General features: G+C 44.2%; 1 protein-coding gene across 1 annotated transcript; it reads left to right on the top strand.

Annotated features, from left to right (window-relative positions):
- Positions 1-15,707: 15,707 nt before the first annotated feature.
- LOC115164799 (cell surface hyaluronidase) lies at positions 15,708-61,171 on the top strand. Its single transcript, XM_029717613.1, has 24 exons — positions 15,708-15,961; positions 26,525-26,868; positions 27,064-27,204; positions 27,399-27,966; positions 37,021-37,190; positions 37,842-38,030; positions 39,232-39,401; positions 41,094-41,303; positions 41,721-41,926; positions 44,827-44,896; positions 45,781-45,909; positions 49,225-49,313; positions 49,956-50,087; positions 50,481-50,516; positions 50,642-50,797; positions 55,227-55,404; positions 56,851-57,066; positions 57,189-57,400; positions 57,646-57,828; positions 58,040-58,262; positions 58,386-58,487; positions 58,771-58,916; positions 59,230-59,336; positions 59,558-61,171. Exons 2-24 carry the CDS (start codon positions 26,544-26,546, stop codon positions 59,749-59,751), a joined length of 4,152 nt encoding a protein of 1,383 aa, XP_029573473.1. The 5' UTR covers positions 15,708-15,961; positions 26,525-26,543; the 3' UTR covers positions 59,752-61,171.
- Positions 61,172-65,960: the final 4,789 nt, after the last annotated feature.

Here is a 65,960-nt window from a genome sequence, read left to right as displayed (position 1 = left end):
AAAACATCATCATCCTCAACATCTTCATCATCCCTAGCCTGCCTACCTCTTCTCTGTATTCAAAAGGGCAATGGCCATAGCGGTAAAGGAGTGCTTGCACCTGTTAGTCTTAACAGTGGGGAATCTAAACCAGGAGCCAGACCTGGAACTCATGGTGTAGGGGGGTAGGCACAGTCAGACAGGATGAATTCTGCCTTCCTCGCCACTTGTCTGTTGTACAGATCAGACAGACTACTCTGCTGGACTCCTGTGATCTTACTGCCCACTTTCACTATTTGTAGCTAGTGCATTTTTTACTTTTACACCAAGGTTGCCGTACCAGCAAATCAAAGAAAATGTTAAGGCAGACTCTATGTACGACTTATAAAAGACTCATCAAGGTCCTTTCTACCTGGAACTTTGCCAGTTGTCTGAGACAAAAAAAAGGCATTGCTGGCCCTTATACATGTCAGTGTTAGAATCAAAGTTATTATCAATAATTTGTGCCAAAATACTTGTAGTTGTCAACAGTGTCTACCTTCTGGCCCTTGATGATAGTGTTCTGAGGGGTAGGGGGTTGACACCTGAAATCAATACACATATATTTGTTTTTTGTCACATTCAGTTGTAAGAATGCACTGTCACACCAATGTACAAAATCATCAACAACAGGGCTATGGGCAGTTTCATTATCATGAAGGAGACTGACTATTACAGAGTGGTCCGCAAACTTCAGGATGTGTCTGTTCTCGTTCTGGCTACGACAATCATCAGTGTGCAGGATATATTGTAGAGGAATGGCGAGAGGACACACCCCTGGGGTGAGCCCGTTTACGATGATAGCTCCCCTGACAAGCACCCATTCACCGTCCTTCACCCTCTGGGTTCTGTTGGTTAGAAAGTCAAGGATCCAGCCCACTATATGAGTCTACACCAAAATTATTAGTGAGTTTGTTCACTAACAGATGGGGCTGAATGGTATTAAAAGCAGACGAGAAATCAACAAATAGCAGCTTGGCATGAGTTTTGGTACTCTTGATGTTTGCATAGAAGATCAAGTAGGGTGTCAGTAGCATCCTGTACACCCAGCTTAGCCCTATATACAAACTGAAACAGATCAAGATGGTGCTGTGTCTTGTCCAAAAGCTTTCTTAATCAGTTTCTCAAAGGACTTCATGACCAAGGAGGTCAAGGTAACTGGTCTATAGTCATCAAGACTAGACAGACTCACAAAATGACATGCACCGTTGTGTAATAATTCTTTAATCACTTCTTGAGCTGATTGTGACAGCTGGTGGTGCATGGTACACTGACTGAGATAGACGGTGCATGGCACACTGACTGTGATAGTCGGTGCATGGCACACTGACTGTGATAGTTGGTGCATGGCACACTGATTGTGATAGCTGGTGGTGCATGCCACATTGATTGTGATAGCTGGTGGTGCATGGCACACTGACTGTGATAGCCGGTGGTGCATGGCACACTGACTGTGATAGTCGGTGCATGTCACACTGATTGTGATAGCTGGTGGTGCATGCCACATTGATTGTGATAGCTGGTGGTGCATGGCACACTGACTGTGATAGTCGGTGCATGGCACACTGACTGTGATAGTCGGTGCATGGCACATTGACTGTGATAGTCGGTGCATGGAACACTGACTGTGATAGTCGGTGCATGGCACACTGATTGTGATAGTCAATGCATGGAACACTGATTGTGATAGTCGGTGCATGGCACACTGACTGTGATAGTCGGTGCATGGCACACTGATTGTGAGTCGGTGCATGGCACACTGATTGTGATAGCTGGTAGTGCATGCCACATTGATTGTGATAGCTGGTGGTGCATGCTGCATGGCACACAGACTGTGATAGACTGTGCATGGCACACTGAATGTGATAGTCGGTGCAGGGTACACTGACTGTGATAGTCGGTGCATGGTACACTGACTGTGATAGTCGGTGCATGGTACACTGATTGTGATTGCCGTTGCATGGCACACTGAATGTGATACCCGGTGCATGGCACATTGATTGTGATTGCTAGTGGTGCATGCCACACTGATTGTGATTGCTCAATGAAAACCTATTGTAAAGTAGAGATTTTGTAAGATGGGTGCCTGTAACGCCCTGGCCATAGAGAGGGGTTTTTGTTCTTTATTTTGGTTAGGCCAGGGTGTTACATTGGGTGGGCGTTCTAGGTTCCTTTTTCTATGTTTTTGTATTTCTTTGTTTTGGGCCGTGTGTGGCTCCCAATCAGGCACAGCTGAAGCTCGTTGTTGCTGATTGGGAGTCACACATAAGGAGCATGTTTTTCCTTTGGGTTTTGTGGGTAATTGTTTCTGTTGGTGTTTGCACCTGACAGGACTGTTTGGCTGTCAGTTTTCTTTGTATAGTGTTCTTTCTGTGATTAAATATTAAATGATGAACACTAACTCCGCTGCACCTTGGTCTACTCTCTCTCACGACAGCCCTTACAGTGCCACACCCCACAGGGATAGAGTACAACAGTATGAGTCATAATACCCATAAAACCTAGCAGTCAAACAAGGAAATGGTTCCAATTGTTTTTACATCATACATTTTTCCCATATGGGAATTTTAGAAACATTTAAAATAAGTTCTGTGTTTTGTGTAGGCTTACCTTGACGTGATGTTTTGATAACCATGTATATCTAATTAGCTGCTTATGTGGCAATCATAAAGAACTGCAAATGACATGATGATCTGAATGAAACTGCCGATTCGAGGCAAAGGTAAGAATCTCTGAATTTACTATCTAATGTTAGCTAAATTTAGTAATTAAGAAATTGGCTACATTTCAGAAAAATTGACAATTCTGTGAACGGTCTTATGCAAGTTTTAAATTGACAAAATACCTGTTAGCAAAGGTGTCAGCTAGAGATGACGAGATGTTTACTTTGATGCTAATTAGCATTTTCGAATATGATGAAATAAAGTCAAATATATTGATAAAAGTCTCCTTGTCTGAGAGAGATTTACATGGTTATCAAAATGTTATGCCAGGGTAAGCCTACACTAAACGCAGCCCTTATTTTAAATGTTTCTAAAATCCCCTATGGGAAAAATGAATGATGTTAAAATGATTGGAACCATTTCCCTGTTTGACCGCTAGGTTTTATGGGTATTATGACACCTCCACTGTGGGGCTCTATGTTGTCGACACTAGTGGGCGTGAAACTTAGCCTGATTAACACATCTGTTCAGCTATTACATTCCACTCCTTGCCACTCCTGTCATTTACCAAAGATTTGGAAAAGACTGGAACCCAGACAACGTGGTGGCAACCATCTTACAAAATAAAGGTTGAATAAAAATAAACACATCAAGGAAGGAGCAGTTTTTCCATTAACCTTTATGCATGAGTAAACAGCACACAACTGACAGGAATGACTCCTGGGTCAATTTCCTGATATGTGGACCCAAAACAAGGGATGGGATGTTCTGATGGTATTTGGTAGTCTGAGAGGGATAGTACATGGCATGTTTTGCATGGCACACTGATTGGGAAAGCTGATGGTCCATGGCACACTGATTGGGATAGCTGATGGTGCATGGCACACTGATTGGGATAGCTGATGGTCCATGGCACACTGATTGGGATAGCTGATGGTGCATGGCACACTGATTGGGATAGCTGATGGTCCATGGCACACTGATTGGGATAGCTGATGGTGCATGGCACACTGATTGGGATAGCTGATGGTGCATGGCACACTGACTCTGATAAGACTCCGGCCACCCATGTCATAGATTGTTCTCTCTGCTACTGCACGGCAAGCGGTACTGATGCAGTCTGGGACCAACAGGACCCTGAACAGCTCCTACCCCCAAGCTATAAGACTGATCGGAAGTTAAGTTACTTAGTTAAATAGTTAACCAAATAGCTACCCAGACTATCTGCATTTACCCTTTTTGCACTAACATTTTTGACTCTTCATATAAGCTGCTGCCTGCTACTTTTTATTATCTATCTTATTGCCTTGTTACTTCATTCATAGTTACATGTACAGTGGGGGAAAAAAGTATTTAGTCAGCCACCAATTGTGCAAGTTCTCCCACTTAAAAAGATGAGAGGCCTGTAATTTTCATCATAGGTAAAACGTCAACAATGACAGACAAAATGAGAAGAAAAAAATTCCAGAAAATCACATTGTAGGATTTTGAATGAATTTATTTGCAAATTATGGTGGAAAATAAGTATTTGGTCAATAACAAAAGTTTCTCAATACTTTGTTACATACCCTTTGTTGGCAATGACACAGGTCCAACGTTTTCTGTAAGTCTTCACAAGGTTTTCACACACTGTTGCTGGTATTTTGGCCCATTCCTCCATGCAGATCTCCTCTAGAGCAGTGATGTTTTGGGGCTGTCGCTGGGCAACACGGACTTTCAACTCCCTCCAAAGATTTTCTATGGGGTTGAGATCTGGAGACTGGCTAGGCCACTCCAGGACCTTGAAATGCTTCTTACGAAGCCACTCCTTCGTTGGCCGGGCGGTGTGTTTGGGATCATTGTCATGCTGAAAGACCCAGCCACGTTTCATCTTCAATGCCCTTGCTGATGGAAGGAGGTTTTCACTCAAAATCTCATGATACATGGCCCCATTCATTCTTTCCTTTACACAGATCAGTCGTCCTGGTCCCTTTGCAGAAAAACAGTCCCAAAGCATGATGTTTCCACCCCCATGCTTCACAGTAGGTATGGTGTTTTTTGGATGCAACTCAGCATTCTTTGTCCTCCAAACATGACGAGTTGAGTTTTTACCAAAACGTTATATTTTGGTTTCATCTGACCATATGACATTCTCCAAATCCTCTTCTGGATCATCCAAATGCTCTCTAGCAAACTTCAGACGGGCCAGGACATGTACTGGCTTAAGCAGGGGGACACGTCTGGCACTGCAGGATTTGAGTCCCTGGCGGCGTAGTGTGTTACTGATGGTAGGCTTTGTTACTTTGGTCCCAGCTCTCTGCAGGTCATTCACTAGGTCCCCCCGTGTGGTTCTGGGATTTTTGCTCACCGTTCTTGTGATCATTTTGACCCCACGGGGTGAGATCTTGCGTGGAGCCCCAGATCGAGGGAGATTATCAGTGGTCTTGTATGTCTTCCATTTCCTAATAATTGCTCCCACGGTTGATTTCTTCAAACCAAGCTGCTTACCTATTGCAGATTCAGTCTTCCCAGCCTGGTGCAGGTCTACAATTTTGTTTCTGGTGTCCTTTGACAGCTCTTTGGTCTTGGCCATAGTGGAGTTTGGAGTGTGACTGTTTGAGGTTGTGGACAGGTGTCTTTTATACTGATAACAAGTTCAAACAGGTGCCATTAATACAGGTAACGAGTGGAGGACAGAGGAGCCTCTTAAAGAAGAAGTTACAGGTCTGTGAGAGCCAGAAATCTTGCTTGTTTGTAGGTAACCAAATACTTATTTGCCACCATAATTTGCAAATAAATTCATTAAAAATCCTACAATGTGATTGTCTGGATTTTGTTTCTCATTTTGTCTGTCATAGTTGACATGTACCTACGATGAAAATTACAGGCCTCTCTCATCTTTTTAAGTGGGAGAACTTGCACAATTGGTGGCTGACTAAATACTTTTTTCCCCCACTGTACATATCTACCTCAATTACCCCGTACCCCTGCACAACGACTTATTACTGGTACCCTTTGTATTTAGCCAAGTTATCATTACTCATTGTGTATTTATTATTACTTTTATTATTACGTGTTATATTTTTTATTTTTTTATTTTCGCTGCATTGTTAAGAAGGGCACGTAAGTAAGCATTTCACTGTTAGTCTACACCTGTTGTTTATGAAGAACGTGACAAATATAATCGGATTTGATTTTGATAGTTCCATGGTGCATGGGGCACTGATTGTGATCGCTCAATGAAAGCCTATTGTAGAGTAAGTGTGGTAACATGTTAAATCTGCAATACCTGCAGATGTAATGCATTAGAAGACAGGACAACAACCTCCCTTGTAATGCTTTCTAATAATGAGCCTGACTAAGTACCAGTCATTTTTTGTCAGTTGAAATGTTGATACATAGAGAGACATATCATAAGCCTCACCATAAGACATTGAAGGCTCATAGATGCTTGTAACAATTTATAAAGCATTATATCAGCAGGCTTGAGGTAAAGCGTTGCCGTAAGGGTCAATACAAGAGACTACACCACCCTCTAGTGTTGATGTACACATACTGTATTCACTTGTAAATAAAAAGGTGTGACTTCAGCAGTGGTGAAGTACTTTCAAGTAAAAATACTTGAAAGTACTACTTAAGTAGTTTTTTTGGGTGTCTGTACTTCACTTTTTATATTTTTGACAACTTTTACTTTTACTTCACTACATTCCTAAAGAAAATGTAGTACTTTTTACTCTATACATTTTCCCTGATTCCAAAAAGTACTCGTTAGCAGGACAGGAAAATGGTCTAACTCACACACTTATCAAGAGAACATCCCTGGTCATCCCTACTGCCTCTGATCTAGCGGACTCACTAAACACATGCTTCTTTTGTAAATTATGTCTGAGTTTCGGCGTGTGCCCTGGATATTCATTAAAAAAATATATATTAAAATGGTGCGGTCTGGATTGCTTAATATAAGGAATGTGAAATGATTTACACTCGTACTTTTACTTTTGTTACTTAAGTATATTTCAGCAATTACATTTACTTTTGATACTTAAGAATATTTAAAACCAAATGCTTATAGACCTTTACTCGAGTAGTATTTTACTGGGTGACTTTCACTTTAACTTGAGTCCTTTTCTATTAAGGTATCTTTACATTTACTCAAGTATGACACTTAGGTACTTTTTCCACCACTGTCAGTAAATAGAAAACTCAACTGTATTTATTGTTTGTGTTAACTTTTCTATCCCTTTCCAAGCACACTACCAAATACCATCTGAACAGCCTATTCCTTGTTTTGGGTCCGCATATCAGGAAATTTACCCAGGGTTCCTTCCTGTCAGTTGTGTGCTGTTGGTAGAGCATGGTGCTTGCAATGACAAGGTTGTGGGTTCGATTCCCATGGGGGACCAGTCCAAAAACATATGAAAATGTATGCACTCACTGCTGTAAATTGCTCTGGATGAGAGTGTCTGCTAATTGACTAAAATGTACTCTTGCATTAAAGTTAATGCCAAACTGCTCCTTCCTGGATGTGTTTAGGCCTACTACCAAATATCATCATCCCATTTCTTGTTTTGGGTCCACATATCAGGACCTCGTCAAGAGGTTCAGATCTCTTGGCGTAAATGCTTAGGTGTTGGGTTGACAGTCGCTGGACCCGCGATTGAGTCCTGGTCAGGGCAAACCCCTGAATTCACTAAATTTGTGTTAGAAGTGGGATGGCACTCGTGAAGCAATTGCAGAGGCATGTATACTTGATGTGAGGGACTTGGTATAGAGAAGTGTAGGGACAAGATAGCTCCTGAAGGAAGGGGGTAGTGCAGTGACCTTAACGCAACACCTAGCAACCTTGTCAATGGGTTTGGATCTCTTGGCATAATGGCTAAGGTATTGGGTTGACAGTCGGGCCTGAGTTTGAATCCCGGTCGAGGGGCTACCCCCGAATTCGGATACATACAGTATATGATGATAGATGAATAGACTGCATTAGCCTAGGTTGTTATTCTCAAATCTGTCTTCACATTTGGATTAGGGTTGGAAATGAGGCTGCCCTAAGATTAGATTTGGAAATAAAGTTAGGCCTTGGTTTGAGTTCTGATAGCCTAGGGGTTGGAGATGATCAGGGCTAGTGTATGTTTAGTTATGGGTTGAACTGATAAGGCTATGGATAAGGTTTAATATATTTATCTATTACTCCACTTGATCGTTTAATATTTGCTGTTAATTATTTATGAGTTATCACTGACTCCCTGGCCAAGTGCCTGTGCCATGTGCTCTGTCTTCCAATCGCGCTACAGCAGGGAGAAGCCCCTGACTGCAGCGTGCAGTTCAGGGCCGGGCTCAATGTGGGCTGAGTCAAACGTCGGGGCCGGGCTCAATGTGGGAGGAGTAAAATGCATTTAACCCGAACCCTTCCCGTCTCCTTAAAGGTCACCCAAGTTGAGGTAAACGTTGAAAGTATCAATATCAACGAAAACGAATCTTAATCGAGCCTAACCTACATGGATTAAAATATAAACCATGGAAGTAAGTGAGACTGTCATTATGCATAATGTACTTTGTAATATTCATGTTATACCAGTGCAGTGGTATATTTTTATATAACCAACTACCGCACCGATGTTAGCATAGTGCTAATTAGCAGCCTTTTGCACGTGAGCTAGCTAATTGCTCACAATGAGGCAATCTTAATTGGACAAATTTGCCTACTTGAGCAGTAAGCCTAGGTTTACATGTACAGTTATGTAATCGATTTGATCATTGATTTTTTTGTGTTTCTTCAATGTATGCCTTGTGTTTGGCTGGCTCTAAATGTGTATCGTTGATGCCGACCGCCATTACCTAAGTTACACATAGTGAGTCTACCTAGCCTAGACATAGTATATACAATAATAAAATTAAATGCCTATTGCTTATTTTATGCCTTTCTAATTATCATGCCATTTATGTCGATGCTTATTTTCTTTGATGTATAGAGACATGTTAGTGTTATTGGAGGGCGAGAGTCCCAAAATAAAAAAATGCAGCAGCAGTCAACTTCATCACTGCCCCTTCTGCACATATAAGGCTGAACAATATATGGCCAACAACCGCATCAAAGGTCATGCTTCAGTGTGGCACAAAGGTACTATTTCTTTCTTTGTTTATTGAATATATTTGACGTTCACGTTTTTTTTATTTGCCCTATTTTTTTCAGTTACATAAGTTTATTTAGTTTAATTGTATAACTTGTTACTTTACTGTTATTCCTCTCTTTCAGAGTTCACAATCATAAAGTGTGGCTTCAGTTGTAGAAATGTGACACGCTGTGTTTGCTTCAAACAGCCATGTCCCTGCTACTTGGTTTCCACCAGCATCATTGAACCCCATGGATCACCTGCCGGTAATTTCTTTAACGATTCATCCATTTCTTATTGGGTTGGCTATTATTTTTGCAATAACGAAGTACTCACGTTTTATATTCAACGATTGTTTTCCTTTCCTAGGAGAATGCAGCAAGTCTGCAGTGAATTCTTATTCCAGTATGAGAACCTGGACATTGGACAATATGTGTAAGTAAATTTAGTTTTGCCTTTGTTATTGTTTGTTTACTGTAAAACGAAGTTGCTCATTGCCGATCTTATTCTTTGCTAGAATTATAATGCGTCATAGCTATGTTTCATTTACCACTACCTCTCTTTCAGTATAAATCCTACAACTTTAAAGTCATAGGTTTAAAAGTTGTATGTCAAAATGTGTCTGTTCATATTTGAACACATTTAACAGATACTGAGGCCACAAGCTAGGGAGATTTTCTTTCTAGATCTTTCCATGGCACTGGCTGGAGAGATGAAAGTCGCACCCAACCATTCAGGTTTTTAGGGCACCCGGTTTCATCCCATCTGGATAGTGGTAGTTCAGTTTTAGACCACTTATCCATTACATTTTTTTTTATTAACTATGGCTCTGTTTTATTTAAAGTAAAATGTAATATGTAAAATATGTATGTACGATACATAATTTCCCATTCGGTGCATTAAACAGATGGAAACAGAACCATAGATAACATTATCAGTTGGGGCAGTTCTCTTTGAACCCATTATGAGCCCCCTAAAAAATGGGTTCGAGCCTCTAGGGCCTACCAAAGCAATGTTTCTCAAACTACTGTGGGGTGTTTGTTTTGATGGTAAGATGCTGGCTATTCAGCATATTATATTAGTCCTATTTTCTGTTATAACATATGAAAAGTTATTATTATTTCTGTGCTTGCAGCATGCAAAGCACACTATTGTTATTGCTCATACTTTTTTTTGTTTATTATTCCTGACACTTTTTGGGACCTATTTCCTACAGTTTTTACACTACATACACAATTCATACATCAAACTCCTGCAGAGTTGGATGCTGATGTGACATGTTGTGACTTCTTGGGGGGGTTGTCTTCTACATCCTGAAATATATATCCCGGGGGGAGGATGTCTTCTACATCCTGAAATATATATCCCGGGGGGGGGGGGGGGGGAGATGTCTTCTACATCCTGAAATATATATCCCGGGGGGGGGGGGGGGGGGGGGGGGCGGGGATGTCTTCTACATCCTGAAATATATATCCCGGGGGGGGATGTCTTCTACATCCTGAAATATATATCCCGGGGGGGGGATGTTGTTATCATAACTATCAAACTACTTAACTTACAGAACACTCTGTACATTGCAATGGAAGCACAGTGTGATTTCACTGAGGTATGTATACATTTTGAAATTCTCATCACTAGTGGATATAATGTTTCTTGAGATTACTATCCGATTGTGTGATTTTCTTTTTCAAAGGAAAACACGCAGCAAATTAGGCGATGGTGGTGCCTAGTTCTCCTGCAGAACTTTCCCATGTCGTAAGTCTTGAACATTATAAAAACGTATAATTTGCATCCTTAAAATCCCTTTCACTGTAGCCAGACTGACCTGAATATATTTTCATATTGAATGTATGTAATGTATGTAATGTATGTCACTAAGGTCTGAAGAAGGGAGGTTGAAAGATCGAAAAGGGCAGCGAAAACAAAACACACTACAGGTAGGAGGTGTCATGATGAGTTGTATAGTCTTAAACCAATGTTTAAAGACTTAACCCCCCTCTCATATGATGAGTGGTATAGTCTTAAACCAATGTTTAAAGACTTAACCCCCCTCTCATATGATGAGTGGTATAGTCTTAAACCAATGTTTAAAGACTTAACCCCCCCCTCCAATATATTTCAGGATTTCAAGACCCCCCCCCCCCCCAAGAAGTCACAGCATGTCTCATCAGCATCCAGCTCTTGTCACGTTCCTCTTATTCTCCCTCATCGGAAGATATGTCCAAATCACTCGATGACCAATACGCAGCGGGTTGACTGTTCCACATCATATTTATTATAGATGGAAACGACAAAACAAAATAAACACGCAAAGGAGAAAGGTGACAGTTTCACAGGTGAAACGAAACACAGTGCAAAATACAATTACCCACAAACACACAGACAAACACACCCTACTAATATAGGACTCCCAATCAAAGGCAACTCAACACACCTGCCTTCAATTGAGAGTCCAGCACCCAACCTACACATAGAAAACCTAACCTAGAACCTAAACCAACACTCACAACCCCACTATACCATAACCAAACATAACTCTGCCACATTACCCCCCCCCTAAAGGTGCATACACTGAATGCACCAAACCAACAGAAAAAAAACAACACACAATTAACCCCCTAACTAAAGGGAGGGAAGGGAGGGTGGCTGCCGTCAACGACGGCACAGTGCTACACCCCCCCTCCCCAACCCACCTATATTGGAGGTGGCTCCGGTTCTGGCCTACTGTCCAACAGACCGTAGACAGACCTGTTGGGCTTAGGACAGTAGGCAGACTTCTTTGGTTCTGGGTCGTGGGCCGACTCCTTCGGTCCCAGGCTGTAAGCAGACTCCTTCGGTTCTGGGTTGTAGGCAGAATCATCACAGTCATAGTTAATCAACTTTACTTTAGAATTGTGACCAGACTCACCCGGTTCTGGGTCACAAGCAGCTCCCCTCAGTCCCGGGTCGCAAGCTGTTGTCGGATACTCTGGTCCGCACACCGGTGTCGGATCCTCTGGGCCGCAACCCGGTGTCGGATCCTCTGGGCCGCACCCCGGTGTCGGATCCTCTGAGTCGCACCCCGGCGTCGGATCCTCTGGGCCGTACACCGGTGTCGGATCCTCTGGACCGCACCCTGGTGTCCCTGGCGGTTCCGGCGAGGCATGCCACTCTGGCGGGTCCGGCGAGGCGGGCCACTCTGGCGGGTCCGGCGAGGCGGGCCACTCTGGCGGGTCCGGCGAGGCGTGCCACTCTGGCGGGTCCGGCGAGGCGGGCCACTCTGGCGGGTCCGGCGAGGCGGGCCACTCTGGCGGGTCCGGCGAGGCGGGCCACTCTGGCGGTTCCGGCAAGGCGGGCCACTCTGGCGGTTCCGGCAAGGCGGGCCACTCTGGTGTCAGATCCTCTGGGCTGCACACTGGTGTGGGATCCTCTGGACGGGGCCCAGTCTCCGTACTCTCGAGGCTGGACTGACGCGCTGGAAGCTTGGTGCGTGGAGCTGGTACAGGTCGTGCCAGACTGGAGGCACGCACTTCCGGGTCAGCACGAGAGGCGGGAACTGGCCATGGAGACGCACAGGTGGTCTTGATCGCACCGCCTGCACAACCCGTCCTGGCTGGATGGAACTAGTAGCCCTGTACAAGCGGGGTGCTGGTACAGGGCGAACTGGGCTGTGCAGGGGCTCGACAGTTACTGTGCGTAGAGCGGGCGTAGGGTAGCCTGGTCCTAGGAGGCGTACCGGCGGCCAGACGCGCTGCGCAGGCATCCTCCTACCAGGCTGGATGCCCACTCTAGCACGGCATCTGCGCGGGGCTGGAATAGCTCGCACGGGACTGTGCAAGCGTATGGGCGAGATCGTGCGCACTTCTGCAAACTTCGACGCCCTCAACTCCATACTTCTCTCCATGTAAGCACGGGTAGTTGGCTTCTGGCTTTTCCTTGCCCTAGCCAATCTACCCGTGTGCCCCCCCCAAAACATTTATTGGGGGTGCCTCTCGTGCTCCTCCACCAGCACGTTCATGGCCTCAAAACGCCTCCTCTCCGCCTTGGCTGCCTCAATCTCCGCCGGAGGGAGACGGTATTCCCCAGCCTGATGCCAGGGTCCGGCCCCGTCCAGAATCTCCTCCCAAGTCCATCTCTCACCATAATCCATATACTCAGTGTGAAGCTCCCTCCCCCGCTGCTTGGTCTTGGTTTGGTGGGTAATTCTGTCACGTTCCTCGTATTCTCCCTCATCGGAAGATATGTCGAAATCACTCGATGACCAATACGCAGCGGGTTGACTGTTCCACATCATATTTATTATAGATGGAAACGACAAAACAAAATAAACACGCAAAGGAGAAAGGTGACAGTTTCACAGGTGAAACGAAACACAGTGCAAAATACAATTACCCACAAACACACAGACAAACACACCCTACTAATATAGGACTCCCAATCAAAGGCAACTCAACACACCTGCCTTCAATTGAGAGTCCAGCACCCGACCTACATGTAGAAAACCTAACCTAGAACCTAACCCAACACTCACAACCCCACTATACCATAACCAAACATAACTCTGCCACGTCCTGACCAAATATAATACAAAAATACCTAAGTATATGGTCAGGACGTGACAGCTCTGCAGGATCAGGTACTGTATAGGCTATTAGCTAAATGAAGGTGCATTCTTGTACACACATCCCAAGAGGTTCCCTTACATTACTTAATGACCACAATCTGTTTTCTTTCTAGACGATACTGAAAACAAAATGCACGGCGAACTGGGAGCTGTGAATTGGGTATGTAGTCTACTGTGTGTAAGGCTGAAGGCATGATGCATGGCAAGATATAATAGTAGTGATAACTTGTTGAGTAGTTATAGATAAAACCCCTTTAGTAATAGGGGCTTTTGTTTGCATGGGGGTATTGTGAAAGTGGGGTGTAATTTGACTTGATCACCCAATGAGACTCTACTCATATTCATTCTTCCTTTTTCTTCAAGGAAGCAGATGTTCTTCAAAGGGACACCCTAGAGGCAGCAAGGAGGTGTGAATGACAAAACATTTAAAGGCACCGTTTCCCTCCCTAGTGTAATTGGGATGGATGGGAAGACCCTTAAAGACCCTTAAAGAACTACTGTTGTAGGATGGACTGGATGAAGAGGAAAATATTTTCCTCAAGGAACCATTCATGTTCCAGTTACAGAGAGATGTTCTATGTGGAGGCAGTTGACAAGAAAATGACTGTCTGCCTCTTCTGAGGAGCAAGAGTGAAGCCATTTTTGAGGAGTGGTCAAAGCTTGTTTTTGTCTGCTGTGTTAATTGTGTTATGTTGTTTAGTAAAGATGACGTAGAAGTCACCCAAGTCTCTGATCTCTTTACTGGAGCTGGTATAACTTCATGTACAAAGCACATTCAGCTTGTCAGTATGTCTATATGGTATAGTCTGTCTCCATTCTCATGAGGAAAGTAAATAGCACTATAAATCAGGATAGGTAGTAACTGTATATATATATATGCTCAATTAAATAATACAATTACAAAGTTATAACATTTATCAAAACAATTTTAACAGCACATGACATACATAAGTCTGTTCACTGCAACAATATTTATTTTATTTTATTTAACCTTTATTTAACTAGGCAAGTCAGTTAAGAACAAATTCTTATTTACAATAACGGCCTGGCAAAAGGCGTCCTGCGGGGACGGGGGCCTGGGATTAAAATAAAGAAATAAATATAATATAAATATAGGACAAAACACATATCACAACAAGAGAGACAACACAACACTACATAAAGAGAGACCTAAGACAACAACATAGCATGGCAGCAACACATGACAACACAGTATGGTAGCAAAACAACATAACAATAACACGGTAGCAACACAGCATGGTAGCAGCACAAAACATGGTACAAACATTATTGGGCACAGACAACAGCACAAAGGGCTAGAAGGTAGAGACAACAATACATCACACAAAGCAGCCACAACTGTCAGTAAGAGTGTCCATGATTGAGTCTTTGAATGAAGAGATGGAGATAAAACGGTCCAGTTTGAGTGTTTTTTGCAGCTCGTTCCAGTCGCTAGCTGCAGCGAACTGAAAAGAGGAGTGACCCAGGAATGTGTGTGCTTTGGGGACCTTTAATAGAATGTGACTGGCAGAACGGGTGTTGTATGTGGAGGATGAGGGCTGCAGTAGATATCTCAGATAGGGGGGAGTGAAGCCTAAGAGGGTTTTATAAATAAGCATCAACCAGTGGGTCTTGCGACAGGTATAAAGAGATGACCAGTTTACAGAGGAGTATAGAGTCCAGTGATGTGTCCTATAAGGAGCATTGGTGGAAAATCTGATGGCCGAATGGTAAAGAACGTCTAGCCGCTTGAGAGCACCCTTACCTGCCGATCTATAAATTATGTCTCCGTAATCTAGCATGGGTAGGATGGTCATCTGAATCAGGGTTAGTTTGGCAGCTGGGGTGAAAGAGGAGCGATTTCGTTAGAGGAAACCAAGTTTACATTTAACTTAAGCCTGCAGCTTTGATATGTGCTGAGAGAAGGACAGCGCACCGTCTAGCCATACTCCCAAGTACTTGTATGAGGTGACTACCTTAAGCTCTAAACCCTCAGAGGTAGAAATAACACCTGTAGGAAGAGGGGCATTCTTCCTACCAAACCACATGACCTTTGTTTTAGAGGAGTTCAGAACAAGGTTAAGGGAAGAGAAAGCTTGTTGGACACTGAGAAAGCTTTGTTGTAGAGCATTTAGCACAAAATCCAGGTAGGGGCACAAACGTGTGTGTTTGTATTCAGTGTGTGACTGTCAAACCTCAGATGAACCCCCCCAAAACAGTGGGCGTGGTCAAACGTGGGAGGAGTCAAACGTTTGAGTCCGCCCACATTGAGCCCCGCCCCGAATTGCACACTGCAGTCAGGGGTACTTGACAGCAGGTGGCGGAGGCAGTGGGAGTCAACTCAAGCCCCTCCCACGAGCTCGTACTCTCAGCTCACTTCCTCTCCAAACCGCGCCTGGGACGGGGGCTGGCAGTTTACAGCCCCGAAAGAAAACACAATGTAAAAGTATAAAAAGAACACACAACGCAAACTGTACATTTTTCTAAGTATTCGTTCCATGACTTCCGTCAGTCAACGCATCGTAAAAACGCTTGCTGTTTGGAAGAGAGCGAATGGCCAGTGAAAGCACAGAGTAATCCCGTGAAAGGTAGGAGACCTCACTTTGTTCGGATGGTACCACTATCAGCCCTGGCTGATAGAATATTTACTATAAGTATTTAGCAAACGGTCTATAGTGTAGCCTAGCTGCTGTGTGATTTAACAAAATAATGTGATTATTGTATGGTGAAAAGAGGTGTTTGGTGCTGTCTTGCTTCTTTTTTTGTTGTTGTACCCAAACCCATGTTGATGAAAAGTTACGTTGTTCTATATAAGGTCCCACCGTGTGCCAGTAAAGCAGTGTTTAAAATAGAAATGTGACCAAAATCCATCCCTACATCTTTCATGCTACTCAACTATTTCACTGTATTTCACTATACTTGGTTGCAGAGGTGTACGATTAACGCAGTCAGCTTCTTTAATCCTTTCCTGTCTTGTAAATGATGACATGACATTTGATGAAGGCCTACTGTTCACCCAGTCAATCAACCAATCCAATCAAACAATTAATAGGTATTTGATTGATCCCACTTTTTACTGCAGAGTTTATTACTCAATAGTAAAATGTGATCAAACGCACATCCTTAAGTTGCATGCAGGGCCGCAAAAAGTCAGTATAAAATAAATAGAGCCCGCACACTCATAAACTCCACGACGTATCTGTATTGACAAAAAACGTATGAGTGTGCAGCTCAATTTATTTAAATAAGGGTATTGTATAAAACCAAATGCCAATAGCCTGGAGAGAGCATACCCTGATGGCTTTACCTGGTGGCGTTTCACTTAGTTGACCGTGATGGGAATAATGGTTACAAGTTTGACTTTATAAAGATCTTGGGTTGAAACATTGTTGCAATAATACATGTGGTACTGTGCTATGAGTGATAGTTAGTAGGACTTTCCATTTCAGATATTTTATTATTATGTTTACCTCAAAGTTGTACAGTGTTATTGCATTGTAATAGGCTAACTGGCTAGCTAATTAACTGATGTGGGTAAAGCTTTTTTTCTGGGATTTGGGACGCTGTTCAATGGTCATTTAAATTCTTCATTGAAACCTATTGATTCTTGAAGAATTTATAAATGCCTCATGAGCTTAGCATGTCTGTCATTAACATAACCTAAAATATTAGGTTTTATTACTCAATTGTTTACAAACAACAAAATATGTTTAAAACGATCTCGTACATGTCATGTGCTGTCAGTCCTTGCATATAGAGCACTGTCTATTCATTTTAAGAGGGATTACAGTTCCTTAACCCCATCTCTCAGCTGTATACCTTTACATTTTTTATCACAGACTCAAACTTTAATTGTGAGGTTTACCAGCTTCAATCTAAGGACTGAAAGGCTGAGTCATTATTCCAAAGAGAAGAGGGTTCCTCTACTCTTGGTGCTGCTCAGAACACAAACTGTGACCCTCAGCTAAACCAGCATGGTTACAAGGGCAGAACAGTGACACAGAGCGATAGGCCCACCTGTGCTGACCTCAGACTATCACTCAACTCTCTCTGTACCTGAGTTGGGTGGGTCACATCTGTGGCCATACTTAGAGGGTGGTCTGTTGAAATACTTTCTGATAAAAGGAAAGTATTGATTGTATGAAGCATATATATGGCGCATTCGGAAAGTATTCAGACCCCTTGACTTTTTCCACAATTTGTTTTACATTACAGCCTTATTCTAAAATGGATTAAATTGTTTCCCCCCCTCATCAATCTATACACAATACCCAATAATGACAAAGCAAAAACTGTTAATTTTTTATTTTTGCAAGTTTATTAAAAATAAAAAAATAAAATATTACATTTGCATAAGTATTCAGACCCTTTACTCAGTACTTTGTTGAAGCACCTTTGGCAGCGATTACAGCATCGAGTCTTCTTGTGTATGACGCTACAAGCTTGACACACCTGTATTTGTGGAGTTTCTCCCATTCTTCTCTGCAGATCCACTCAAGCTCTGTCAGGTTGGATGGGGAGCTTTGCTGCACAGCTGTTTTCAGGTCTCTCCAGAGCTGTTAGATCAGGTTCAAGTCCGGGATCTGGCTGGGCCACTCAAGGACATTCAGAGACTTGTCCCGAAGCCTCTCTTGCATTGTCTTGGCTGTGTGCTTAAGGTCGTTGTCCTGTTGGAAGGTGAACCTTCGCCCAGTCTGAGGTTCTCAGCAGGTTTTCATCAAGGATCTCTCTGTACTTTGCTCTGTTCATCTTTCCCTTGTTCCTGACTAGTATCCCAGTCCTTGCCGCTGAAAAACATCCCCACAGCATGATGCTGCCACCTGCTTCACCGTAGGGATGGTGTAAGGTTTCTTCCAGATGTGATTCTTGGTATTCAGGCCAGAGTTTTCAATCTTTGTTTCATCAGACCAGAGAATTTTGTTTCTCATGGTCTGAGAGTCCTTTAGGTGCCTTTTGGCAAACTCCAAGCGGGCTGTCATGTGCCTTTTACTGAGGAGTGGCTTCAGTCTGGCCACTCTACCATAAAGGCCTGATAGGTGGAGTGCTGCAGAGATGGTTGTCCTTCTGGAAGGTTCTCCCATCTCCACAGAGGAACTCTGGAGCTCTGTCAGAGTGAACATCGGGTTCTTGGTCACCTCCCTGACCAAGGCCCTTTTCCCCCGATTGCTCAGTTTGGCCAGGTGGCTAGCTCTAGGAAGAGTCTTTGTGGTTCTAAACTTCTTCCATTTAAGAATGATGGAGGCCACTGTGTTCTTGGGGACCTTTAATGTTGCAGAACTGTTTTGGCACCCTTCCCCAGATTTTTGCCTCAACACAATCCCATTTTTGAGCTCTACGGAAAATTCCTTCACCCACATGGCTTGGTTTTTGCTCTGACATGCACTGTCAACTGTGGGACCTTATATAGACATTTTTTTATTTAATACATTTTAGAATCAGGCTTAAACGTAACAAAATGTGGAAAAAGTCAAGGGGTCTTAATACTTTCCGAATGAACTGTACATGTATCGTTAATATGTTCTTCCCATTGAAAGAAGACAGCTGGATGCTCATGCATGGGACTGGTGCTGACATGGCTGTGTCAGGGGTGTCAAAAAGGGAGTTTTGGAGAGGAGTGCCACAGACTCGTTTTTAGTAGTGTAATGTCCTCTCCTCTATGTGTGTGTGTGTGTGTGCACGAAGCATCTGTGTGTGTTGTTGTGCATGTGTGTGTGTGTGTGTGTGAATGTTTGTGCGTTTGTGCGTGTGGGGGCATTTTCCTCTAACACTCAAATTGGTGCCATCTGTCTGCTATTTTAACATGGCTTCAGAATGTAGAAATCCATTGAAAATCTCCTTCATTACTCTGGACAAAGGCAGACAAGGTCGCTCCCTCTAAATAAACAATCCCAGGGGATTGTCCTGGATGGACAGATTTATTGTCAATTTCAGATAACCCCCCACAGTTTACCTGGGGTAAACAGTACATGCCTGCTGGCTCATTGCCTTGTTTCCCTGAGTTTAAGACCCCATTATTTATCCTCTCTCTCTCTCTCTCTCTCTCTCTCTCTCTCTCTCTCTCTCTCTCTCTCTCTCTCTTTCTCTCTTTCTCACCTCTCTCTCTCTCTCTCTCAATTCAATTCAAGGGGCTTTATTGGCATGGGAAACATATTGTAACGACCCTGGGTTTATAAGCGCGGAAATCGACTCTGCCGCTCGAGCATGCTTTAGCGGCACAGTCGATAGCGCGCCGGACTTCGGGCTTGAAGGTCGAGGGTTCGAGACCTGCTCCCTGCCTGTTCATTACAATATGTTAACATTGCCAAAGCAAGTGAAGTAGATAATATACGAAAGTGAAATAAACAATAAGAATTAACAGTAAACATTACACTCACAGAAGTTCCAAAATAATCAAGGCATTACAAATGCCGTATTATGTATATATACAGTGTTGTAACGATGTGCAAATGGTTAAAGTACAAAAGGGAAAATAAATAAACATAAATATGGGTTGTATTTACAATGGTGTTTGTTCTTCACTGGTTGCCCTTTTCTTGTGGCAACAGGTCACAAATCTTGCTGCTGTGATGGCACCATGTGGTATTTCACCCAGTAGATATGGGAGTTCATCAAAGAGTTTGTTTTTGAATTCTTTGTGGATCTGTGTAATTTGAGGGAAATATGTGTCTCTAATATGGTCATACATTTGGCAGGAGGTTAGGACGTGCAGCTCAGTTTCCACCTCATTTTGTGGGCAGTGTGCACATAGCCTGTCTTCTCTTGAGAGCCAGGTCTGCCTATGGCTGCCTTTCTCAATAGCAAGGCTATGCTCACTGAGTCTGTACATAGTCAAAGCTTTCCTTAAGTTTGGGTCAGTCACAGTGGTCAGGTATTCTGCCACTGTGTACTCTCTGTTTAGGGCCAAATAGCATTCTAGTTTGCTCAGTTGTTTTGTTAATTCTTTCCAATGTGTCAAGTAATTATCTTTTTGTTTTCTCATGATTTGATTGGGTCTAATTGTGTTGCTGCCCTGGTGCTCTGTGGAGTCTGTTTGTGTTTGCGAACAGAGCCCCAGGACCAGCTTGCTTAGGGGACTCTTCTCCAGGTTAATCTCTCTGTAGGTGATGGCTTTGTTATGGAAGGTTTGGGAATCGCTTCCTTTTAGGTGGTTGTAGAATTTACCGGGTCTTTTCTGGATTTTGATAATTAGCGGGTATCGGCCTAATTCTGCTCCTCATCCATTATTTGGTGTTTTATGTTGTACACAGAGGATATTTTTTTGCAGAATTCTGCATGCAGAGTCTCAATTTGGTGTTTGTCCCATTTTGTGAATTGTTGGTTGGCAGTGCAGAGACTGCTGTACAATACTGATGTCGGCTGGAGGGAACCAGCATGCGCGCTGCTGAGGAGAGCTGGCGGATTAGGGTTGGACCGGCAGCTGTTCCTCATGAAGCTGGAGAGGCTGAGTACAGCAGGTCTCTCAGACTTTTACTCTGCAGTGCTGAGGACCTGGCAGCTGCTAAGGCCCACGCGAGAAGGGGGTGTGGAGCCTGGGTTGTGGGTGTGGAAGGAGCCTATCTTCCACAACCCAGCCATCCCTTTGAGATCGGTTCAGTCGGCCACCCTGCAGAGGCAACTGATGGCAGCGGGTTTACTAAGGCTGGGTGACCTGCGACTGCTGGGAGAGGAGGGGTGGAAATCCCCGTCCTGGCACAACAAACAGGAATAACATTTTTTTATTTATTTTTTATTTCACCTTTATTTAACCAGGTAGGCAAGTTGAGAACAAGTTCTCATTTACAATTGCGACCTGGCCAAGATAAAGCAAAGCAGTTCGACAACATACAAAAACACAGAGTTACACATGGAGTAAAACAACATACAATCAATGATGCAGTAGAAAAAAAATAAGACTATATACAATGTGAGCAAATGATGTGAGATAATGGAGGTAAAGGCAAAAAAATGCCATGGTGGCAAAGTAAATAAAGTATGGCAAGAAAAAAACACTGGAATGGTAGATTTGTAGTTTGAAGAAAGTTAAAAGTTAAAATATAAATATAAATAATATGGTGCAAAGGAGCAAAATAAATAAAATAAATACAGTAGGGGAAAAGGTAGTAGTTTGGGCTCAATTAAAGATGGGCTATGTACAGGTGCAGAGATCTGTGAGCTGCTCTGATAGCAGGTGCTTAAAGCTAGTGAGGGAGATAAGTGTTTCCAGTTTTAGAGATTTTTGTAGTTCGTTCCAATCATTGGCAGCTGAGAACTGGAAGGAGAGACGACCAAAGGAGGAGTTGGCTTTAGGGGTGACCAGAGAGATATACCTGCTGGAGCGCGTGCTACAGGTGGGTGCTGCTATGGTGACCAGTGAGCGGAGATAAGGGGGGACTTTACCTAGCAGGGTCTTGTAGATGACCTGGAGCCAATGTGTTTGGCGACGATGATGAAGTGAAGGCCAGCCAACGAGAGCATACAGGTCGCAGTGGTGGGTTGTATATGGGGCTTTGGTGACAAAACGGATGGCACTGTGATAGACTGCATCCAGCTTGTTGAGTAGGGTATTGGAGGCTATTTTGTAAATGACATCGCCGAAGTCGAGGATTGGTAGGATGGTCAGTTTTACGAGGGTATGTTTGGCAGCATGAGTGAAGGATGCTTTGTTGCGAAATAGGAAGCTAATTCTAGATTTCACTTTGGATTGGAGATGATTGATGTGAGTCTGGAAGGAGAGTTTACAGTCTAACCAGACACCTAGGTATTTGTAGTTGTCCACAAATTCTAAGTTAGAACCGTCCAGAGAAGTGATGCTGGATGGGCGGGCAGGTGCAGGCAGCGATCGGTTGAAGAGCATACATTTAGTTTTACTTGTGTTTAGGAGCAGTTGGAGACCACGGAAGGAGAGTTGAATGGCATTGAAGCTCGTCTGGAGGGTTGTTAGCACAGTGTCCAAAGAAGGGCCAGAAGTATACAGAATGGTGTCGTCTGCGTAGAGGTGGATCAGAGATTCACCAGCAGCAAGAGCGACATCATTTATGTATACAGAGAAAAGAGTTGGCCCAAGAATTGAACCCTGTGGTACCCCCATAGAGACTGCCAGAGGTCCAGACAGTAGGCCCTCCGATTTGACACACTGAACTCTGTCAGAGAAGTAGTTGGTGAACCAGGCGACGCAATCGTTTGAGAAACCAAGGCTACTAAGTCTGCCGATGAGGATGTGGTGATTAACAGAGTCAAAAGCTTTGGCCAGGTCAATGAATACGGCAGCACAGTAATGTTTCTTATCGATGGCGGTTACGATGTCGTTTAGGACCTTGAGCGTGGCTGAGGTGCACCCATGACCAGCTCTGAAACCAGATTGCATAGCGGAGAGGGTGCGGTGGGATTCAAAATAGTCGGTAATCTGTTTGTTGACTTGGCTTTCGAAGACCTTAGAAAGGCAGGGTAGGATGGATATAGGTCTGTAGCAACTTGGGTCAAGAGTGTCACCTCCTTTGAAGAGGGGGATGACAGCAGCTGCTTTCCAATCTATGGGAATCTCAGACGACACGAAAGAGAGGTTGAACAGGCTAGTAATAGGGGTTGCAATAATTTCGGCAGATAATTTTAGAAAGAAAGGGTCCAGATTGTCAAGCCCAGCTGATTTGTAGGGGTCCAGATTTTGCAGCTCTTTCAGAACATCAGCTGAATGGATTTGGGAGAAGGAGAAATGGGGGAGGCTTGGGCGAGTAGCTGTGGGGGGTGCAGTGCTGTTGAATGCAGTAGGGGTAGTTAGGTGGAAAGCATGGCCAGCCGTAGAAAAATGCTTATTGAAATTCTCAATTATAGTGGGCTTATCGGTGGTGACAGAGTTTCCTATCCTCAGTGCAGTGGGCAGTTGGGAGGAGGTGTTCTTATTCTCCATGGACTTTACAATGTCCCAGAACTTTTTAGAGTTGGAGTTGCACGAAGCAAATTTCTGTTTGAAAAAGCTAGCCTTGGCGTTTCTAACTGCCTGTGTGTATTGGTTTCTAACTTCCCTAAAAAGTTGCATATCGCGGGGGCAGTTCGATGCTAATGCAGAACGCCACAGGATATTTTTGTGTTGGTTAAGGGCAGTCAGGTCTGGGGAGAACCAAGGGCTATATCTGTTCCTGGTTCTAAATTTCTTGAAAGGGGCATGCTTATTTAAGATGGAGAGGAAGGCATTTTTAAAAAATAACCAGGCATCCTCTACTGACGGGATGAGGTCAATATCCTTCCAGGATACCAGGGCCAGGTCGATTAGAAAGGCTTGCTCGTTGAAATGTTTCAGGGAGCGTTTGACAGTGATGAGTGGAGGTCGTTTGACCGCTGACCCATTACGGGTGCAGGCAATGAGGCAGTGATCGCTGAGATCTTGGTTGAAAACAGCAGAGGTGTAATTAGAGGGCACATTGGTTAGGATGATATCTATGAGGGTGCCAGTGTTTGCGGCTTTGGGGTTGTACCTGGTGGGTTCATTAATAATTTGTGTGAGATTGAGGGCATCAAGCTTGGATTGTAGAATGGCTGGGGTGTTAAGCATGTCCCAGTTTAGGTCGCCTAGTAGCACAAGCTCTGAAGATAGATGGGGGGCAATCAGTTCACATATGGTGTCCAGAGCACAGCTAGGGGCCGAGGGGGGTCTATAGCAGGCGGCAACGGTGAGAGACTTGTTTTTGGAGAGGTGGATTTTTAAAAGTAGAAGTTCAAATTGTTTGGGTACAGACCTGGATAGCAGGACAGAACTCTGCAAGCTATCTCTGCAGTAGATTGCAACACCGCCCCCTTTGGTCGTTCTATCTTGTCTGAAAACGTTGTAGTTAGGGATGAAGATTTCACAGTTTTTGGTGGACTTCCTAAGCCAAGATTCAGACACAGCCAGGACATCCGGGTTGGCAGAGTGTGCTAAAGCAGTGAATAAAACAAACTTAGGGAGGAGGCTTCTAATGTTAACATGCATGAAACCAAGGCTATTACGGTTACAGAAGTCATCAAAAGAGAGCGCCTGGGGAGTAGGTGTGGAGCCAGGCACTGAAGGGCCTGGATTCACCTCTACATCCCCAGCGGAGCAGAGAAGGATAAGTATGAGGGTACGGCTAAAAGCTATAAGAATTGGTCGTCTGTGACGTCCAGAATAGAGAGAAAAAGGAGCAGGTATCTGGGGGCGATAAAATAGCTTCAAGGTATAATGTACAGACAAAGGTATGGTGGGATGTGAGTACAGAGGAGGTAAACCTAGGCATTTAGTGATTATGAGAGAGATATTGTCTCTAGAAATATCATTGAAACCAGAAGATGTCATAGCATGTGTGGGTGGAGGAACTGAGAGGTTGGATAAGGTATAATGAGCAGGGCTAGAGGCTCTACAGTGAAATAAGCCAATAAACACTAACCAGAACAGCAATGGACAAGGCATATTGACATTAAGGAGAGGCATGCTTAGCCGAGTGATCAGAGGGTCCAGTGAGAATCAGACAGCTAGCCGGGCCATAGGTAGCAAGCTGGTGGAAGATGGGAGGGAGGTCTGTTTTTAGCCGCCTCGTGCGTTTCCGTCTGTGGGTTAGTGGGGTTCCGTGTGGAAGGGGGGACCTGTCCAAGTTGGCAAAATAGTTAGTTATAGTGGCCCAAGAAAAGTGTCCGACAGACCTATTCAGATCGCAGCCGAAAAGACAGCTAACGATTAGCTGGCCGCAGATGGGCGATCAGGTTACGTCGCGACGGAGGGGCCAGTTGGAACAACTCCCTCGGGCAGATAACGTCGGTGATCCAGTCGTGAAGACCCAATGGGGCTCCGCATCGGCAGTAAAACGGGTCAGGATAGGTGAGTTGTAGCCCAGGAGACACTTCAGCTGGCTAGCTCAGGAGTAGCCCACGAGTGGCTGACGGAATTCTTCAGCTGGCTAGCTAGCTAGCTCCGTAATAGTGTGTGTTAATTCCGAGACCGACGTTGCCAATAGTCACTCAGGTAGCAGCTAGTTAGCTGCAAGATCCAGGTGTAAATGTCCAGAGCCTGCGGTAGAAATCGAGGAGAGGAGAGAGAAATAGGTCCGATATGCTCTGGTCTGAGTCGCGCTGTACAAAAACTGGCGATCTCTTAGGCTGCTGGAAAGATTCCTGGAGGAGGTCCAGGAGGCACTGTCTGAGCCGGTAAGGGGAGTGTTTGAGCGACCAAAGGGGGAGGGGCCACCAATGTTTCCGCCACTGCAGGTGACGGCAGAGACAGGGGACTGGTTAGGGGGTCTGGAGGACTTGTTCAATTTTAACACTTCGAGCCTGGGGGATTTTGAGGGGGTGGGAGGCAAAGCCCTCTACAACCTCTGCATTAAGGTTAGGAACATTAGGAGCCTAACAGGAGTGAAGGCACATCAGTGGCAGGGGGTATATGGGGCGGAGATTATAGTGGGTTTTAGATGGAGGGGGCTCTACAAACCTCCAGTACCAAAGAGGTCAGGGGACCTCCAGTGGAGGGTTCTACATTGAGCCTTGGACACTAACAGCTGGTTGGTACGGGTTGAACCGGGAGTCGGACAGGGGTGTCCTTTCTGTGTTATGAGAGAAACTGTGATTCATGTGTTTTCTGTGTCCGCCAGGTTAATGCCTTTAATGTCTCTATTGGAATGTCTGTGTGAGAGGTTGGGATGGTTTTTACTGTTGGGGTGTTTATAATGGGGTACAGGTATTCAAATAAGGAGAAAGCCAAATGTGTTTTGTTGAATTTTCTGTTTGCTCAGGCAAAGTTGGCTATTTGGCTAACAAGGAGGAACAGGGTCAAAGGTGGGGGAATAACAGACCCTTTACTATTATTTAATGGGATGGTCTCTGCGCACCTTAGGGTAGAATTTGAGTTGTATAAAATGTTAAAAAGTGAGGAGATGTTTCAGGAGATATGGTGTGTTGGGGGGGTTGTCTGTATAGCTGGGAAGATGTCTTGGATATACGGTTGTAGAAGTGGTGAGGTTTTTGGTTATTGTGATGTGTGGTGTTGTTTTGTATCGTGGGGTCGAGGGTAAGGTGAGTATGGTACATGTATGCAGTACAGGATATATTTTGGTGTTTTATTTTAAGGGGGCGTGGGGGGGGGGGGTTAATGAAATGAGAATGTTTCATTAAAGAAAGTCAAAAAGTCTCTCTTTCTCTCACCTCTCTTTCTCTCTCTCTATCTCTCTCAGTCGGTAGCAGACAGATACCATGCAGATGAGTGATGGCCCCAGTCGCGTCCCTGTCTTTGTGGCCCCGCCCAACGGTAACCTCCGGTCGCCAGGATGCGTCCCCGGCAGGGTCATACCTGTCCGCTCCCCGCCTCCGGCTAAGGCCCCACCCCCTCCCCCCCTGAAGCCCATTGGCCTGCCTCCTGAGTGCCGGGCAACCTTTAATCTATCAGAGGAGGGCCAGCACCAGGAGCGTGCTCAGATTCTGAGGAAGAACACCTTCATCTGCTTTAGTGTCTCCCTGGGGGCCTTTTTCCTCTTGCTCATCCTCATCCTCAGCCTCACCAGTGGAGACGTGTTGGACGGTGAGTGTGTGTTTGTGTGAGTATAAGGATGTTATGAGCTGTTAATACGGACTTGGCTAAATTACTTAGGCCCATTGCCCCACAGTACTCATAGTTTTCTATCATACACTGTTTTACTCTGACTCAGAGCTTCTCTATCTATGTCTGTGTCAGTGATGTGATGTTGTCTTTGATTGGTCCTGCCTGTGTGCACAGATAACTGTCCCGACCACAGCCCCTCCCTGAGCAGCTGGAACCCAGGTCACAACCCAGAGAAGGCCATGGTCGTCCGAGGGGGAGATCTGTTTCGATTGGACTCTTCTGCTACCTTCTACTCGCTAACCATCCAATCAGGAGGTAGGTTAGGTCCTCTCTCTGATCTGAACACATTTCCACCCCAGAAGTAAATAGAGTCAGAGCATGCAGTATTTGGCACTGGGTTCCGAGATTAAGTTGTGAATAATGTGGCTTTCTCTAGAAAGTACCATAAAGAATACGGCCTCTGATGAAGTGATTGTTTTATATTTTAGCCTATATCTGTCTTCCCACAGGCCGAGTGGTCTTTGCAGACAATACTGAGGGCTCCAAAAACATCACTCTCAGAACGCGTTATGTGCTGATTGAAGACGGGGGTTCACTGCACATTGGTGCCCCCAAATGCCGCTACCGCTCCCGGGCCACCATCACCCTTCTGGGCCGTTCAGACGAGAAGGCCGTAGCGGAAGTACCGGAACTGGGCCGGAAGTTCATTGGGGTGCGTGGAGGCGCAACCCTGGAGCTTCACGGGGCAGAGAGGCTGTCGTGGACCCTCCTGACCCGCAGCGTCCCCTCCTCAGGCCTAGCCACGGGGGGCTATGCCTTTCAGCGCAACTTTAGCCGTGGCATCAACCTGCGTGTGGTGGACCAGGACACGGCCGCCATTCTGTTCACCGAGCGCTACGACACATATGAGTCACGGAACGACAGCCGGCGGCTCATGCAGCTTCTCCAGTCGCTGCCTGTAGGGCGCATCGTCACGCTGGCCGTGGGAGACTCTGCCACCAAGAACCTGCTGGACGAGACCAAGAGAACCATCCAGAGCCTGCTGGGTAGTACCTACGTCCATGACCTCAAATACAGGTAAAAATACAGTTAAATATAATATGAATACCGTAAATTCCAGACTATAAGTCGCAACTTTTTTCCCAGGCTTTGAACCTTGCGGCTTAAACAATAACGCGGCTAATATATGGATTTTTCCCGCTTTCAATTTTTTTTATCCAAAAAAACACATTCTGTGACGTGCTCAGTTTTTTGGCGGCATGAAGCTTTCATTAGACCAATGAAATTGCCGAACGGGTTAAGGTCAAACAACTTTTTTGTTTACTGTTTAGATTAAATCGAGCTCTCTCAAACTTCCCATCATTCTGATTACGGTAGTCATTTTGTCACCCTCATCATGGCAAAGACACGGAGAAATGCATATGATGCAGCTTTCAAGTCGAAGGCGATTGATCTGGCTGTTGGAAAAGGAAATAGAGCTGCTGCACGGGAGCTTGGTCTTAATGAGTCGATGATAAGACGTTGGAAACAGCAGCGTGAGGAATTGACAACTAAAGATTACTGCTAATTATTATTTTTTTGTTACAAGCCGTGTTTCGTTAAAGCCTATTTATTTTTTGTTACAAGCCGTGTTTCGTTAAAGCCTATTTATTTTTGTTACAAGCCGTGTTTCGTTAAAGCCTATTTATTTTTGTTCAGATTTACTCAGATTTACTATAAGAAAAATTGGATTACCTTTGCTGTTCTTCGTCAGAATGCACTCCCAGGACTTCTACTTCAACAACAAATGTTGGTTTGGTTCCAAATAATCCATAGTTATATCCAAATAGCGGCGTTTTGTTCGTGCGTTCCGAAGGGTAACGAAGGGTAACGAAGGGTGACGCGCGGATGCATATCGTGAATTTTTTTTACAAATATTCCATTACCGTACTTCGAAGCATGTCAAACGCTGTTTAAAATCAATTTTTATGCGATTTTTCTCGTAAAATAGCGATAATATTCCGACCGGGAGTCGTTGTTTTCGTTCAAAGACTGAAAATGCAAAATGGACTCTTCACGTGCATGCGCGCACCTGTCTCATTGTTCTCAGATCGACCACTATCCAAATGCGCTACTGTTTTTCAGCCATGGACTGCAAAGTCATCATTCAACGTTCTGGCGCCTTCTGAGAGCCTATGGGAGCCTTAGAAAGTGTCACGTTACAGCAGAGATCCTCTGTTTTCAATAAAGAGAATAAAGAAGGCCAAGAAATGGTCAGAGAGGGCACTTCCTGTTTGGAATCTTCTCAGGTTTTGGCCTGCCATATGAGTTCTGTTATACTCACAGACACCATTCAAACAGTTTTAGAAACTTTAGGGTGTTTTCTGTCCAAATGAAACAATTATATGCATATTCTAGTTTCTGGGCAGGAGTAATAAACAGATTAAATCGGGTACGTTTTTTATCCGGCCGTGAAAATACTGCCCCCTATCCATAACACGTTAATGGATTTCACCTTTGAGTTGTCTCGCTGAAATTTTGACTTGTTGACTGGCAGACATTGTGGGCTGGTTTAGGAATGCTGTGTTGCACGTATAGTGCAAAATTTTGTGTGCCGTCATTGCGTCATGTACCTTCGTTATATAGCTATGTACATCAGCTTTGACATTGGTTTTGCACATCGGCGTTAAACTAGACATTGATATATCGTGAACATATCGGAATCGTCCGATATTAGCTACACATGCCAACATCGGTATCGGCCGATTCCGATATATTGTGCATCGCTAATCTGAAGCTGTGTCACTGAAGCAGTGTGTAACAGTTTATACTACCCATCTCATGGGAGTGATTTAGAGGATTTGTTTTACTACGTCCTTCAAGATCAAGCCTAATCTTTCATGTCATGCCAGCAGAACCTCATCTCCTCCCTGCAAATACTGTCAACACGATTCCAGTGAAACATTCAGAGTCGTTTCTTCCTGTTTTTCCGGAGACCATATTCCGGCAGAAAGTGCACGGCTTGAGGGATAAGCAGGCTTGCTTCCAGGATTTGTGCAAAATGAGCTGACTCTGTACTTTTCGCCTTTGCACAAGGCAGGTCAAACAGGTCAAAAACACACTGTCCCCTGAACACAGAGGGACACATATCATGTCCATTTGAATACAGATCTTTAGCAATGCCAGTGACTTGTATACTATCACGTTTCAGGTAAGACCCAGATGCAGACAACATCGAAGTAACAACAGTTTATTAATCGAACAGGGGTAGGCAAAAGGCAGGTCAAGGGCAGGCAGAGGTCAGTAATCCGGAAAGGTGGGGCAAAAGTACAGGACGGCAGGCAGGGTCAGGGTCAGGGCAGGCAGAAACATCGGGAAAACTAGGAAACAGGAACAATCGAGAGACAGGAGCAGAGGGAAAAACACTGGTAGGCTTGACGAAACAAAATGAACTGGCAACAGACAAACAGAGAACACAGGTATAAATACACAGGGGATAATGGGGAAGATGGGCAACACCTGGAGGGGGTGGAGACAATCACAAAGACAGGTGAAACAGATCAGGGTGTGACAGTATACAGTACAATTGATAATACACTTTGTTTTTTTTTGGTGCTCTGCTGTAAAACCATTCCAACACTCTAGTTTGAGCATCTCACAATTTTAGACATAGAGCTCATGAAGCCTTATTTACACAGACGCGCGCACACACACACACACACACACACACACACACACACACACACACACACACACACACACACACACACACACACACACACACACAAACAAACTTAGCCCAATGGAATATAAAGTTTAGATTTTTAGTTATTTGTTGGGCACTCCTGGCCTGGGCAGCTTTCTGGTCTCAAACCCAAACCACACCAATCCACAGTGTCACGTTTCACATGTGGAGTTGTCGCCAAGGCAACGCTGCGGTCCCCAGCCCCAAATCTAATCAAATCCATAGCGTGACACTTTCATAAATGGATCACAATTCAGTCCAGCTACCTAGGCACGATAAACAGGGACTGTTATGCTTTCTGATTACACACTGATTTTGTTTGTGCTTAGTATGTGTGTGTGTGTGTTTGTCTGTGTCTAGTATGTGTGTGTCTGTCTGTGTGAGCTAGCTAGCAGGGTCCAGGGTATTTGAGACTTGTGTCAGTTACAGTCATACTGTCTTAATGTGACTGAGGGAGACATGATTGAAAGTACTGGGCAGGAGGTCATCTGGGTCGTGATCATTATGGCACCCAACGGAAAAATAATAATAATTTGCTACGGAAAACAAAATGTGTTTCTTAAAAGACAAGTCCAGGTAGTACCTATTTGTTTCAGTTTCTCGCCTTTTGCTGCTTATTGAACACAACCCTGGATGTAATCTGGCTGGGCAAAAGTGGACAGACAGCAGGAGAACACCAGGAACTGCACAGAGGAAATGTTTTTTTACACACAGGAAATGTGTTCGATGTAGGCACTCCCATACACACACACACACACACACACACACACACACACACACACACACACACACACACACACACACACACACACACACACACACACACACACACACACACACCACACACACACTCATACTGTGCCTATGGGCATTCCTATCTCCACCATGCCCCCAGAGTCCTGCAGGTGAACCCCTGAAACAAACAGCAACAATCATGAATTTCAAGCCCGCACACACACACACACACACACACACAAACTCACACACCATGATCAAACACACCCATTCCATACAGTGAGGGTAATGACTAATGTACCCTGTAAGCTGTGCGCGTGCGCGGCTGCGCAGCTCCCCTGGGACTTCTGTGCAGAAGAAATATCAGCTTGCGCAGAAAAGCACGAGATTGAACTTCACTCAACTCTCTAGTTTTTCCCTTTAGTTAACATTATCAACGTTTCACTCTACTGTGGGAATTGCCAATATTAACCACTTTCAGCACAACAAACCGAAACAAAACGAACTATGCAAAACTTCTTATGCAAAATTAACTATGCATGAGATTTTGTTATAGGCAGAACACACAGGTATAGGATTATTTTGCAATGACACTAAGCCCTTATTCTACAGACCGGTGTGGCATAACCAATAACCAGCTGCAGTATCCCTATATGCAAATAGACCATTGCCATATATGGATCTGTGCCAAACTGGACTGTGTTTACAGCATGAGAGGTCGTGTGTAGATGCGCTTGTTTTAAGATCAAAGCGAGAGCTGCTTGTAGCCACACGTACACATTTGTTCATATTCTTTGCTAGTTAGTGAGTTATTAGCCCAGTTATAGATCATTTCTAGTCAGCAATGGGGGAGTGGTTACTTCCTACAAGAACACAAAACGTGTACATTTCTAGACATTTTTGAAAAGCAAGTCAGGTAAATAGCATTTTTTTTCTGTCTTAAAGGGGCAGTGTTGTATTTTGAGACAGGTTTGAATAATCTAAGTAGCCAATAGGCAGAGGGTAGCATAATTTGTCTGATTCTCTGTAATAATGGTATGGGAATATTAATTAACTTTATTTTGTAAAGTTGTTTCTTGCATCAAACAACACATTTCCAGTCACCTCCTTGTCTGAAGGACAAGTGGATAAACAGGATAATGTCAAGCCCTGCATGTTTTTTCCAAAAGTCTAATGGAATGTGGGCCTACATTGAACACCACACATTGGCTGCTACTGGAGGCTGAATGATAGAACAGCTATTTCCATGCTAAAACGTTATGGGATGCATTTTCTCCATTGTTATTGATGGTAGGCTACTCTGGTAGGCCTACATTATGATCAAATAGCCACAGTATCCTACTTGGCCACTGTTATAACTGTAACTTAAAGTGGGTACAGCCTCAGTGTTCACAGTAAACGCACACCAGAAGTTGCACACACACACACACACACACTTTGAGTGTAATAGCTGCTGGGAGGACAGGGTGCTTTCACAGATGGTTCCTGTTTGTATTTCAGCGGGTAAATGGTAGAGAGGCTCTTTGATCTGCTGAATGGCGTATTGGCCCGTGATTGTGTCGTTAGGACCAGCCTCAACAGAGAGCTGACAGTTGGGCCTACTTCCAGACGTCATCGTATGGAGTGCCCTGTCAGATGTGAAGCCCAAAGAAGTACAGGGGAAAGGTTTTGAAAAGGTAACACAAGGGGAAAGGTTTTAAAAATGTTACCACGCCTGAAAAGGGTACATGATGGTTGAAGATAATGACTGTGTGATTGTGAAGAGAGAATTTCTGATGACGGGGCATAAAGCTTATTTGATGTTTAAAAGTCTAAGCCATTGGGGTTTTTTACTAAGCTAACTGTCACGACACCTACGGAAGGTGGCGCCCCTCCTCGGCCGGGCGGCGCTCGGCGGTCGTCGTCGCCGGACTACTAGCTGCCACTGATCTCTGTTTCACGTTCTGTTAGTTAGGTCTAGGTTAGTTACGCACCTGTTTTGTATTAGTTGTTAGTGGGGAGGGGTATTTAGGCTAGCTAGTTAGGTTTGTGGGTTGTGCGGGATTGTTTATTGTCTGGGCTGATGTTGCTAGTGAGGGTCTGTGTTTTTCCACGGAATTATTGTTGGGCTGCGTCTCTAGTTTTCTTTCGTAGAGGGTGGTGCCTTCGATTTTGCACACCCTGCACGCCGTGCTTGTACTTTCCGTGCGAATATTTATTAAAAGTATTATTCCCGGAATCATCTATCTCCTGCGCCTGACTCCACCTCTTCTGCTTCCTCAAGCCACCCATTGTGACACTAACATATGGAATTGTTTTAAGATGGTCATACCATGGATCATTTAACTATTTGATTTGGAATTGTAGGACCCCTTTATGAATAAAAAAATAAATAAAACAATTATTTGATAAAATATAGAATTTGGTCTTACCTACTATAGCCCATAGAAACACATTGAATAACATGTTCATAAATGGCAAAAAAGACAGTTAAAAAATAAATCATAAAGAACAAGGCTTTGAAGTGTCTGTCCTATACAGTATCTAGGAGATGTAAGTCTGTCCTATACAGTATCTAGGAGATGTAAGTCTGTCCTATACAGTATCTAGGAGATGTAAGAAGTTTGTCCTATACAGTATCTAGGAGATGTAAGAAGTCTGTCCTATACAGTATCTAGGAGATGTAAGTCTGTCCTATACAGTATCTAGGAGATGTAAGGCTGTCCTATACAGTATCTAGGAGATGTAAGTCTGTCCTATACAGTATCTAGGAGATGTAAGGCTGTCCTATACAGTATCTAGGAGATGTAAGGCTGTCCTATACAGTATCTAGGAGATGTAAGTCTGTCCTATACAGTATCTAGGAGATGTAAGTCTGTCCTATACAGTATCTAGGAGATGTAAGAAGTCTGTCCTATACAGTATCTAGGAGATGTAAGTCTGTCCTATACAGTATCTAGGAGATGTAAGTCTGTCCTATACAGTATCTAGGAGATGTAAGAAGTCTGTCCTATACAGTATCTAGGAGATTTAAGAAGTCTGTCCTATACAGTATCTAGGAGATGTAAGAAGTCTGTCCTATACAGTATCTAGGAGATGTAAGTCTGTTCTATACAGTATCTAGGAGATGTAAGTCTGTCCTATACAGTATCTAGGAGATGTAAGAAGTCTGTCCTATACAGTATCTAGGAGATATAAGAAGTCTGTCCTATACAGTATCTAGGAGATGTAAGTCTGTCCTATACAGTATCTAGGAAATTTAAGAAGTCTGTCTAACTCAATACTTCCATTCATTTGTGCGGGTTACCTTCAGACGAGTCCCGTGACACTTGTGGGAAGTAAAGCAAAACAGAGAACACCATCGTGTTCGTGAGAGTCTCATCTTCTCATAGAGTGGTCATATTCGGGCGCTACAGATGGTTTCGTTAGAAGTCCGGTTTTCGGGATGTCTCATTGTCTGACACACACTGCTGTAGATCGGCCATATTTCACCGCAGATGCGTAAGGCCGACATAGGAGGATGCAGCCCGTACACAAAAAACATATCTCTAACTTAAACTGACAGCTTTTTATGGGAATTTGTTTAATATGTTGCTTAGATTGATGCATGTCAATAGACTCTTTAAGGAGTAACAAAACAACATTATTTTATGAAAGGTGATGACATTGTTTTGTAGTTATTTTGACATTGTTTTGACGTTGTGTTGATGCTGACATTTCACACTACACCCTTCACTGGTCCAGAGTTGCATGACCCCTGCTCCACACCCAAGCCTTGAACCAGGGGATTGATAGACTTATCTCCACTTCAGAGGCAGATTGCGTTTTGCCTTGTGGGTATTGTGGTGTGCTGGACTGAGATATCCACTGCTATCTCGCTCGAATACTTCCCTAATATTTCTGATGCCAATTCTCAGTCTATATGATTGAGGTGAATGTGATGACCACACACACACACACACACACACACACACACACACACACACACACACACACACACACACACACACACACACACACACACACACACACACACACACACATACACACTGACACTTTTCATGTCAGTTTGGTCACACCCTTTGCTTGACTAGCCCTTACACAGCTGCTAAATCATACATGAGAATGTTGTCCTGTTGATACTCCCAATGCTTTCTTTACAGTGGTCACTACAGGACTACAGGACTACAATAATGTGCAGTTAAATATGTTATGCATACACTCTTAGAAAAGAAGGTTCCAAAAGGGTTCTTCGGCTCTCCCCATAGTCCCAGTCGGTATTAGTTAGAACGTTGCGGCCCTGCCCACCTGTGGGGAAAATAACCTGTGGTTACCTAGGTTACTCGATTGACTCACAGCAAAAACGTGATGTTTTTCAAGCTAAATTTTCTTGTCATATCTGTTTGTTTTAGTCAATTTCAAAACTATATTTAAGAAAAGTACAACATCTGTAAAGATTACTTTTCAACATTGTCTGCTCCATAGTGTTCTCACTACTCACCCCCCTTTTTATGATGGTGCTAGCAGCCACGTGAGGGAGTGCTAGCTAGCTAGCCAAGACCAACAACAACAGAAAAAGGACTATACAGATACACATCTCCCAGTCTCCCAGTCTCCCACTCTCCAAGTCTCCCACTCTCCCAGTCTCCCACTCTCCCAGTCTCCCAGTCTCCCAGTCTCCCACTCTCCCAGTCTCCCAGTCTCCCACTCTCCAAGTCTCCCAGTCTCCCAGTCTCCCAGTCTCCAAGTCTCCCAGTCTCCCAGTCTCCCACTCTCCCAGTCTCCCAGTCTCCCAGTCTCCCAGTCTCCCAGTCTCCCAGTCTCCCACTCTCCCAGTCTCCCACTCTCCCAGTCTCCCACTCTCCCAGTCTCCCACTCTCCCAGTCTCCCACTCTCCCAGTCTCCCACTCTCCCAGTCTCCCACTCTCCCAGTCTCCCAGTCTCCCACTCTCCAAGTCTCCCAGTCTCCCACTCTCCAAGTCTCCCAGTCTCCCACTCTCCCAGTCTCCCAGTCTCCCACTCTCCCAGTCTCCCACTCTCCCAGTCTCCCAGTCTCCCACTCTCCCAGTCTCCCAGTCTCCCACTCTCCCAGTCTCCCAATCTGCCAGTCTCCCAGTCTCCCATGCCCAAAAGCCTGAAGCCACAGAGCTCTTCTCACAGGCTCTATTTCCCTACGTGGGACGTTGCAATCCGTAGATTGGGATTTTTTTACCTGGATGCATTTATGTTGAATAACACAGCAGCTTTCGGCATGTTTTGTTATTTCTTTATAACAACAAATTGACTATGAAGTTGCCTCTTTTACAATAGGAAATAATGTTTGTTTTCCTCAATTTGTGGGCATGGTCGAGGGGAATTCCTCATTATTATGTGAATACCGACTGGGACTATGGGAGAACCCTTTTTGGTTCCAGGTAAAACCCTTTGTGTAAAGGGTTCTACCTGGAACCAAAAATAGTTCTTCAAAGTGTTCTCCTATGGGGACAGCTGAAGAACCCTTTTAGGTTCTAGATAGCACCTTTTTTTGTAAGAGTGTAGAGACAAATAACATAACAACAAGCCTTATTATAAAACAATAAAAAGGCTCATACCGGCTTATAACAAGTTATGGAGCATATCTGCCTGGATGCTTTAAGTGTTACCTCGATTTCTTAACAACCTATAAAGCTCAAACTCTGTGTCTCTGTCCATAGGCAGGCCTGGGCACTGGTATCTGTAATTGGTGGAGGGAATGGCTCGTGTTCCGAGGACGTGCGGGAACATGAGAACCATGACACGGGAGGAAAGGCGCTGGCCCGGAAGAACTTCAGCACTGTGGACGGGGTCGGCTTCTCTGTCACCGCGTACAGTGAATGGAGGAACGGTGGGTCATTATAACCAGTTTGGCTTTACTTAAACCCTGCAGCTAGAATGGTTTATAACTTGTTACATTTCTTATCTTTTAAAATGTCCATAACCGCATTAGAGTGCATTATACCTACAGGCTTTAAGTAGTCAGGAATGCCATGTAAAAGCAAAGCTTACACTCAGATTCTCTGATCTTGCAGCTTTTCCTGGATGGTGTATGTGTGGGGGGTTCAAGTGGTTAGTGTTTACAGGCTTGATCAGTCAGCTGGACTGAACATTCCTGAGCGTGTGCGGGCAGGGTCCTCCTGTCACCAGGGCAAACAGCAGCTCCCCAGGAGGGGGTTTGGGTTTGGCAGTGGTATGTCCAGTAAGCTGGGATGTTTGTTCTCATACAGTCTTACTCTCACACTTCAATGGTCCACAGAGTCAGTTCAAGATACACTATGGAAGTTTGTTATTGTTTTCGTCTAACTTTTAGCTTGAATGTTGGGTGGGTGTATGGTATGGTTCAGATTTGTTATCTCATTAAACCACACAAATCCTTGTTTTAGCCAAATTGCCTGGAAAATTTGACTTTTTGTGACTCCAGATCCTGTTTTCGCCATTAGTTATTTGGTATGCAGGTAGAAAACTGCTAATCCAACAGATCTTATCTGTGCTCTTCCAGGTTTTCCCATATCTGGGTTCCAGGTGGATGCTGTGGACCAGGTAGTCCTAAACCTGCAGGATGATGTACACACCTGGCAACCCGGGAACCATGTTGTGGTTGCCAGTACTGACTATTCCATGCATCAGGCAGAGGAGTTCACACTCCTTCCCTGCCCCCACTGCACCAGCAGACAGGTCAGAGTTCAAGGTGAGTGAAAACGAAGGTAGTGTTTGTACATTTATGGGGGCTTATTTTAATTCTGATATTGAGTATCACTGCTGTGTTTTTAACTGGATATGGTATGATATAAAAATAAGTATCATTAGATATTAGATATTGGATTTTCTCCTTTTCTGTTTTGGTTTCAAAATGTTTGTATTTGTTTTCAATTTTGGGAAAGAAAATTGCCTGTAAATCTGTATTGTTCTCGCGGACTCTCTCTCTTTCTCTCTCTCTTAATTTCAGCTACACTCCCCATTGGTAAACAGGGGGCCTGCTGGCTCATTGCCTATTTCTCTGAGTTTAAGAAATGAACAATAAACATTACACTCACAAAAGTTTACATTTCAGATGTATTTATTTCTCTCTCTCTCTCTGTCCCTCCCTCCATCACCCTGTTTTCTGCTGTGTGTGTGGATGACAGTCTGGTTTTATAAACTGTCCATGGTGTCACAAGCCCAGCGAGCAAAACTGGTTGCAATGACATCGTGGTCAGATTGTATACTGGTTGTAAGGAATTTCTGTTCACTTCTTTTTAGCAATAAGACCAAAAAAAAGTCCTCATCTGGTTGTAATCTGACCAGATAACAGCCAAAATATGACGTCTTGATCTTGTTATGAAAAGGACATCATAACCTGGTTGTAACAAAGACCAGTTTGTTGTAATCTGGTCTGGCGTTCCACCCTGTGTAGTCCCCTGTCTGCCAACACCTTTGTTTTGGCCTACTGCTCTGATGTCGACAAAAGCCACCTCCCTTCCTGGAGCAAGGGCTGTGTGTGGTGTATGTCTCTGTCTCTCTCTCCTCTCTCTCAATGTTTGTGAGGTGAAGCACACGTCCTGTGGTTCGCACTGGCAGCAGTTGGCTTGCCATATTGGGAGACAATAATGACAAACCGACAGTCTCATCTCATCTCTCTCATCTCATTGTTTTCATGGCTCGAAAGAGAGGTGCTGACGTTGTTCTGTTTGGGATCAAGGTCACTCACCTGGCCCCATCAAATTAAATCTAGACCTACTGTATCGAAACAACCATATATTTGGCTGACTGTTGTTAATATGAACACTTTTAAATATCATATTAATATGTATGTCTAAATGTTTACATACAACAATTGATTTGTTGCTTTCACTGATATATGACAATAGTACATGCTATGAAGTTTGTGTTCTATGTGTCCCCTCTCACAGGGAGGCCCCAGTTTGGTCACATGGGGGAGATTGTGGACGGGGTGGACATGCGAGCGGAGGTGGCACTGCTCAGCAGGAACATACTCATCTATGGGGAGATGGAAAACACCTGCTATGGAAACAACTTGTGCCAGTTCTTTGGCCACGACACATACGGCGGACACATCAAGGTGTGTGCTTATGTAACCGTGTGTAGCTGTGAGTATAGGGTCTGTGTTGCACCTTGAGCATGCTTGCCCTGTGCATTTCAGCCTGAGTTATATGCTTATTTAATGCCATTCAGTCTAGTGTAATCATGTTGAACATTACCATATTGCTGTGGCGGAGGGTCATTAGAGCATTCAGCAGACGCTGAATGACTGAGGACATTCATCATTCACACATGATCTAACAACATGTCATTTTCATTAGGTACTTAATGGAAGAAAACAGACTGAAACAGGGAGGGACTACCTGGCCTTCTCCAATAAGAAATGTGTGTTTTCAAAATGTTGGTTGCAAATGGTTTCCGTTGCATGCCCTAATGAACACAACCCAGGCACCACTCAGAGAGAGAGGGGGCATGGATGAGCAACACTCACTACTCTTAATGTTTTGTGTTTCAGTGTTGTAATCCTTCTTTGTCCTTTTTTACTCTGTATATTTCACAACCCCACTGAGCACACAGAAACCTCAAACACTTACTCAGACCAACGTCGACGCACATACCCCTCCCTCACACACACACATTCTCTGTATCCAGGATGCACAAGTACAATATTTGCCCTGTATAATGTGTTACATACTCATGCCCTCTTCTGATACATACATAATAACATTCCTCTTGCCTTATGTAAAAGCAGCCCCTTTGCAGTAAATGGAAAAAAAACGTGTTTCTTGACTGTAGAGAGTTCTGTCCAAGTGTAGTGTGTGTGTGTGAGAGAGAGTTTGGGTGAGTGAATGAGTGAGTTACAGTTAGCTTGAGGGATTGGCCAATATCTCCTTAACACAAAACAGACAATGTGGAAAAGGCCATATACCTAAGAAAGACCTCCCTGAGTTTACTGCATGTGTTTGTGTCTATTTGCTCATTAGGTCATATTTGTGTGTATCTCTCTCTCTCTCTCTCTCCCGCTCTCTCTTTCTCACTCTTTGTCTCTCTGTCACTCTCTCTCTCTTTCTGTCTCTCTCTCTGTCTTTCTCTCTCTCTGTCCCTCTCTCTCTGTCTCACTCTTCTCTCTCTGTCTCTCTCTCTCTGTCACTCTCTCTCTTTCTGTCTCTCTCTGTCTCTCTCTGTCCCTCGCTCTCTCTGTCTCACTCCTCTCTCTTTGTCTCTCTCTGTCTCACTCTTCTCTCTCTTTGTCTCTCTCTCTGTCACTCTCTCTCTTTCTGTCTCTCTCTGTCCCTCTCTCTCTCTGTTTCACTCTTCTCTCTCTTTCTCTCTCTCTCTGTCCCTCTCTCTCTCTGTCTCGCTCTTCTCTCTCTTTGTCTCTCTCTCTCTCTGTCTCACTCTTCTCCCTCTTTGTCTCGCTCTTCTCTCTCTTTGTCTCTCTCTCTCTGTCTCACTCTTCTCCCTCTTTGTCTCTCTCTCTCTCACTCTCTCTCTCTCTTTCTGTCCCTCTCTCTCTCTGTTTCACTCTTCTCTCTCTCTGTATAGCATTGTTTGTGCTCAGATCATCTCAGTTGTTGCATGATGTTCCATTCATCAGCAGATGTAACTGTAAAATAGAGCCACCAATAGATCAGCAGAACCAGAGTAATATGATGCAAGACAGCACAGCACAGCACAGCACAGCACAGCACAGCACAGCACAGCATAGCACAACACAACACAACACAGCACAGCTTACTCTCTCTCTCCTCTCTACCCCATTTCTCCTCAGATATTTGGGAACTTCACTTCGGTGCACCTGTCCCACGTGGAGCTGAGGAACATGGGGCAGCAGGAGCAGGGCCGCTACCCGGTCCACTTCCACCGCTGTGGGGATGTTGACTGGCGAGGGGGCTACCGGGAACCAGCCTACGTGGACGGCCTCTCCATCCACCACTCCTTCTCCCGCTGCATCACCATTCACGCCACCAACGGCCTGCTGGTGTGTGTGTGCTGTATGTGTGTGCACGTGTGTGTCAGGGCTGGGGTCAATTATAATTGAAGGCAGTCAATTCAGGAAGTGATTTAAAAAAAATAATATTTAAAAATAAAACACTTTTGAAAAACTTCTGTTTATTGATGTCATTGAAAATAGATGTAATTTAAGTTTACTTCATGAATTGACTGTCTTTAATTCGAATTGACTCCAGCCCTGGTGTGTGTGTATGTGCTGTATGTGTGATAAAACTTGGGGAAATGAGGACCATATGACGCCAGTCATGAAATAAATGAATGTCAAATGAGTTGAGAAAGTGAATCGACCAACATTCAGATAACATGATGCAGCAACTCCCAGCTGCTTTCCTGCTCTGCTCCTGTCATTGGTGTGTAGCGTTTCCCAAATGTTTCTCCTCTCCAGGTGAAGGACACTGTAGGCTATGACACCCTGGGTCACTGTTTCTTCCTGGAGGATGGGATGGAGCAGAGGAACACGTTCTTCCACAACCTGGGTTTGGTGACCCGACCAGGAACGCTCCTGCCCACCGACCGCAACGAGACCATGTGCACCAGCATCCGAGACAAAGTGTATAAGAACTATACACCTTCGCCGAGCATGGAGTGCAAGTAAGACTCAGAAAATACTTGTCTGGCCGCGGATAAAAAGAGTAAACAAGTGACAGAGGGGAAATTAGAGGAACAGAATGAAAGTGAAAAGAGGCAGAAATGAGAAAGAAATATAGCTCAACAAGAATGAGTAATGGAAGTAAGGGTAAAACCTTTTACTGGGTTGGACAGGTCTACTGTGGGGTGTGGTGTGTCAGGTTTTACTGGGTTGGACAGGTCTACTGTGGGGTGTGGTGTGTCAGGTTTTACTGGGTTGGACAGGTCTACTGTGGGGTGTGGTGTGTCAGGTTTTACTGGGTTGGACAGGTCTACTGTGGGGTGTGGTGTCAGGTTTTACTGGGTTGGACAGGTCTACTGTGGGGTGTGGTGTGTCAGGTTTTACTGGGTTGGACAGGTCTACTGTGGGGTGTTGTGTGTCAGGTTTTACTGGGTTGGACAGGTCTACTGTGGGGTGTGGTGTGTCAGGTTTTACTGGGTTGGACAGGTCTACTGTGGGGTGTGGTGTGTCAGGTTTTACTGGGTTGGACAGGTCTACTGTGGGGTGTGGTGTGTCAGGTTTTACTGGGTTGGACAGGCCTACTGTGGGGTGTTGTGTGTCAGGTTTTACTGGGTTGGACAGGCCTACTGTGGGGTGTTGTGTCAGGTTTTACTGGGTTGGACAGGCCTACTGTGGGGTGTTGTGTGTCAGGTTTTACTGGGTTGGACAGGCCTACTGTGGGGTGTGGTGTGTCAGGTTTTACTGGGTTGGACAGGCCTACTGTGGGGTGTTGTGTCAGGTTTTACTGGGTTGGACAGGTCTACTGTGGGGTGTGGTGTCAGGTTTTACTGGGTTGGACAGGTCTACTGTGGGGTGTGGTGTTTCAGGTTTTACTGGGTTGGACAGGTCTACTGTGGGGTGTGGTGTGTCAGGTTTTACTGGGTTGGACAGGTCTACTGTGGGGTGTGGTGTGTCAGGTTTTACTGGGTTGGACAGGCCTACTGTGGGGTGTGGTGTGTCAGGTTTTACTGGGTTGGACAGCTCTACTGTGGGGTGTGGTGTGTCAGGTTTTACTGGGTTGGACAGGCCTACTGTGGGGTGTGGTGTGGTGTGTCAGGTTTTACTGGGTTGGACAGGTCTACTGTGGGGTGTGGTGTGTCAGGTTTTTCTGGGTTGGACAGGTCTACTGTGGGGTGTGGTGTGTCAGGTTTTACTGGGTTGGACAGGTCTACTGTGGGGTGTGTGTCCGTTTTTACTGGGTTGGACAGGTCTACTGTGGGGTGTGGTGTGTCAGGTTTTACTGGGTTGGACAGGCCTACTGTGGGGTGTGGTGTGTCAGGTTTTACTGGGTTGGACAGGTCTACTGTGGGGTGTTGTGTCAGGTTTTACTGGGTTTGACAGGTCTACTGTGGGGTGTGGTGTGTCAGGTTTTACTGGGTTGGACAGGTCTACTGTGGGGTGTTGTGTCAGGTTTTACTGGGTTGGACAGGTCTACTGTGGGGTGTGGTGTGTCAGGTTTTACTGGGTTTGACAGGTCTACTGTGGGGTGTGGTGTGTCAGGTTTTACTGGGTTGGACAGGTCTACTGTGGGGTGTGGTGTGTCAGGTTTGACTGGGTTTGACAGGTCTATTGTGGGGTGTGGTGTGTCAGGTTTTACTGGGTTGGACAGGTCTACTGTGGGGTGTGGTGTGTCAGGTTTTACTGGGTTGGACAGGTCTACTGTGGGGTGTGGTGTGTCAGGTTTTACTGGGTTGGACAGGCCTACTGTGGGGTGTGGTGTGTCAGGTTTTACTGGGTTGGACAGGTCTACTGTGGGGTGTTGTGTCAGGTTTTACTGGGTTGGACAGGCCTACTGTGGGGTGTGGTGTGTCAGGTTTTACTGGGTTGGACAGGTCTACTGTGGGGTGTGGTGTGTCAGGTTTTACTGGGTTGGACAGGCCTACTGTGGGGTGTTGTGTCAGGTTTTACTGGGTTGGACATGCCTACTGTGGGGTGTGGTGTTTCAGGCTTTACTGGGTTGGACAGGTCTACTGTGGGGTGTTGTGTCAGGTTTTACTGGGTTGGACAGGTCTACTGTGGGGTGTTGTGTCAGGTTTTACTGGGTTGGACAGGTCTACTGTGGGGTGTTGTGTCAGGTTTTACTGGGTTGGACAGGTCTACTGTGGGGTGTGGTGTGTCAGGTTTTACTGGGTTGGACAGGTCTACTGTGGGGTGTTGTGTCAGGTTTTACTGGGTTGGACAGGTCTACTGTGGGGTGTGGTGTGTCAGGTTTTACTGGGTTGGACAGGTCTACTGTGGGGTGTGGTGTGTCAGGTTTTACTGGGTTGGACAGGTCTACTGTGGGGTGTGGTGTGTCAGGTTTTACTGGGTTGGACAGGTCTACTGTGGGGTGTGGTGTTTCAGGTTTTACTGGGTTGGACAGGTCTACCTTGAGAGAAGAGAAAGGGTTCATGTCCTCTGTGTGAGAGTGATAGGGCCGTCTTATCCCTGCAAAATCAACCACCCCGCTGCATGGGATGTGTTTCTGTTTCTGGGGGAGGTTGAAAAGGAGGTCTGTTTGGGGATCAGCAGGCGCTGTTTTTGGAGGACTGTGTGTGTGTGTGTGTGTGTGTGTGTGTGTGTGTGTGTGTGTGTGTGTGTGTGTGTGTGTGTGTGTGTGTGTGTGAGAGAGAGAGAGAGAGAGTACAGGTGTGTGTGTGTCCGTGTGCGTGCGTGTGTGTGTGTGTGTTGGCAGAACTGTCCCTGGACAGGATTTATGTGGGAGAGGTGGATTTTTCCATGGATAACAGGAGTCACTGTTCTTATTAAATTAATAGATCCTTATATTAACAATCAGTTAGCCTGGAGACATCTCCTCTAATGCCCTTTCATCCTCCCTGTGTGTCTGTCTGTGTCTGCTCGGTGTGTGTGTGTGTTGTTTTAGGGCAGTGTCTACGTTCTGGATCGCCAACCCCAATAATAACCTCATAAGCAACGCTGCTGCTGGCTCCCAGGTATGACTGTAATAAGCATCTCTGCCTACCAACAAGACAACACTGTTTAATAATGAATAAATAACGATCAGCAGGGGACTGAGACTGTACATCTGGTGAGCCCCCCCAGCTTTAAGGTTTAGCCACTCATAAGGATCTAAGGCTGTGGCTTACCGGTTCATCTCATGTGATGAAGTGATAAATCTGGGGAGATATTAGGTTCTTACTTTTACATCAACAGCAATAAATGATGGCTTCAACCAGGAGATTAAGTTCAACATCAAGACCTTACTGTTCTAGTTCAAGCACAATTGTATATTGATACATTATACTCAATGACAGTACTCTCTCTGTGCAATACTCAAGGACAGTACTCTCTCTGTGCAATACTCAATGACAGTACTCTCTCTGTGCAGTTCTCTCTCTCTCTCTCTCTCTTTCTCTCTCTCATACCTGCTGTCTTGACCTCTGAATGCTCGGCCATGAAAAGCAAACTGACATTTACTCCTGAGGTGCTGACTTGTTGCACCCTCTATAACCACTGTGATTATTATTTGACACTGCTGGTCATCTATGAACATTTTGAAGAACGATCTGGCCTTAATGGCCATGTACTCTTAAAATCTCCACCGGGCACAGCCAGAAGAGGACTGGCCACTCCTCAGAGCCTGGTTCCTCTAGCTTTCTTCCTAGGTTCCTGTCTTTCTAGGGAGTTTTTCCTAGCCACTGTGTTTCTACATCGGCATTGCTTATTCTTAGGGGTTTTAGGCTGGGTTTCTGTATAAGCACTTTGTGACATCTGCTGATGTAAAAAGAGCTTCTAAATACATTTGGTTGATTATTACTCCAGGATTATTATTATTTTTCACTCCATTCACCTCCCCACTCCCCATGTCATCCTAAAGGATGCTGGGATATGGTATGTGTTCCACAGCCCATCCACAGGGGACTCTCATGGGCTGGTTCCAGAGACCCGGGCAGAGCTGACCCCTTTGGGGATCTTCTACAACAACCGTGTGCACTCCAACTTTAAGGTACCACTCACTGGCAGCACTGTGTGAAAGACAAACACACTGTGATTCTGTGTGGCTCAGCTGGTAAAAGCATGGCGCTAACAACACCAAGGTCTTGGCGTTAAATTCCCGCAGGGATCACATACATGAAGTAGTAAAAGCTCTTCCAATTGTCTGATTTCTCCCCCATACAGTATGCCAGCTCTCACTCAAAACCTTACAAATGCACGCGTCCTTTTTATCCATGCCAAACTTGGTACAAAACCACACCCACAAGAAACCTAGCAACATTAAAAGCTGCGCTGATTGGTCAGAATTCGGTTGTTTCCTGTGACGAAGCAAAGGCGCGCGAGAGAAGGAGGAACATTAGAGATGGAATCCCCACCAAAACAAAACATTGGCATCCATACTTGCATTTTCCCAAATTGCCATTGATTCACTATTACTTACAATCATGTAATGTTAGTTTTCTACAGTCACATGTTTCTTGCCTTTCGTTTAGCTCATTTCAAACGATTCTGCGAAACTGCTCGTCTCCCGCAGTCGGTTGCATGGCAGGCACGAGGGAACGTCCGAACTCTGACCAATCAGCGTGGCTTTGAATGTTGCTAGGTTACCCGTGGGCGTGGTTTTGCACCAAGTTTGGCGTGGATAATACGGGATTGGTGTCCCCACCGTGGGACAGTTGAGCTAACGAAGGCTAATGTGATTAGCATGAGGTTGTAAGCAACAAGCTTAAATTCTTGTTAATCTAACTGCACTGTCCAATTTAGAGTAGCTATTACAATGAAAGAATACCATGCTATTGTTTGAGAGTGCACAATTATGAACTTGAAAATGTATTAATAAACCAATTAGGCACATTTGGGCAGTCTTGATACATCATTTTGAACAGATATGAAATGGTTAATTGGATCAGTCTAAAACTTTGCACATACACTGCTGCCATCTAGTGGCCAAAATCTAAATTACACCTGGGCTAGAATAATATATTATGGCCTTTCTCTTGCATTTCAAAGATGATGGTACAATTTTTTTTACATTTTAGTCATTTAGCAGACGCTCTTATCCAGAGTGACTTACAGTAGTGAGTGCATACATTTCATACAGTACTGGTCCCCCGTGGGAATTGAACCCACAACCCTGGTGTTGCAAACACCATGCTCTACCAACTGAGCCACACGGGACCGTGTGGCTCAGTTGGCAAATAAAATGCAAACAAATGCATGTCTTCTTCTTTGTATTTTCTCTTACCAGATCTATTGTGTTATATTCTCCTACATTATTTTCACATTTCCACAAACGTTAAAGTGTTTCCTTTCAAATGATATCAAGAATATGCATATCCTTGCTTCAGGTCCTGAGCTATAGCCAATACTGTCATTTTAGGCGGGGGGTAAAAAGGGTCGGATCCTTAAGAGGATAAAAAGGACTCCACATGCACACCCACTTCGCTCGCCGCACACAGACACGCACACTAGCATTTGTAATAGGCTTCTGTTTCTCTGGCTTAATAGCAAAATTAGGTTAGGTGAACTGGGAGCCCATTGTCCACTCTGACCACAAATGCCTCTCTCATAAGGAGTGAGCTTATAGGGTTTTTCTTTATTTTTACTATTTTCTACATTGTAGAATAATAGTGAAGACATCAAAACTATGAAATAACACATATGGAATCATGTAGTAATCAAAAAAAGTGTCAAACAAATCAAAATATATTTAATATTTGATATTCTTCAAATAGCCACCCATTGCCTTGATGACCAGCTTCACCTGGAATGCTTTTCCAACAGTCTTGAAGGAGTTCCCACATATGCTGAGCACTTGTTGGCTGCTTTTCCTTCACTCTGCGATCCGACTCACTCCAAACCATATCAATTGAGGTAGGGGGATTGTGGAGGCCAGGTCATCTGATGCAGCACTCCATCAATTTCCTTCTTGGTAAAATAGGCCTTACACAGCCTGGAGGTGTGTTGGGTCATTGTCCTGTTGAAAAACAAATGATAGTCCCACTAAGCCCAAACCAGATGGGATGGCGTATCGCTGCAGAATGCTGTGGTAGCCATGCTGGTTAAGTGTGCCTTGAATTCTAAATAAATCATAGACAGTGTCACCAGCAAGGCACCCCCACACCATAACACCTCCTCCTCCATGCTTTACGGTGGGAAATACACATGCGGAGATCATCCATTCACCCACACCACATCTCACAAAGACACGTCGGTTGGAACCAAACATTTCCAATTTGGACTCCAGACCAAAGACCAAATTTCCACCGGTCTAATGTCCATTGATCATGTTTCTTGGCCCAAGCTAGTCTCTTCTTCGCATTGGTGTCCTTTAGTAGTGGTTTCTTTGCAGCAATACAACCATGAAGGCCTGATTCACACAGTCTCCTCTGAACAGTTGATGTTGAGATGTGTCTGTTACTTGAACTCTGTGAAGCATTTATTTGGGCTTTAATTTCTGAGGTGTAGTTAACTCTAGTGAACTTATCCTCTGCAGCAGAGGTAACTCTGGGTCTTCCATTCCTGTGGCGGTCCTCATGAGAGCCAGTTTCATCATAGCGCTTGATGGTTTTTGCAACTGCACTTGAAGAAACTTTCAAAGTTCTTTGAATGTTCCAGAAGAAACTTTCAAAGTTCTTGAAATGTTCCGGATTGACTGACCTTCATGTCTTAAAGTAATGATGGACTGTCGTTTCTCTTAGCTTATTTGAGCTGTTCTTGCGATAATATGGACTTGGTATTTTACCAAATAAGGCTATCTTCTGTATACCAACCCTACCTTGTCACAACAACTGATTGGCTCAAACACATTAAGAATGAAATAAATTCTACAACTTCACTTTTAAGAAGGCACACCTGGTAATTGAAATGCATTCCAGGTGACTACCTCATGAAGCTGGTTGAGAGAATGCCAAGAGTGTGCAAAGCTGTCATCAAGGCCAAGGGTGGCTATTTGAAGAATCTAAAATATATTTAGATTTGTTTAACACTTTTGGTTACTACATGATCCCGTATGTGTTATTTCATAGTTTTGATGTCTTCACTATTATTCTACAATGTAGAAAATAGCAAAAATAAAGAAAAACCCTTGAATGAATAGGTGTTCTAAAACTTTTGACCGGTAGTGTATACCTATGGTATATACACAGTTGCATTGCATTCACACTTGAACTGCACATTACACACTACTCTCTTATATCCCGTACATTTGACAATATATCTATTTTAGAGTTGCTACTGTGTGCTATTACAACACTCACATGCAAAACATGTAAAACTGTCCGACTCCTTTATGACCGTAGTTCCCATACCTGTTTGTGTTACCCAGGCTGGGCTCTTCATTGATAAAGGTGTGAAAACCACCAATGCCAGTGCTGCAGACCCCCGGGAGTACCTGTGTCTGGACAACAATGCCAGGTAAGAATACACGTCAAACTACATTGCATTTAGAATTACATTTCGACATGCAGGGATCAATCATTTGGATCAATCATTGTCTATATATTTACTTGGTCTAGTAGGCTGTGGTTTAGTTAGTATCTATCTCTACAGCACTTACTGTAGATGGTATGTAGTTTATATGGTCTATACTGGTCTGTACTGTACTTTGATAGTCTGTACTGTTCGGTACTCTCCTTGTACAGTAGTCTGGAGGGTCTGGCAGGTTTGTGTTTACAGACAAAACAAGGCTCCAATCTGCACCAGTCTGTCCAAATACAAGCCTCTTCTTCAACAGATGGAAAGAAAATAGCTTAGGCCATCTAATACCACTGCTTATGCTGTGTGTGTTTGTGTGTGAAGGTGAGGACTGAGCGTGTGTGTGTTTGTCTGTGTGCGTAGTGTTTGTTTGTGTGTGTTTGTCTGTGTGCGTAGTGTTTGTCTGTGTGTGTAGTGTTTGTGTGTGTTTGTTTGTGTGCGTAGTGTTTGTCTGTGTTTGTCTGTGTGTGTAGTGTTTGTCTGTGTGTATTTTCTAAGAGAGTGCTGTGTATCTGTGTGTCAGAAAGACAGATCAAGAGTGTGTGTGTTTCTATACTCATATTACACATGGGTCTGTTTCAGGTTCCGTCCACATGAGAATGCAGATCCAAACCGTCCCAGGGTGGCTGCTCTCATCGACACACTCATCGCCTTTAAGAACAACGACCTCGGAGCCTGGATACGAGGCGGTGACATTACCATTCAGAACTCTGGGTGAGTGATGTGATGTCATCTCACTGAGCCCATGAATGTGGTTAATGTATCCTTGTTCATCAATGTGCTGTGCAGTAGTCACATCTCATCGCTTCTGTCTTTCGATGTCCCTGTATGATTCGCACAGAGAAGTGTGTCTCAGAAGTGACTCAGGTTTTACTGTAGGTAACTTGCATTAGAATTAGTAGCTAGCATGCTAAGCTAACATGTTATCAAGTGGCCATCTCGGATGTGGCAAAGGGCCAGGAGTTCCTCTTTCTCAGTCCTCAAGGCTATGGATGACATTGAACTGGTGACTCCTACACTTCTGGGTTAGCCCTACTCAGTGGAGCTCTCACACAGTGCACATCTACAATGCAGAATGAATGATACGTTCATTCTCTCTGGTTATAGATTTGCAGACAATGGGGTGGGACTCTCCTTTGCGAGGTATGTACCAAGGCTCCTGTGTCTGTTTCTACACCTGTGTTTCTGTCTGTACATTCCTAACACCCCCACTACACATACACTTATGCTCAAAAACACATCCTGTCCCTTTCCTCTCCCTCCGTCAGTGACGGTAGTTATCCTAAGGACGAGGGTTCCAGTCAGGAAGTGACTCAGTCTCTGTTTGTGGGAGAGAGCCGGAACCGTGGCTTCAACGGAGGCCAGAACAAGTACTGGGGCCAGGGAGGAGCAGACGGCAAGATGAGGACACTACCCAGGAACAGGTGTGTGTGTGTTCGTGTGTGTGTGTTCTCGTGTGTGTTTGTTCTCGTGTGTGTGTGCTTTGACTAACTTCCTGTAATAGGATAAATGTTTTTTTAATGTTTCTATCACTTCTGTGTTTCCTGAGAACCAATTTCCTCCATCCGCATAGTAAGCCTCCTTTGATAAACAGTGACTGAAAGGAAAAAATGAATCAAAGCGTTGCTTACAGTGATCAATGCGAAATTAGAGTCTGAGAAACAGTTACAGTCACAGAGAGCAGTTGCGGAAGAGCACTCGGATCAGGGACAGGGAGCAGGCTGTAACCCACCCACAGTCAGAGAGACAGTCCTCAGGTTGGCTATATGTAAAAGAATTCATGAGAACAAAAATGTGCTTTTTGGTCTTAATTTAAGATTAGGGTTAGGCATTATTGTTCAATATTCACCTAAAATGACATACCCAAATCTAACTACCAGTAGCTCAGGCCCTGAAGCAAGGATATGCAGTTATATTAACAAGAATTTAAGCTTTCAGCCGACATAAGACCGACATTTGTTGTTTCTCTAAAATCTGCGATCGTGACACACGGCGCTGCATGATTTACAACTGTCCCGTTGACGGGACGCCTATCCCTAAGAGCCTTTAACCAACAAAAAAAGTAATAAACAAAAGGAAAAATAGTAACACAATACAATAACAAGGCTATATACAAGGTGTACCGGTACCGAGTCAATGTGCAGGGTTACGGGTTAGTTGAGGTAATTGATGTAATATGTACATGTAGTTCGTGGTAAAGTGACTATACATAGATAATAAACAGAATAGCAGCAGCGTATGTGGAGTGTGAAGAAATATGTGTGTGTGTGTGTGTTGGAGGGTCAGTGTAATATGTGTGAGTGTGTGGTTAGAGTCCAGTGAGTGTACATCGAGCCTGTGCAAGAGAGTCGGTGCAAAAAATATATAACAAATACGATTAAAAAAGGAGGTCAATGCAAATAGTCTGTGTAGCCATTTGATTAACTGTCTTATGGCTTGGGTGTAGAAGCTGTTAAGGAGCCTTTTATAGAGGTCCTGGATCCAGTTGCAGAGGAAGGTGTTCAGTCCCAGGGTCCTTAGCTTAGTGAACTTGGAGGGCACTATGGTGTTGAATGCTGAGCTGTAGTCAATGAATAGCATTCTCAGGTGGGTGTTCCTTGTATCCAGCTGGGAAAGGGCCGCGTGGAGTGCAATAGAGATTGCATTATCTGTGGATATGTTGGGGCGGTATGCGAATTGGAGGGAGCCATGACCGGCCTTTCAAAGCATTTTATGGCTACAGATGTGAGTGCTACGGGGCGGTAGTCATCTAGGCAGGTTACCTCAGTGTTCTTTGCCACAGGGACTATGGTTGTCTGCTTAAAACATGTAGGTATTACAGACTGGGTCAGGGAGAGGTTGAAAATGTCAGTGCCAGCTGGTCAGCACATGCTCTGAGTACGCATCCTGGTAATCACTCTGGCCCAGCGGCCTTGTGAATGTTAACCTGTTTAAGACTGCCCAAATGTGCCTAATTGGTTTATTAATACATTTTAAAGTTCATAATTGTGCACTCTTCTCAAACAATAGCATGGTATTATTTCACTGTAATAGATACTGTAAATTGGACAGTGCAGTTAGATTAACAATAATTTAAGCTTGTTGCTTACAACCTCATGCTAATCACATTAGCCTACATTAGCCTACACAATGTGGTTGGATTAACGAGAAGTTTATCTTTAAAATGGTGTAAAATAGTTGATTGTTTGAGAAATTGAAATTATTTGATTTTTGCTGTTTTGAATTTCGCGCCATGCTATCTTGTCAAGCAATCCCGTTAATGGGATCCTATCTCGAAAGGGTCCCCAAGAGGTACATTTTTAACAGATATGCATTGGATCAGTCTAAAACTTTGCACATACATTGCTGCCATCTAGTGGCCAAAATCTAAATTGCGCCTGGGCTAGAATAATACATTATGGACTTTCTCTGGCATTTCAAAGATGATGGTACAAAAGAAAAATACATGCATTTTTTGGTATTTATCTTTTACCAGATCTAATGTGTTATATTCGCCTACAATGATTTCACATTTCCACAAACTTCAAAGTGTTTCCTTTCAAATGGTATCAAGAATATGCATATCCTTGCTTTAGGTCCTGAGCTACAGGCAGTTAAATTTGGGCATGTCATTTTAGGCAAAAATTGAAAAAAAGGGTCCAATCCTGAAGATTAAAAGGTCTTACTCATATTGGCTACAGAGAGTGTGATCGCAGTCATCCGGAACAGCTGGTGCTCTCATGCTTGGTTCAGTGTTGCTTGCCTCGAAGCGAGCATAGAAGGCTTAATTGTCTGGTAGGTCTGCGTCACTGGACAGCTCGCGGCTGGGTTTCTCTTTGTAATCCGTGATAGTTTGCAAGCCCTGCCACATCCGAGGAGCATCAGAGCAGGTGTAGTAGGATTCGATCTTAGTCCTGTGTTGATGCTTTGCCTGTTTGATAGTTCGTCGGAGGGTGTAATGGGATTTATTATAAGCGTCCAGATTAGTGTCCCGCTCCTTGAAAGCGTCGGCTCTAGCCTTTAGCTCAGTACAGATGTTGCCTGTAATCCATGGCTTCTGGTTGGGATATGTACGTATGGTCACTGTAGGGACGACGTCGTAGATGCATGTATTAATGAAGCCGGTGACTGATGTGGTATACTCCTCAATGTCATCGGATGAATCCCGGAACATATTCCAGTATGTGCTTGCGAGACAGTCCTGTAGCTTAGCATCCACTTCATCAGACCACTTCTGTGTTGAGCGCATCACTGGTACTTGTTTGAATTTTTGCTTGTAAGCAGGAATCAGGAGGATAGAGTTATGGTCAGATTTGCCAAATAGAGGGTGAGAGGGAGCTTTGTACACTTCTGTGTGTGTGGAGTAAAGGTGATCTAGAGTTTTCTCTCCCCCCCCTCTGGTTGCACATGTGACCTGCTGATAAAAATGAGGTAAAACAGATTTCAGTTTTCCTACATTAAAGTCCCCGGCCACTAGGAGCGCCGCCTCCGAATGAGTATTTTCTTGTTTGCTTATGGCCTTATACAGCTCGTTGAGTGCGGTCTTAGTGCCAGCATCGGTTTGTGGTGGATAATCGACAGCTACGAAGAATAGTGTTGTCTACAGCTTATCATGAGGTACTCTAACTCAGGTGAACAAAACCTTGAGACTTTCTTAATATTAGAGATTGCACACAAGCTGTTGTTGACAAAGACACACCACCCTCCCTGATCTTAGGCTGCTGTTCTGTCTTGCCGATGCACGGATAACCCAGCTAACTGTATATTATCCATGTCCTTGTTCAGCCACGACTTGATGAAACAGGATATTACAGTTTTTAATGTCCCATTGATAGGATAGTCTTGAACGGAGCTCATCCAGTTTATTCTCTAGTGATTGCATGTTTGCCAGTATAATGGAGGGTAAAGGCGGATTATGCACTCGCCGACGCAGTCTCGCCAGGCATCCGGCTCTACGACCTCTGTAACAATGTCTCCTCTTCATATGAAAAACGGGGATTTGGGCCTGGTCCGGGAGGAGCAGTATATCCTTTACTTACGACTCATTCAAGAAAACTTACTCTCGTCGATGGAAGGATTGAACCAAGGTGCAGCGTGGTAGGCGTACATCTTTCTTTTATTGATGACACCGAAAAAACAAATACAAAAACAAAACGAAACGCACAGTTCTGTAGGGCTGGAAAGCAACAGTACAAAAACAAGATCCCACAAACTAAAGGTGGAAAAAGGGCTGCCTAAGTATGATCCCCAATCAGAGACAACGATAGACAGCGGCCTCTGATTGGGAACCATACCCGGCCAACAAAGAAATAGAAAAACTAGAATGCCCACCCAAATCACACCCTGACCTAACCAAATAGAGAAATAAAAAGGCTCTCCAAGGTCAGGGCGTGACAGTTGTATAGTGGTATCAAACATTTTGTATTGTAGATATGTAGTAGTGTAATAATGTTATATGATGTACTGTTTTATCTTTTGATTTGATTTAATGTAATGTAAGTGCTTTATGTTTGGATCCCAGGAAGAGTAGCTGCTGCCTTGTCTTGCCCATTCACCCTCTTAATGGCACACATACACAATCCATGTCTTGTCTCAAGGATTAAAAATTCTTCTTTAACCTGTCTTCTCCCTTCATCTACACTGATTGAAGTGGATTTAACAAATGACATCAATAAGGGATAATAGCTTTCATCTGGATTCACCTGGTCAGTCTGTCATGGAAAGAGCAGGTATTCTTAATGTTTTGTACACTCAGTGTAGATGCTCTGGATCAGCTGATGCTGTCTTGACTGTAACGTGACTTGTTTTGTTTGTGTTAGCTCGGTGTGACTCTAGTCATGTTTGTTGTGTGACTCTCATACGGATTTTTTAAAGGACGTTCCCGATCCGTGGCTTCCAGATCTATGACGGTCCTGTGCGGATCACGCAGAGCACATTCCGAAATTACATCCCGACGAAGGAGCGTTTCACCAGCGCGGTGGGCTTCAACCTAAAGAACACCTGGCAGCTCACGCCACGCAACAACCTGTCCAAACTCAGCTTCCAGCCCACTGTGAGTAGCCATCACATCACTCCACCTTTCATACTAGAAGTGCACACTCATTCTCTGACCCTCATGCATTGAAAAGCATTGGATTGGTGTAAGCATGGTGTAGGGAGTTTCTGCCATATTCCTTAGACCAGTCCTTTCCTTTTAAATCTACGAGGGGGAGTTTACGAGTGCACACTTCAGGAAAAGGGCCATTGCCTCTTCTCTGTTGTTCTCAAATACTGACGTAATAATGATGTTACAAACAAAAAGTCTGATAAGAATGTGATAATTATATCCGGACTCTGGTCCAGAAGCAAAATTCCTGCAATTCTATCCATTTTGCCATGGGGTTTTGTACTATGTATTTAAATAATATATTCTAATATTTCTACTACTGTACATTGCATTTTAGTTACACTGTTTCTACACACCGTTTATGTATTTATATATACTGGATGTTTTACATAGCTCACCCTATATCATTCTTAGTAGATTAATCCTGTGTATATACATATAGATTGCATAACTGTTATGTGCTATTTGGATTCATTGGATTCGTTCTGACATTTCAAGATAAAAATAAATAAAATTGTATTATTTGTGTATATGTTTGACATTTTACTGCATTGTTTGGAGCTAGTAACATAAGCATTTATCTTCATCCGCTATAACATCTTCTACACCGTGTACGTGACCAATAAACGTATATTTGATATGATTTGATAAAGGTCACTGACTGAAACATTAGTGTCTATGGAGTTTCCCTTTGCCAAATCAGGCAAAATAACCATCTGAAACTTCCGTCTGCTTGTTTGCACATTGTAATTGTCATTTTCCGTTCTGATGGGCCTAGTTTAGTTTTTATGCCACTTGTGTTTACATCGAAAGCTTTGATTTTGAAGTGCAGGGATCAGACACTGTTTTCCTGCATGCACTCTTTCACTCTGTCTGTTTCCATTGTGGCCAATCTGTTGGAAGAATCTCTGTTGTCCTGGAACACAGCAGAGAGCTCAGAGTTACTGAGTTGGCATTTTACTGGAACCAGTGGTTGGGTGGAGACCCCATGCTGAGAGATAGGGAGAGCGAAGGGGAGGTTCTGGATGAAAGTCATTCTGAATTGGAGAGCCCTCTAGTGTTGGGGATGTGGTGACAAGCTCGACTCAACTTTTCAAGCTTGACTAAACTCAAAATATCCCTTTTCAAAATGGCTTTCAAAGACTTTTGTTGAACGCTCATCACTGACACCTGGGTTGAATTGATTAGAAACGTTTTGCTGCAGTCTATATTAATGAATATGACCCTAATATACATTCAGCTCAACTCTCAAATACTATACACCTACAAGATCAAAGTTAGAAAACCTGCACACCAAATTGCGCGTCATCACTTTTTAGGCCATACATGTCTTTGTAAGTCACTGGTTGTGTTTTGTCATGTCTGTCTTTTAAAACCTATTGTTTGTGACAGGTGGGTCTGAGGGTGTTCTTCGGGCGTCCGGGCCAGTGGTTCGACGAGAATGATCTGGACGGGGATAAGAACTCCATCTTCCATGACGTGGACGGCTCTGTGACGGGCTACAGGGACACGTATGTAGGCAGAGCAGACAACTACTTGATCCGTCACCCCGGCTGTGTCAACATCACCCAGTGGAACGGAGTGGTCTGCAGTGGCACCTACTCTCAGGTACGGATGGGACAGTGGCCCTAATGCCTATCACCAGTGACTTTATTCACTGCTTAGGATATACACTGCATAGAAGTGACCAAGCTCTATTGGTCTATCATTTTCTAATGTGTGTCCTCCAGGTGTATATCCAGACCCAGGGAGCTTCCAGCCTCAGTCTGTCCATCAGTAGAGATGACTACCCTGAGGCTCCTCTGGTGCTGAGGGGTATTAACAGCCAGGGGGCGCTGTCCCAGCAGTACCAGCCTATCCTCATGATGAGCAAGAGCTACACCCTGCATTGGAACGGCCCAGCTCCCAGAGAGACTGTCCTTTCCCTCATTAACTTCAACCAGTGAGTGGCACACTGGGACTGATGTGTGTGTGTGTCTTTTAAGGTGGTTGGTCTGGGTGTTTGTCCACATTGAAACTGGTCTTGGTCTCGTTCCAGTCTCGATACACTGGGTCAGAATTTGGGTCAGGAGGTCTCTGGTTTTTCTGCTGTGTGTTTGAATGTGTGTGCGATAAGAGGATGTGTTTGTCAGTTTGTAAGACAGATCTCTAACCTTCATTGTCACCTGTTGACTCCTTTCTCTCCAGAGGTGACTGGGTGCTGGTGGGTCTCTGCTACCCGTCCGACACCACCTTCCAGGTCATGGCTGACATCAACGACCGCCAGAGTAACATCTTCGATGACATCAGCGACTATGGGCCTGTGTTCACCTTCGCTGAACTGGAGAAGAGGCTGCTGGAGAGGAAGTATTTCTTTGACCCCAGTGTGGGGTGAGTGTCACTATACCCTAATGTCTCTCTATCCATATGGCTATATCTACTGTACCTCTCTCTCCCTCTAGAATTTTTACTTAGTCTCCTATTGACTTCAATGTATGACTAAGTACAATTTTTAAGTGAACATTTTGCTTAAGTTAGGATTTGCCCCTCTGTCCGTCTCGCTCTCCTTCATCAATTAACACCGGCCTCTCTCCTCTCCCAGCTTGCTGTGGCTGTATTTGCGGGCGAGGCAGGGGCGCGATGGCCACAGTTACTGCTCGGTTAAGGGCTGCGAGAGAGTTAAGGTGATGGCCAGCACATCGTCCTCCAAACTGACCTGTAACTGCACGGCCAAGGCCTACCCCAAATACACCAAGACTCCCTCGGCAGTGGTCCCCATGCCCACCCTCAGCACCCAACCATGCAAGGACTGTGGGGCCTCCCAGGTTAGCCTACTAGTCCCCCACACTGTCTTTGTTCCATTAGTATGCAATTCTGTTGGAAAAGGAATGAGCTCATGTTGTATTGTCTGACATAAAAGCCCTGCTTTAATCTGTGTTTTCTGGTAGCTGGTGTTTTCCAGTGACCCGTGGAACTCCTATCTCCAAACTCAGATCAAATCGCTCAGCAGCAAGGAGCAGCAGACTGGAGACACACAATCCTTTATCACTGTGAGTGCCACAGATTTAAATATAACACAGTATTACATTATAGAATAGTGTCCCGGTGCCACCGATCAGTGTGCATAATGAGTGTTTGCATGTTGTTGGTGTGCTGTTGTTTAACTTCCATCAAACGGCCATTATAAATGTTTATGAATGAAATACTAATTTATTAATAGTATGCACACTATTGATCAATACAAAAGCACCACCCATATTTTGAATCGGTTTGTGGTTGTAGCATGCCAGCTGTATCTCTTACCCACTTTTCTTCAACGTTTTCTTCTCTCAGGTGAACAGTGAGACATTCTCCTTCACACAGCCAGGCATCTTCCTGGTCTCTGTTGATGCCTGCTCTGGAAAAGTCACAAATAAGAGATCGTTCTCCAAAATGGACTCCAAAATGGAGGAGTATCTTAAAACTGGATTACCAAAGAGGTGAGGGGGAAGAATTAGGCCCTTGCTGGTTGGAATTAGAACTCGATTGGTGGTCTGTTGCAGACCTGGGTTCAAATACTATTTGAAATCTTTCAAATACTTTGAGCATTGCTTTAGTCAACCTGGAGTGCCAGTTGGGTGGGGTTTGCGCTTTTGGCACTTTTCTATTGGTTTCGTTGCAACAAGGTGCCTTTAAGAGAATTGTAAGAGGTAGCATTTCTTTGTCTGGTAGAAGTTCTATCATTTTGATCAGAGGCTTTTGACTTGATGGGGAATCGATGAATCATAATTGCTTATATTTTCTCATGACTAGGTCAATAGTGCTTCTGGGAACACGAGGGCAGCCCGATGGCTTGGTCAGTGTTGCACGATATCTGGTCCCCCTGGGCATGACTAAGGCACCAGATCTGCAGAGTAAAGGTAGGTGTCACTCAAATGGTTCCCTGTTGCGGGTGCTATTACTGTAGGCCAGGTCTGGTTTTTCTATCCAATTCTCTGTTCCTCGTTCTTTTCCTCTTTCATTCCTCTTTTCTTCCTGCTGTCTCTCCAACTATATATTTTCTCTGCGATGTATACTTTTTCTTCTTTCTCTGCTCACCTCATTACAGTATTTTCCACATGACACTGTGTTTCTCTCACAGAGAGCCTGGTGTTTTGGGGGTTCCAGGGTGGCTCTGCCCCCCCTCCGTGGGCCTCCATCCTGGTTGGGCAGGGTGAGGAGGGGCTGGGGCTGCAGGAGCGCTACCTCCCCCTGGGTCTGGAGGTCTACGGCTGCACACAGACCAGCACACGCAGAGACCTGGAGCTACTGAGGACCGCCACAGGACCACAATGACAAATGTGAACACAATTTAACCAAAACACAACCAACCAGCAAATGAATGTGAACTGCTGAACTTTTATTTATTATTTTATTGGCAAAGATGTTTAATAATTTGGGGGGTAATTTACTGTGTGTGTGTGTGTGTGTGTGTGTGTGTGTGTGTGTGTGTGTGTGTGTGTGTGTGTGTGTGTGTGTGTGTGTGTGTGTGTGTGTGTGTGTGTGTTATTTGACTGGGAACTGGGAATCAATGTGGATGGACCCAGAATGGAACTATAAGAGCAGATTAACAAAGTAAGTAACCACAACAAACTTGTGTGGTCTGTCACTTCTATCCAGTTACCCCTGATGGGTTTTTGGTTCAGGCCAGCGTTTGACCTGTCTGCTGCTCACCACATCCATAGATGAAACACATCATTTAGAAGAAGACTGAATTAGTAAATCAAAGGAAAAACTTCTGTCTGTTTCCTCGCTCCTTTTTTCTGCAGTTTTTGCATGTCCCTGGGGGCATTTTGTTCAGCGACTAGATCTGTTAAGGGCAGCTGTATCTTAATGAAAACATTTTGTATTGGATTCCATTGAGATTGTTGTATTTCCAACAAACCTTTTTTCCCAGGATGTGTCCTTTTTTGTTCCATATTTATTTGATCTCTACACAGTGACACTTTCCCGTAGGGCTGGCTACGCATGCAGCAGAGATGGTTTCTTTCTCTTTTTCTTCTCATTATCTTACCATTGAAACTGCGTTTCCAACTAATTTACCTTTTAGTATGGTCATGTATGTTGTTTATTACGTATAAATGCCAAAAGTATGTGTTACGGGGGGACATTTTACAAGGTAAATATTGCCTTAAAACGAACACAGACTAGTAGTCCATACCAAAACCATGGCTTACTGTACCTCTGTGGCCTCAGCAGGTGATTTGAGCAGGGCTCCCCCACTGTGCCGGCGATTAGTGACTTTCTATATGTGATTGGGTGCATTCATTTTAGCTCGCCCGGTGAAGATTTCACTTTAAGATCTAAGAAATGGTCAAAAATGTGCAAACTCCGCCTACCCAGTGCCCTGGACGAGCTAAAATTAATGCAACCATTGTGAGAGAGCCTCCGAAGAGAAGGACCTGCTTTTTAACCACTGTTCTGTTGTAAATAAGTGTTTTTTGATATGTAATTTTTTTTATCCCTCAATGCTTTTAAGATGCACACTCCAAATTGAGCACTTTGAATAGGAATGAGTATTGAGGGATATTGAGAAGCTGTCTGTATACTGTGGGAGTGCCTTTCAATTTGCTGTGAGTTGTATTTGAAATGTTGAATCACTATACTCATGAGAGTTTATTTCTTTAATCAAACCTTTATATTTGAATTCTCACATCCTCAGTGCTCTTCTGAAATTGCAGAGATGATAACTTTGTGATAAAGTGTCCTGTCATCATTGTCTTGTCATTATTTTAGCTGATGTATTCAACAAAATCAAGGATGCCTCTAGGATGACTTAATGTTATGCACAAAGGAATCAGATGACTGAAATCTCTGATCTAGCCTATGAGACTAATGGGGCAGCTGTATAGAGTCGACTTGGGTTATAGAGGGCAAGAAAGTTTAGGTAGGGAGACGATCAAGAACAGTGCATTTTTAATGATGTACTTGCTACTTGACAATCTTACCACTTGGGAGCAGGCTTGTTCTAATAGTTAGGAAGTCCTATCTAACCAAAGCCATGCCAACAATCTGAAACATGAGTTTTCATGCTACAGATGTAATATGAAACTCCTATGAGAACTGACACAAAGACTTAATGTGGGATCATTCATTGTTCAAAACAGTATTCTGAACCTTTGAATACGCATAATATTATTGAAGGTTTCATATTTTAATGATAGTAGGAAAGGAGAGGAAGAAACGTGGTAGAGGGGGCTTGAAACCCCATCGTCAACACTACCACTACACCGTTGAAATCAATACTGTATACCTGCATCGGTTCACAAGTCAGTCATTTGACTTGCATAAGCGTTACACATAGAGGCTCTCTTGCTGACCTGGTCATGGCTGCAATTCCATATACTTAATTTGTGATTGATGGGTCCTGCTACATTTCAAGCATTTATCAGAAGCTCTTAACCAGAGTGACTTACAGTAAGTAGTGATTACATACATTTTTGTACTGGTCCCCTGTGGGAATCAACCCTAGCGTTGCAAGCACCATGCTCTATCAACTGTGCCACACAGGAGCTGTGCTAACACTGTGACTGCGTAGTTAATACAGAGTTGTCTGGGGGGCAGGAAGTCCGTGTCCGCTCGTTAGGGCCCCTGCAATGATGCCATCATAGTTTTTTAAAATTATTTTTTTTTAATTACTTTTTTTGAATAGGGACAAACAGAGGTCAATCTAGCGCCACATGGCCTTTTTGTCACGTAACACGTAACTCATTCGTAATTTCTGTCCGCCCACGCGCACAGGTACATCATTAGTTTAGCGCGAACCTCCGATTGCGCGTTTAATTTGAGCACTGAATTGTTGGAAGACCAACAACCTCTGTAAAGGGGAAAATATGTAGCTAGACAGCTGTGTACTCACTGTTTCTTTTCTCTGTATTATGGCTATTGAAGTATTGCAGTTCTTCTCACTTACTGTCAAAATGGCCACCAATCACAGAAGCAACACCTAGCTGCTGATTATTCGGTCTTCCATTACAGTTGAGTGCAGGTGCAGGCCAAATCATTTCATAGGCAGGCTAGTAGGTTAAACTGATCTCATTCATTTGTAGTCTAATTACCTTCCCAATCGTGAATATTCTGTTGCTAAGGTTCCAATTAGGCTTTTAAATTCTGTGTGAATGTAATAAGAAGTCAGTTGAAGTCAGAAGTTTACATACACCTTAGCCAAATACATTTAAACTCAGTTTTTCACAATTCCTGACATTTAATCCTAGTGACAGAGCTGGTGTAACTGAGTCAGGTTTGTAGGCCTCCTTGCTCGCACACACCTTTTCAGTTCTGCCCACAGATTTTCTATAGGATTGAGGTCAGGGCTTTGTGATGGCCACTCCAATACCTTGACTTTGTTGTTCTTAAGCCATTTTGCCACAACTTTGGAAGTATGCTTGGTGTCATTGTCCATTTGGAAGAACCATTTGCGACCAAGCTTTAACTTCCTGACTGCTGTCTTGAGATGTTGCTTCAATATATCCACATACTTTTCCTCCCTCATGATGCCATCTATTTTGTGAAGTGTACTAGTCCCTCCTGCAGCAAAGCACCCCCACAACATGATACTAACACCCCCATGCTTCACTGTTGGGAATGTTGTTCTTCGGCTTGCAAGCCTCCCCCTTTTTCATCCAAACACAACGATGGTCATTGTGGCTAAACAGTTCTATTTTGTTTCATCAGACCAGAGGAAAATTCTCCAAAAAAGTACAATCTTTGTCCCCATGTGCAGTTGCAAACCGTAGTCTGGCTTTTTTATGGCAGTTTTGGAGCAGTGGCTTCTTCCTTGCTGAGCGGCCTTTCAAGTTATGTCGATATAGGACTTGTTTTACTTTGCATGTAGATACTTTTGAACCTGTTTCCCCAGCATCTTTACAAGGTCCTTTGCTGTTGTTCTGGGATTAATTTGCACTTTTCGCACCAAAGTACATTAATCTCTAGAAGACAGAACGCGTCTCTTTCTGTAGCGGTATGACGGCTGCGTGGTCCCATGGTGTTTATACTTGCATACTATTGTTTGTACAAATGAATGTGGTACCTTCAGGTGTTTGGAAATTGCTCCCAAGGATGACCCAGACTTGTGGAGGTCTACAATTTTTTTTCTGAGGTCTTGGCTGATTTCTTTTGATTTTCCCATGTTGTCAAGCAAAGAGGCACTGAGTTTGAAGGTAGGCCTTGAAATACATCCACAGGTACACCTCCAATTGACTCAAATGATGTCAATTAGCCTATCAGAAGCTTCTAAAGCCATGACATCATTTTCTGGAATTTTCCAATCTGTTTGAAGGCACAGTCAACTTAGTGTTTGTAAACTTCTGACCCACTGGAATTGTGATTTTGTGAATTATAAGTGAAATAATCTGTCTGTAAACAATTGTTGGAAAAATGACTTGTGTCATGCACAAAGTGGATGTCCTAACCGACTTGCCAAAACTATAGTTTGTTAACAAGACATTTGTGAAGTGGTTGAAAACAAGTTTTAATGACTCCAACCTAAGTGTATGTAAACTTTCGAAGTCAACTGTATGTCACGTGCACGCTTAAGTGTGTGCAGCAGCCCCTGCCCCACAACAACACATTTGCACTGAAGGTTATGCCATGTAATATACTCTAACACACACACACACACACACACACACACACACACTAGGCCTATACATACACTCTTAGAAAAAAGGGTTCCAAAAGTGTTATTCGGTTGTCCCCATAGGAGAACCCATTTTTGGTTCCAGCTAGAACCCTTTTTGGATTCCATGTAGCACCCTATGTGGAAAGGGTTCTAAATGGAACTCAAAGGGGTTATACCAGGAACAAATACGGTATTTCAAAGGGTTCAAGTATGGGGAGAGCCAAAGAACCCTTTTCGGTTCTAGATAGCACTTTTTTCTAAGAGTGTACTTTATGAACAACATGGGGTTATTTTTTGTCTTTGCCAGTAAGAAAGGCAACCACATGTTTTATGTTAGACTATACACTGATTAATACATTCTTTTAGTCAGAAAAACGACACTGTATATACAAAAGTATGTGGACATCCCTTAAAATTAGTGGGTTCGGCTATTTCAGCCACACCCGTTGCTGACAGGTGTATAAAATTGAGCACCAGCCATGCAATCTCCATAGACAAACATAGGCAGTAGGATAGCCTTACTGAAGAGCTCAGTGACTTTCAACATGGCTCTGTCATAGGATGCACCTTTCCAACAAGTAAATGCATACATTTCTGCCCTGCTAGACTTGCTCCGGTCAACTGTAAGTGCTGTTATTGTGAAGTGGAAATGTCTAGGACCAACAACGAGTGCACAGAGCGCCACACAAGCGCACAGAACGGGAACGTCTATCCTTGGTTTCAACACTCCCTACAGAGTTCCAAAGTACCTCTGGAAGCAACGGCAGCACAAGAACTGTTCGTCAGGAGCTTCATGAAATGGGTTTCCATGGCCAGGAGAATGCTACCTGCCCGAATGCATAGTGCCAACTGTAAAGTTTGGAGGAATAATGGTCTGGGGCTATTTTTCATGGTTTGGGCTAGGCCCTTTAGTTTCAGTGAAGGGAAATCTTAATGCTACACAATCTAAACTGTAGCAACAGTTTGGGGAAGGCCCTTTCCTGTTTCAGCATGACAATGCCCCCACACACACAAAGCAAGGACCATGCAGAAATGGTTTGTCCAGATAGGTGTGGAAGAATTTGACTGCCCTGCACAGAGCCCTGACCTCAACCCCGTCAAACACCTTTGGGATGAATTGGAAAGCCGACTGCGAGCCAGGCCTAATCGCCCAACATAAGTGCCCGACCTCGCTAATGCTCTTGTGGCTGAGTGGAAGCAAGTCCCAGCTGCAATGTTCCAACATCTAGTGGAAAGTCTTCCCAGAAGAGTGGAGGCTGTTATAGCAGCAAATGGGGGACCAACTCCATATTAATGCCCATGATTTTGGAATGAAATGTTCGACGAGCAGGTGTCCACATACTTTTGGTCATGTAGTGAATATTATTCTAATTACCGGTAAACTTCTAGATACCTAATTTACATGAATTTACAACCATTTATTGGACATATCATTCTCCTTTAGACTATCATTGATACACCGATATATCACCACTCATATGTGACGATATTCATTGTCACGCCCTGATCTGTTTCACCTGTCCTTGTGCTTGTCTCCACCCACCTCCAGGTGTTGCTCATCTTCCCCATTATCCCTTGTGTTTTTATACCTGTGTTTTCTGTCTGTCTGTGTCAGTTTGTCTTGTTTGTTCAAGCTTACCAGCGGTTGTCCTGTCAGCGCATGCCTTTTTCCAGCCTCTCTTTTTCTCGTCCTCCTGGTTTTTGACCTTTGGCTGTCCTGACCTTGTACACACCCACCTGACCTCTCTGCCTGCCGTCCTGTACCTTGCTCTACCTCTGGATTACTGAACTCTGCCTGACCCTGAGCCTGCCTGCCGTCTTGTACCTTGCTCCTACTCTGAATTATCGACCCCTGCCTGCCTTGACCTGTCGTTGTCCTGTCCCG

This window comes from Salmo trutta, chromosome 27, assembly GCF_901001165.1.
Source record: "Salmo trutta chromosome 27, fSalTru1.1, whole genome shotgun sequence".
Classification (NCBI taxonomy): Eukaryota; Metazoa; Chordata; class Actinopteri; order Salmoniformes; family Salmonidae; genus Salmo; species Salmo trutta.
The sequence above is the reverse complement of the archived record's forward strand: the minus strand, read 5'-3'. Positions and strand labels throughout refer to the sequence as shown.

What these genes read in the sequence shown, in the direction of transcription:
- LOC115164799 (XM_029717613.1), top strand. Translation starts at nt 26,544, where the DNA reads ATGCAGATGAGTGATGGCCCCAGTCGCGTCCCTGTCTTTGTGGCCCCG. An exon ending in GTACAGTGAATGGAGGAACG is followed by an intron (nt 37,191 to 37,841) that starts GTGGGTCATTAT and finishes GTGCTCTTCCAG; the next exon opens with GTTTTCCCATATCTGGGTTC. An exon ending in TCGCCGAGCATGGAGTGCAA is followed by an intron (nt 41,927 to 44,826) that starts GTAAGACTCAGA and finishes GTGTTGTTTTAG; the next exon opens with GGCAGTGTCTACGTTCTGGA.